The sequence below is a fragment of the Equus asinus genome, chromosome 2 (genome assembly GCF_041296235.1).
Source record: "Equus asinus isolate D_3611 breed Donkey chromosome 2, EquAss-T2T_v2, whole genome shotgun sequence".
NCBI lineage: Eukaryota > Metazoa > Chordata > Mammalia > Perissodactyla > Equidae > Equus > Equus asinus.
Window position 1 is genome coordinate 36,071,333 of NC_091791.1, and position 50,588 is coordinate 36,121,920.

The 50,588-nt window shown below is 49.2% G+C and overlaps 2 protein-coding genes across 2 annotated transcripts; one reads left to right on the top strand and one right to left on the bottom strand.

The window, feature by feature from the left end:
• The first annotated feature begins 440 nt into the window (after positions 1-440).
• Positions 441-9,102, top strand: RBP4 (retinol binding protein 4). Its single transcript, XM_014862958.3, has 6 exons — positions 441-642; positions 729-856; positions 973-1,109; positions 1,257-1,363; positions 7,122-7,334; positions 8,808-9,102. Exons 2-6 carry the CDS (start codon positions 746-748, stop codon positions 8,843-8,845), a joined length of 606 nt encoding a protein of 201 aa, XP_014718444.3. The 5' UTR covers positions 441-642; positions 729-745; the 3' UTR covers positions 8,846-9,102.
• A 2,869-nt stretch (positions 9,103-11,971) lies between these two features.
• On the bottom strand, positions 11,972-34,811 carry FFAR4 (free fatty acid receptor 4). The gene is made up of 3 exons (XM_014862959.3): positions 32,802-34,811; positions 23,726-23,854; positions 11,972-12,649 (listed from the first exon to the last, which is right to left on the bottom strand). Exons 1-3 carry the CDS (start codon positions 33,366-33,368, stop codon positions 12,260-12,262), a joined length of 1,086 nt encoding a protein of 361 aa, XP_014718445.1. The 5' UTR covers positions 33,369-34,811; the 3' UTR covers positions 11,972-12,259.
• Between the last annotated feature and the right edge of the window lie 15,777 nt (positions 34,812-50,588).

The window sequence follows — 50,588 nt, forward strand, 5'->3', positions numbered from 1 at the left end:
CTAAAGATGTTGAAACTAAAGAACAAATATTGACCCAGAAGGCACCACAACTCTCCTGAAAGAGAGTAAAATACATCCTTTATAAAATGAAAAACTACTTGGCCGAAATATTCCCAAACCCCTGCACAATTGGCCCTCAGAGGGCGAAGGGTCCAATCTGGCACGGCCGGGGCGCGGGCACTAGCGCACAAGGCAGCATCGGAGGTCTTCCCGCCAGGCCGACTGGAGCCTCCAGCCAGAGCAACTGGGCCCCGTGGCCACCCCAGGCCGCAGCTGGCGGCCGCTGGCACAGCGGCTGGCTGACTAGGCCAGGACTTGTTCCCGCGGTTCGTCGCCGCTGGAGAGTTTGGGCTCCGCCGAGGCCACCCCGCGCGGCAGCTCCACCAGCCCCAGACGGCACTGGAGGTGAGGCTGTCGCCCAAAGGGACCCTCCCTGCGCCCGGGCGGCGGTGAGTCAGGGCGCGTTATGCAAGGGCTGGCCCGCCGGCCCCCGGCGCCTCCCCCTCGGTCCTTCACCCCGCGTGGTTGCGAAAGGGCGACCCCCTCCCGCCGGAGCTATAAAGCGCCCGGCGGCCCCGCGGCGCGCTAGCCTCTCTCCACGCGCGCCCGGACGCCGCGGCCAGGCTGCGCGAGCTCCCGACGGTGAGCGGCGGCGCTGGGGGGCGCGCGGGCGGGCACTGGGGGCCGGGGGGTCCCGCTGCCGGCGCTCATCGCTGCGTCTCCCGCAGGGCGAATCCTGGGCAAGATGGAGTGGGTGTGGGCGCTCGTGGTGCTGGCGGCGCTGGGTAGCTCCCGCGCAGAGCGCGACTGCCGGGTGAGCAGCTTCCGAGTCAAGGAGAACTTCGACAAGGCTCGCGTAGGTATCGGCCCAGGTGGCCCCCGTGGCCCGGATCCCCGGTCCCCCGCGTCCCCCCTTCCCGGCGGCGGCCGTGCGCTTCCAGACACCAAGCCCCGTTCTCATCTTTTTCGCAGTTCTCCGGGACCTGGTACGCCATGGCCAAGAAGGACCCCGAGGGCCTCTTCCTGCAGGACAACATCGTCGCTGAGTTCTCCGTGGACGAGTATGGCCAGATGAGCGCCACGGCCAAGGGCCGAGTTCGTCTTTTGAAGTCAGTGGCCTCTGGGTGGCTTTGTGCTGCGGTGTCCCCTGGGCTAGGTGCCAAATCCTGACTGGGGAGGGAACGGAGCACCTGGGTTGGGATGGAGGGAGGAAACCCTTTGTCCGGCCTGGCTCAGGATCCCGTTGGCTTTTGCAGTAACTGGGACGTGTGCGCAGACATGGTGGGCACCTTCACAGACACGGAGGACCCTGCCAAGTTCAAGATGAAGTACTGGGGCGTAGCGTCCTTTCTCCAGAAAGGAAGTGAGTAGTCAGCTCAGTAGGACTGTCTTGGGGACGGGGGGGGGCATACCTGGCCAAATCGCTGTGTTTCTTCTCCAACGGCACCCTCGGGAAGAATGGTCTGTAAATGGCAGGAAACCTCAGCAGGGCCTGAGATTAGGGGGATGAGATTGGGAGTAGCTGTGCCCCTCCCCGCCACGCCCCAACCCCCCACACCCCCCGCAGCTCAATAAACCTGGCCCAAGCTCAAAAGGACCTTTGGGCTTGTCAGGTGACCTCCTTCTGCCATTTTCCCGTCAGCCACTCCATGCTTAGACCTCCCATCTCCCCAAGACCGCCCACATGACCACTCAACCTGGTTTGCATTTCTTCCGTATCTTCAATCCGTGCAACAGCGTCACTACTTGGGGCCCCAGCAGAGGCTGGGAGACCCTCATCCGAGGATGTAGCGGGTATTGTGCATAGAGCTGGCTCCCTCTCGGGTGCCCTGCCTGCCAAGGCTGAGATTCTGAGCCAGGCACAGTGTTCTGGGTGGCAGTGACCTCTTCCCCTTCTCCCAAGCACTGAAGCTCGGATGGGGGACAGGGTGTTGAGGACTCTCGGAAGAGTATCCTAAAAATTGGCTTGATGATGAGAACACATATCTACATGCTCTTTCTGCTTTTTTTCCCATTTCTCCTAAGTTTCAAATCTGGAGTCTACTTGGTACCTACAGAATAATGCAGGCCAGGGGGTAAATATCATGGGATCTTAGAGATGGCGAGCTAGCCTTACAAAGGGGGTTCAAAATACAGACGAATAAACTGAGGCCAAGAGAAGTGCTTTGCCCAAGGTCATGCGATGAGTCTGTGAGAGCCAGTGTTAGAAGCCAGGGGTTCCAACTCCCAGGCCAGGATTCAGTGGCCCTGAACAGCAGGGACTCCTAATACAGGGCAACTTTTACAAAGCATTGTTTGAGCTCTCCTGGGAGAGAGACCCCAGGGAGCTCTTCAGGGGACTCTCTTAGCTCAGTGATCCAGGGCGGAAGTGTCCTTTATGCAGCCCGTCGACACTTGGCACATACTCCTGGACTTCTCTAAAGTTGTGTGTTAGATGAAATTGGATTTTTTATCAAATTGCGTCTTCAGTATTGATTTACACTGTACAGATGGACTCGCTGTTCAACAAGGGGCAAAAACTTTTCTCCTTAGAAGTAATAAAAATTATTTCAAATAATGTAGCAAATCTTCCTAACGTGGATCATTTAGCATAAAAGATATGCTTTTCTGATAATGGATTACAAAAATCAATACCAGGAGGTACAAAATTACTAATTTTTAGAAAATGTAAACACGCAGTACTCCATAGCATTTTGAGACGCACTCCTTTAGGGCTAGGATTCTGTCGGTACTGCATTGGGGAGGGTGGGAGAGGACCCAGTGAGGAAGCAGGCTTTGCCTCTTGCCTCTGCCTGCCCCTGCCAAACTAGCTTAGTTCTGCTTTTACTGCTTGTACGTTGAGATTCTATCTAGGATTTCATTTGGAAAAAAAACCCTATTGAAATCTTGAAAGTGATTGCTATCGATACTAAAAGAGATAACTACTCTATGGAAGGCCTAGGATAAATTCTTTCTTAGATGCCTTTCAGAAAAGAAGCAGTGCTGTGTAGTGGTTAAGCGTGCAGGGTTAAAGTTAGACTGCCTGAGTTCAAATCCTAACTCAACCCACTACCTGTGGGACCTTGGGTGTGTTCCTTAGCCTCTCTGTGCCTCAGTTTCCTCATCTGCAAAAGAAGGTGATTATAGCACCTACCTCACGGAGTTGTGTGATGAGGATGCAATGAGTTAATAGGCCGAAAGCACTTAGAACAGTTTCTGAGACCGGAGTTCTCTGTAAGTGTGTGATATTATTGCTGCTTATTATCTCCTCTATCATGAAATAATACCTTTATATTCTGGGTCCGGGATGGGAGGACCCACAAAGACCATTAGCTTCAAGTCTCTCATTTTACAAGTGAAGAAACTGAGGCCCACATTAGACAAGTGACTAGCCTAGGGGCATGCAGCTAATTAGTGGCACTTAGTGACACCTCTTTCCCAGGGGATGTCAAAGGGCAGGAACGGTCTCTCTGTTTTCCAGGTACCCCACAAACTGTATGATTTAATGCTTCTACCTTCCTGTCTTTTACCTGATTTTGAGGGGTTTTTACAAAGCCTCTTTCATTCCTCTGTGCCGATTTCTTCCTTCCTTGATGTTGGTCTAGCATTATACACTGGCTTGGTCAGGAGGATGCGAAGGCCTCCAAGAGTAGCCTGCGTTCTTGATCTCTCCCCTTCATCATATACTGCATTTCACCACACAGATATGTTTAAAACGAGGCACACTTGTGCGGAGAAAACAGCTCAGGAACAAATGCTCGTTAAATTTGTTGTCAAATTATTTTAAAATTAAAGGAATAATTTTCTACAGTTGAATATCAAATTTCAGTGTTAGACTCTGACATGGCCCCAGCTTTGGGCATGCTCTGTCCCAGCCTCCTTCTGCCCTAGTCCCACCAGCAGCAAGCAGGATGTCTCAGGGGTGAAGGACGCCGCCATCAGCAGATCTTGGTTGCTTACAGGCTCCACCATTGATTAGTCTCTCTGAACTTCTGTTTTCCTAGCTGTGAAATGGGGATAAAGAATAGTCCCTATTTCATAAGATTGTTGGGAGGACTAATTAAAGTAATGCATGAAGAAAGCTTGATGCATAGTAAGCGCTCAACCAAGACTAGCTATGAGCATCGTTGCTTTGGGCTCTTCCAGAAAGACCTGGACAAAGAATCTCCTTTGTCCACCTTCCAGATAGAGTCTCTCACTCTACTGTTAAAGGAGCCCTTTCAAAAACGATGCAGGCCTGATTGTCCACGTGAGTTCCTCTAAGTCAAGGTCCTTGGACCACCTACGTCTAGATCATCCGGGGCGCTTGTTAAAAATGCAGATTTGTGGGCCCAAACCCAGACTTATTGAATCAGAGTCTCTTGAGGTGGGGCCCCAGAGTCTGCATTTTTAGTATGCTCCTTGGGTATGCTCCTTCTGCACAATGAAGCTTGAGAACACCTCTCTAGATAATTCAGTCCAAAGAGTTCTTTCAGCTTGCTTGGGTTTCAAGGCTCGGACTCCACTCACTTTGCCGGGGCCTGTTGGATTTTGGGGGGCAATTAGCCAGGAATAGCATCACACGCACCATCCAGATCAGCTGGACAGTTAGACCTGAGAACTGCAGGGTGCTTCTCACCTGGTTCTGTCGCTTTAGATGATTGGAGGACACAGGTGTAGGCAGCTGAAGTGACACCTTCCAGGCCCACTGCAGTGGATGACAGATCTTCAAGGGAACCAAGTCACCAGAGACAGCTCCCTCTACCAGGCGTTTTATTTGGCTTTTGGACTGGCAATCAAAACCTCTGAACCCTTCTGTGTGGGTACAGTGTAGACACAGCTGCAGTGTAACCCCACTTCCTGGGATGGTAGTGGGGGGTCAGGGCTCCTGGCCATATGCCCGCTGCCTTGATCGCTCTCTCTCCATAGCTGTACTATGTGCAGATAGCTGCTGTCCAGAAATGTCTGGGGGTGTCTGGCTCTCCAGAGGCCCCCCCTACTCAGCTGCTGGGAGTGAGGAGGTTGGAGGGCCGAGCTCGTTCTTTCGAGCAGCCCTCGGGCAGTTCCTCTCTTGTCTTAGGAGGGAGAGTCTGGTAAAGATTGTTATGATTTAAATTCTTTGTCTGAATCTTTGGCCAAAAAAAGCCTGGAGATAAACCAAACCAACTTAGGCCTTCTTTTAAAATCAAGAACGGTAGTCAATTTTCCTAAAACCAAGCATTGAAAGTTACTTAGTTCCTATGTTAGAATTCACATTCTGGCGACAATTCTGGAAAAAAAAAAAAATAATAAGCTGCAGATTTGCTGAGCTAATAGCTACCTCAATCATGAATCTGGGTAACGTTTTAAAGGAGACCGCTTTTGTGCCTGACAAGCAGGCTGCTGGGGGGGGCCTGTGACCGACACAGCAAGCCCCACAACTAGGGAAGAAAGACTTCATTTGGAGAGGAGGAAGACTGCCCCGATGCCCAGAGGCCTGTGAGGGAAGTGCGTGGTTCGAGTGAAGCCCAGCAGGTGGCCCCACGGCTTCTGTTCCTGGTCCATCTGCTGACTAACTGCATGGCCCCTTCTGAGCTGTCACGTGTCTGGGTACCCTACCCCTGGCGTCTGACATTCTCACTGTGGGAAAGCCTAGGAGGTGCAGGGACGGCTCATTCTTCCCCCTGGTGGGCCTGGAGCGAGCCGAAGAGGGGGCACCAGCACCCACTCCTCTGCAGCTCTCCTGCAGGCCTTGAGTGTGGGCTGAACCCCTCCTAGGCCAGCGCCCCGGGGGTTCTCAGAGCCAAGAGGTGTACCCAGAGGTGACTTAGGGCAAGCGTTAGAGATCTCCCTTCACCCTCTCCTGCTGGGGGAGCTAGGTTCCTCCGCATTCATCCAGCATGGAGCACGGCTTAGAGCAGAGCGCAATACTTGCCCATGCCCTGGGTGTGAGATGGAGACACAAAGGCTTTTTGTTTCTTGTTTCTTGTCCCCTGTCCCATCCGTTTACTGATTGCCTGCAGACGATGTGGTGTAGAGGTGAGGCATCTGGGCTCCGGACTCAGGTAGAATCCCACTTCGGTCCTGCTCTTTGCGATCCTGGGTGAATTAGTTTCTCTGTGCCTCAGTTTCCTCATCTATAAAATAGGGATGATAGTGTGCACTTTTGGGTTGACCTGAGGAATAATTGAGAAAACCTAGAAAGTGCCCACACAGTAACTGACACATAATTAAGTGCTCAGAAAGGCCTAGTCATGGTTATATGTGGTGGAGAATGTTAAATCAAGTAGAGATGTAGCACTTTTTACCAAATATAAGGCATTTGGATAAACTCGAGCATTGTTTGTCCATAGCAAATCTCTCACCTACGTTCTCATTAATGTTATTTCCCGTTAATCCTGCCTTTGTTGACATTTTTATCACCTTTGTTTACACTTATTCTTCATGGCTTACATCCCAGCCTCAGGAATAATGTAAATTCTTCAAGGGCTCAGCTCTACCTCCCTCAGGGGCAAGAATACAAGCTCTGAGAAAGAATGTCTGATGTTGGAGGGTGGGCATCTTGTGCCCCCAAGGCAAAAACTACTGTCTTTTGCCAGCATGGAGAAGTGAGTCAGGTTACTAGGCCAGAATTAGGATGGAGCCAGAAAAACCGTGAACCAGATCATCAGAGTGTTGTCCTCCAGTGGCTGGAGAGGCAGGAGGGCCACGTGGTTAGGGAGATGACCACGAACTAGCTAATACAGATCCGTGCAAAAGATACATTCTGATGTTGGGAATAACATAAGTTGGTGGCCGTCAGACAACAGCCACAAAAGCAGAGATATTGTTGGAGGGTGAATGGAGAAGACAACAGTAGAAAGCTCCATCTTGTGGTTTTGATGGGCCCGCATTCTGCATTGTTCTTTGGAAAAATACTATCACATTTATTGTCAGGGTGAGAGAGACTCATTGAAGTGAATGAGGTCCCCCCCTCCCCAGGACTTTTCTCTGTAAAGGAGAAAAAGGTCCTTTTTCATTTTCCCAATTTTGTAAAAGCTCTCAGAATTCCCCGTCATCTCCTGCTTCCTAGTGAAATGAAACCAGTTTCAGGAAGTGGCTGGTGTCTCGGGCTTCATGGTGAGTTTCCCTGACATCCGAGCCCGCGGCGGGAGCGGCATTGGCTCTTGGCTTTCTGCTTGCAGACGATGACCACTGGATCATCGACACAGACTATGACACCTATGCCGTGCAGTACTCCTGCCGCCTCCTAAACCTCGATGGCACCTGTGCTGACAGCTACTCCTTCGTGTTTGCCCGCGACCCGAACGGCTTTCCCCCAGAAGTGCAGAGAATCGTGAGGCGGAGGCAGGAGGAGCTGTGCCTGGCTAGGCAGTACAGGCTGATCTCTCACAACGGTAAGTGGAGGCCGGGGCAGGGCACCCCTGGCTCTCTCTGAGGGGTCAGTGGCTAGAGAGTTTGGGCCCACATGCCAGTGAGACACATTTCGTCTGCATGTAGGAGAAAATAGGGAGTCTTAGGAGTCCCCTTGGAGCCCAAGTCTTGGTGGTCCTTCTTGACCACATCTTCCACTGGCCTTACCACGACACTGATGCAGATGGAGCGGGCAGAGGCCTTTTTCCAAAACCCTGGCTCTTTTAATTAAATAAAACTGCAGGGGACACTCTTCTCCTTTTTTTATACTCCCTTAGGCCCAGTCTGCGTTCACATGATTTTGCCCCTGGCTACACTGCCCAAAAAACCATTTTAACTGAATTAATATTGTTTGGGGATTGAGTGGTCCCAGTGAAGAGCTGGGCAGCAAACATGGCCACTGGTGTAAAACTTAAAGAGCGACATCACTGTAGCAAATTCAAGAGAGAATGATTTCAATAAATGCTCTTTTTCTAATAGGGAACCAAATAACCATTAAATTGACTAGCTGGTTTTCCTCACTTACGCTTTTTGAGATCCCTTGGAACAACTATTGGATCTTTTTATAGGTATTACCCTTGTCTGATCTTGATTTAAAAACCAAGAACAGTCTGAAAGAAAGTAGGCAGTCTATTTTGAATTGATACTCACTCACTCATGGGAAACTGGGTTTCAGAATCCAAATAGGGTAATGCTAAAATGTAGGAAAAAAGGGACAAAACTGAACTTGTCTATCGGTCATCTAACTGGCTGACCTGCACTACACCAAATGGATATGAACCCCGACCAAAAACATAAATCAGAAAGGTTTTGCTGTTTTACCCTGGGGCAGCCTACATGAAGGGCTGGTAAAGGATTTCACCTTGGCCAGACTCCAGGCCAAGCCCTTTTCCCACTTCATCTCACTTAATCCTCAGAGACACCTTATGAAGTAAATACTCTGATTATCCACTTTCTACAGATGAGGAAATGGAGGCTAAGAAAGATTACAAAAATTGCCCAAGATCTTCAATAGGTAGCTGAATTGGACACAAGCCAAGGTTTTTTTGTGACTCTGAAACCTCTTGTGGCACCACCTGGTGATATATGATACAGGACCTGGTGACCACTCTGTAAGACCAGTAACAGAGTGGCTGAGATCAGGATGACTTGGCCTCCACTTCCTGAAATAGGAGGTTGTGCCCCCAACCCTTTGAAATGCAGTGGGGCAAATTTAAGACAAATAAAAAGAACACTATTTCATACAGCAGATCCTATTCACTCAGCCCCCATTTTCCCCAGAGAAATTCAAAGAGTTTTAAAAACAGCCGTGGGGATGTTTATGAATTACAGCCACATCCAGATATAACCTTACAAAAAGTATTTGAATAAAGCCAAGCGTATCCTGATATTCATTATCTACATCAAACACTGGGTCCATCATTCTGTCATTAATGGCTTCATTTTCTATCTTTCAGGTTATTGTGATGGTAAATCAGACAGAAACCTTTTGTAGCAACATCGAGGATGTCAAGTTTCATTTGAAAACTTCCCACTAACTCTTACTCAGCCTTCAACTCTATTTATCTTAGTTTAGTTTGGCCCTCTCTTCTCCCCTTCCCTAGGTAAACATAAAACCTTCAGTCACATAAAAATGTATGTGGGAATAAGTGAATCTATTTGCCCTCGGATGTATGTCTTTACTGGAGTTTTCTAAGGGACCTTTTGAGGCTTAGGGTTCCAGACTTTGATTTATTAAAATATAGTCACCCATTTCCTATGGTTTGGGTTCTTAGTTGTGTTCCCATGTGTGTCAAAGTGAGAAGTCCCGAAGGTGGTTGGGTAGGGTGTATGTTCATATGCCAGGAGGCGTTCTTCCCTCCCTCCTGGCTCTTTATGATCTTTGGCCTATTCTGGTGCCTAATCTCCATTATTAATGACTGTGGCTTCTCCCAACTTCCTGAAAAAGGGGTTTCCTCATTAACCCAGGAAGACCTTAACTACCAGCCTGGCGAAAGCACCAAGGCCAAAAGAGGAGGTGAGTGTAGGCTAGGCCAGGCCAGCAAGCCCAAGGCCTCGGTCAGCCCTGGGCCCATGAGGTGGGCAGGATGGCGGGCTCACCTACCGCTGGGTTCAAGGGGCTGAGAGGTATGGGTCTGGATGAGCTCTAGGAAACACCCCCCAGGCCTACATGGTTGCTACCACTTATTCACTACTTGTTTCAGATGTGCCAAACTGTTGAGGGAGAGGAGGCCCTTTCCCTTGAGAGGAAGCCAGGTCTGGAGGAAGGTCAGGGTGCCCCCTACCTGGAGTGTGCAGGAACGGGGGTAGGTGGAGGTGGAAGTAGCTGGGACTGGGGCAGATCAGTGTCCCACACCATTAGCAGCACTTGTGAGCATTAGTATATAACCACAAGCAAAGCTGTTTGCCTCAGTTTCCCAGGGGTTCCCAGGAACCTCAGTTTCTCTTCTTGAAAAAGAATCTGTCTTTGGTACCACAAAGTCTTAGTTTTAAGTCAAAATCCAGCTCAGATATATATTAGCTGTGTGATGTGGGGCTGGTTACATGGCTTCTCTGAGCCTCACTCTTCTCTGGTGGAATATGGGGAGACGGCACTTGCCTGATGGGCTGCAGTGGGGATTCGATTAGAGCACTAGGAGCTGTGCAGACACCGGGATGCCAGGCTCATGGCTGTGAAGTGTGTTGGGAGGTGGGGAAGGGCACTGCTCTCCCATGTGTGAGGAGATCTCTGTCTGGATGCTGGCATATCAAGGGCCCATGGGAGGCTCCTGGGTCCCCACCCCGTGTGCTTTCTTCTTCCACCAAGGAGGGAGGAGACGGGTGACCGTGCATGGGAAAGCTCTGCCTGTCATCACATGGAACAGCAGGCTGTCAGGGCCCGGCTCTTCAGCTTCATATGACAACCTCAGAGACCCATGAGATAGCCACGCGTCACTTCACAAAACAGCTTTAATTTACTGAATCGATTAACTAAAGATGGACAAAAGATCTCTGTCCTCTTGCTCGAGCTTGTGATCACCATAAATATTACTTCAGAAGCTACTCAAGAAAATCCGTGAGTGATGGCAACTACTGGTGTTTATTTACTTGGCAACAGAGATTTGTTGAGTACCTACAACGTGCCAGGCCCTGAGCTCCTGCATGTTCCTGTCATTGGACCAACCTCCAAGTGATGGCATGTCCCTGAGTTCTCTGGCTCTGGCTTCTCCCCGACTCTTCTCTCCCAGGGATTCTTCACAAAGCCATAGGTCTATAAACACTATCTGATGACTCCCAAGCTGTATCTTCAGGCCCAAGCTCCTCAGCCCTGCATCCAGCTGCCTGTTCTCTATTTGGTTCCCACCGGGATTTCAAACTTACATGCCCAACATGAAACTCTTGGCTCTTCCACTCCTATTCTTCTCCCAGTCTTCCCCGTTTTTGTTGCCTGCCCCACCATCCAACCAGCGTCAGGCTAAAAATCTAGGAGTCATCCTTGAATCCTCTCTTTCCCACACATTCTACATCCTGTCCATCAATAAATCATATTGGCTACACCTTCCCAAAGTATGTCCCAAGATATTTCTCACAAACGCCATTGGTGCCACCCACCTCCAAGTTCCCCAACTTCTTTTTCTACTTCAGCAGCTGCCTAACTGGTCTCCATTTTAGTTCTTGCTCCTCAAAGTCCATTGCCTGCCCAGCAGCCAGAGTAATATTTAAAACATCTATCAGGTCAGATCAGTCCCCAATTGCAAACCTCCGGTGGCTGCCCATTGAACACAGAATAAATTCTCTATGGGGGCCTCCCAGGCTCTACAGAATCCAGCCCTGTAACTTCTCTGGTTTCAATAGATGGGCTCCAGCAGGGCAGCCTCTGTCCCAGCATCAAGGTCAGTGCCTAATGCAAAGGATGCTCACCAATAGTTTGCTTTGCTTTGGTTACACTAGTCTTTCCGTCCCACAAGCACAATAACTCTTTGCCCCAGTGTCTGCTCTCTTGCAAAGCCCTGTTCCCCTGGATTCACATGACTGGCTCTTACTTGTGGTTAACCTTTTGGCCCACGTTTCACCCCTCAGAAAGGTCTTCCTAGGCTTTTCCCCACCCCAGCTAAATTGCTGTCATGTCCTATTTTCTTCATGACGTTAACTCACTCCATAATGCTATATTATTTATTGACTTCTGTTTAGTTTCTCCCCCTAACTGGAAGGTAAGTAAGCTTCAGGAGGGCAGGGGCGATGGTTGTTCGGGTCACCACTGTATTCCCGACACCAAGAACACTTGGTGGCCACGTCACGTGCTTAAGAGTCATCCAACGGGTGGATCAATGAAGTGAATCACACATGCTCACTCTCAAACGTTTTTGGAGTCATCCTATATTCTCCATGAAGAGAGAAGATGACACTGCTTCTCCTAAAGGGGTTCATGGCACTTCCTATCAGTGAAAAAACATCTCACCTTTAAGTGTTCCTTGGAAATTCCTCTAGCGTTCTTGACATTAATGAATGATCTGAGGACTTGCAAGTCCAAGGCCGGACATAGAGTGGCCACGACCCTTCGAAGGAAAAATTTGAGTCCTAGATCCGTTCCAGGACTCACTGCAGAAACCAGCAAGTGTGGCTTTATATGTAGGAGATGTGATTGCTGAGCAGTCATAAATAAAAATTTATTGAATTCAATCACATTATAATAAACACGTTGAAAAAGTTCATCTTTAAAGGAACCCATAGCAGATTCTTTTATAAGGATAAAAGTGTTTTACTGAATGATCACCCCTTAATTTACTGGTGCTGTCAATGTGCATTTGCATAGGTTACATTTTCTCAAAGCAAAGGTGCACTGGCATGATGGTCCTGGAAATTAACTCCCTTTGAAAACATACCGTGGCTTGCCGGAGAGTGACATACTCTGCCTATAGAGAAAAATTTATTAGCTGGAAATAATCGACAAATCATTTTTTCTGCCTGACGAGTCTGTAAACATGGCTCCTTTGTCCAGGAACAAGAAGCAGCAAAAAATTTTCCTCCATTCGTTCCTAAATAGTGACATGTTGTAGAGAATGGGGTTTACGGCCGAGTTGGCAAACGTGAAGGCTACCACCCAGAAGAAGAGGGTCGGCCAGATGACCAGGTCTTGCTTGAAGCTCTGGATCAAGATGAGGAGGATGGTGACGATGATGGGGCTCCACATGATGAAGAAGGAGACCATGAGCAGGAAGAGGGTGCGGAAGAGCCGGAAGTCCTGCCGGGACACGCGGATCTGGTGGCTCTCGGAGTAAGCCTGGCTCACCGTGAGCCTTTTCCTGGATGCCTTTGTGATCTGCAGGAACACAAAACAGAGCTGGTGGCACATTTTACTGCAGGCTGTCAGGGGCGTTTGGTTTCGGAAGAGCAGAGGGCCCAGGAATTGGGATCTGCCATTCCCGCTGCCTGGGGCTATTTGGCTTTGGAACTTTGTATGGAGAGAGCTGCCTTCTCAGAGGCCTGGCACTCTGCCTGTGATTAGGATGCACTGGAGAAATGGGGCAGCTGGCTGGCCTCCTGAGAAATGAGGCAGGAAATCATCCATGTTGTAAATAGAGTTGAAGAAGGGAAGTGAAGAGCCTTGCATGGATGGTGTAGAAGAGAGATATGTGAACAGAAGCACGTTGCTATGGTCCGAATGTCCCCCCAAATTCCTATGGTGAAAGCTAACCCCCAAGGTGATGGTATTGGGACGTGGGCCCTTGGGAGGTGATTAGGTCATGGGGACAAAGCCCTCATGAATGGGATTAGTGACTTTATGAAACAGACCCAAGAGAGAGCTCCCTTGGCCTTCCACCATATGGAGACACAGGGAGAAGCCAGCAGTCTCCAACCGGAAGAGAGCTCACCAGACCCCAACCATGCTGGTGCCTGATCTTGGACTTCCAGCCTCCAGAATTGTCAGAAGCAAATTTCTATTGCTTGAAAGTCACCTAGTCTGTGGTGTTTTGTTATGGCAGTCTGAACAGACTAAGACACACATTTTCCCTGTTATTTCTTTTTTTAAAAGAGGTAAGTAATTATTTGTATAAAAGCAATATGTGCTCAAGGTACAAACTCAAACAATGTGATACTGAAGGAGATCAAAAATATATATATAAGGGGGCTGGCCTGGTGGCGCAGCGGTTAAGCACGCACGTTCACCGGTTCCCCGGTACGGACATGGCACTGCTCAAAAAGCCATGCTGTGGTAGGCTTCCCACATATAAAGTAGAGGAAGGTGGGCACGGATATGAGCTCAGGGCCAGTCTTCCTCAGCAAAAAGAGGAGGATAGGCAGCAGATGTTTGCTCAGGGCCGATCTTCCTCAAAAAAATAAATAAGGCCTCTAGCCTCTGTGCCCTCCATTTCCACTCCCTAGAAGTGACCAAAATGAACCGTTTCCTATATGTCCTTCTGGAATGCTCTTCCTCCACACACGTGCCTGGCTATGGGATCGTAGGTGCCTGCACTTCTGCTTTGTACATGAATGGGACCACGCCACACCCCGCTCTGAACCTCGCTTCTTTTTCACGTAGCAGTATACTTTGGTGCTCATTCCATATCAGCTCCTCATTCTTCTTATCTTGTCAGTGATTCCATAGTGTGGCTGTACCACAATTTATCCAGGCCCCTATTGATAGGTATTTTATTTATTTAGCCTTTTGCCGGGGGGGGGGGGGGGGGGGGGTGGGGCATGTAGGTACTGGCTGAAGTGGCAGAACACATGCTTCTCCCTCTCTGCTCCCCTTCAGGGTGTCGGGTGGGGAAGAGGGCAGTGGGACCTGGCATAAGGGTGTGGCCAGGCCAGGCAGAAAGGGAGCACTGAACCCCCACGTAGGTTCCTTTCGTTTCTTAGGGACAGTTGAAAATGGATCCTAATCTTGCCATGGGCCCGAATGGGGGGCTATGGAAGGTGGATGAGATCGGAGGCTGCTCATTTGCTAGGACAGCTGCTGCCCAGTGTCAGTCCAAAAGTGAGGCTGGGTCTGAGAAGGGCCCACCAGCACCTGGGGTGGGGGGATGGGTGCTGTTTGGGAATGATCCCCCAATCAGCAGGGTCTGTTGGCACCACCACCAGCTACGTGGAGATCAGAGGCGACAGCCAGCTGATGGGGACAGCCACCTCACCAGGGCATCCGTGTCGTTCCTTGTCCACGAGGGAGACCAGGGCACAGACGGAACAGTCGACCCTGCTCCCCCACCCACCCCATGCCCATCCTGCACTGTCGGGAGGGGGAAGCTCTAAACTGACTGTGAGATTGATGGGTTAAAATGAGCAGGCATACCCCAAAAATGACCAGAAAGTTCTGGAATCAGACTTTGGTGTCATTAAAGGTTGCCCTTCCCAGGAAGAAAGAGGAGCCGATCAGGGCACTGCTGGTGACATTTGTTGAAAAATCAAAACCATTTCCTATTTATGCCCCTAGTTGAGAGGTGACGATTGGTGGGATAAACATCCTTGGGCATATCTTTGCACGCCTAGGTGAGCGTATCAGTAAAGTAAATTCCTAACAGTGGAACTGCTAGAACTTCTAATATTTTGTACTAATGAGCAGGGCCAGCATTATAGCAGAGGGATTGTGGGCAAGGAAGGCAGCCTCGGCTACATGGGTTGAGAAGGAAGTTCTGGACTCTTCTTTCAGGAGACCTTGCAGGCATTTCTCCCTGGGTCTCCGGTCCAGTCTGTTCCATTAGAGGGTCTTGCTTCAGCGTCAATCAGAGAGGCTGGTTGTTAGTTGGCAGCAGGCAGCTTTGGACGTGGAAATGGCCCATCACCTGAGGCGGCCTGACCAGATTAAAATAAAGCCCTGCGGCTCCTCTCATCCCACTGTCCCTCATAATCACAGTATGTTTGGAACACTCCAACGCTTCATAACATCTCAAAACCTCAGTGTTGGAGCGGGATGGGGCCCAAGCGTCAGGTGAGCAGCGCTTCTCAGACTCCTGTGCCTGCGAGACACACTGCGTGACGCTGTCTCAATGTCGATTCCGGCTCGGCAGGTCTGGAGTGGAGCTGGCATCCAGCATTTCCAACAAGCTCCTGTGTGCCGCCACTGCTGCCGCTGGTCTGAGGACCAAACCTTGAGTAACCAGGGCCTACTCCCCTCCTTCATTCTACAGGTGAGGAAATCTGCCTCCTGGGAGAGGGTTTAGTCAAACTACTTCGAAAACAGGAGTCTTGGAAGTGCTCACTGCAGAGAGCAAAAACCTCGTGGAAGCTGAGTCTGTGAAAGAGAAGGTGCAGCTGCCATTTAAGTGTGTCTCCATGGTGCAAGGTGGTAGACACGCTGTGGGAGTCTGACCTCCCTGGTGGCTGGAAAGAGTCCAGTGCGCAGGTTCAGGCTGCCCTGGGGATGCAACCAGTGTCCTGTCCTTCTGCCTAATTCGAATTGTCCTCTAGACATAGTCAGAGGGCAGAAGGCCTACTGTCCTCTATCCCTTGATCAGCTTCAAGGATGCTCCGAGGTAGGGGGCAGGGGCTGGTGGTGGCAGGAGGGTGGGGGACAAACCGACGCACAGCTAGTCCAGGATGTGATGGGGCACTGTGCCTGTTAGCCTGACATGCTTTGTTCCAGCCTGTGACCCCCGCCCCTAGGGAAGAGATCCAATTCAGAATGTCTTGGCCACGCTTGTGGTCGCTGCTAACTCCCATGTGCTGAGTCTGGTCCCATGTCCTCCTGCTTTTCCTGCAGGAGCAGGCCACTGGCCACACAGTGGGTGCTTAAATGGCCTGGAGACTTGAATGGCCACAAATCTCACTGTTAGCTCTGTGCTGGCTTTCCTAGGCCCATTCCCCTAAGATTCTTGAATCTCAAGAGGGGAAGCAATTTGAAGGTAATTAGCATCATTCACAATTCGGGCAAGTTCAACTCCAAGATGAGAATGCTTAAAATATTCTCCTTAGAACACTTCTAACCAGCTAATTAAAGGATAGCTGTTTCCTTGCTTTATGATTAAGGTAATTGCTTGCTTGCTTCTGGGTAGCAGTTCAGGTCTACCACTTGGTGATGGGGACCAGGGCAACAGACGCTGAGTGAACAGGCCCTTTTCACCTCCCACCTGCTCCCCAATAGGAACAAGAACAATAGGAATCTGGATCCCTGAGCTTTATGGAGGCTCCCTGTGCGCCAGGCACCTCGCTACACATTTGTTTTATAAATTGTCACATTTAATCTTTACAACTACTCTTCGGATTTATACTATTATTATTCCCACTTCAGAGACAAGGAAATTGAACCTCAGGAATTTAAATAACCTGGTAAAGTTCACTCCTTTATGATGATCAATGTCAAAGCCCCCATCTGCGGAAATCCAGCTCCGTTGCGCTAAAGATGATCCAGTGTGCAAGGCTCCAATGGGGCGCCATCGTCCTCAGCCCTCCCCTCCACCGCCTGCTCTGCAGGGTGGGCTTTCTCAGGACACAGCCCACCATCAGAGACCCACATGCTGGAGGTCACATTGGCACATCCAGGTCTGGAGGTGTAGAATCAACGTTAGGGGAAAGCTGTTATCCTAAGACTCCTTTGGCCAATAGACGGGAGAGAGTCACAGCTGGGCAGGGGCGGGTAGGTAGGAAATCGGGAAATGGCACCACCTCTAAGGACGGTGTCACTCTAGGTCTAAGTGCAGCCTGCAGGGGCACACACGGGGTGATTCCAACAGCAGCCTCATCGCTTGTGCTGTCCACAATGCCCTGCCATAAGGATGGAGTCCTTGGTACAATATCTTATGAATATTTTTTGAATGAATGATATTGGTGGAAGTTCACATTTGTCGAACATTTTCCGTGTACCTGGCCCTGTACCTATCACTTGGTTTCTCTCTTTACATTCTCCCAGTCATTCTGTGGCATGTGTACTTGAGGATCCCCATTTTACAGATGAGGAAACTGAGGCTCAAATAGTTAAGGAAAGTGTCCAATAGAACCCAGCCAAGAAGTTGCAGAGCTGGGTTCCCGACCTTGGCAGCGTGACTCCAGCCCGTGCTCTTAATCTTAAACCAGCTCCTTCCCGCCCTCTGCAATCTCCGTCAATGGCAATTCTTCCGCTTAGCCTTTAACTCCAAGCTCTAACGTCAGGAGCTCTGAGAAGGCCTTCTGGTTCCTCTCCGTCTTGGCATCCGGCAGCTCTTTGTTTCAGAGACACACGTGGCACTTGACATATATACTATGTGGTAGATGTTGACGGGTCATTCTCACCTCTGACCCCCTCGCCAGATGGCAGGCTCCTGGGGGGCTGGGCAGCGCCGTGGCGTCTGTGGCCCAGGGCTCTAGAAAACGCCTGCCAATGACTGTGACTGATTCATGGGCCAAGTGAATACTGGTTGGGTTTTTATTAACACTGACTGATGCTACCATTTCCTTCTGTCCACAGTTCCCACAGCTTTCTGGGAGTGAGCAGGAAAAAGCTCCCATTATAATTAAATGAGGCTCCTCCCCTGCTCCCCTCCCCACATTAGATGACAAGACTAGTCAACTTTTACCCAGGGTTTAAAATGTCCCTGGCATTGCACAGAATTCTTCACCTGCTTTTACATTACATTAAATGCTCAACTCACTTTTCAGGATTAACTTGAATCCTTAAAACAAGCCTATAGGGTAGGTTCTGTCATTGCTCCATTTTGGGGACTGGAGATGGAGGCCCTGAGAGGCAAAGCGACTTACTCAAGGCCTCAGGGTCAAGTAGGGGACGCATCCCTCAGGGGGAGGCGCCCAAACTCTTCATGGCAGGGGCTGGCCACTGCCAGGAGAGGCGACAGAGTTCCCAGGAATGTCCTCCACGCCCCCCGCATCAGAGCCACCTGGCACTCGATACAATGCAAATGCTTGGGCCCACCTTCAGATGCCCCCATTCTGTGGGTCTGACTGGGGCCCAGAAATCTGCCCTTATCCACTCCCCTGGCAATTCTCGCTCACTCAGGTGTGAAGACTACTAATCTAAGACAGCAGTCTCAGAGGTTTTCCCCCAGTCCTTTGAAGAGAGTCACTTTGTAAAGTCACCGTCTTTTTTTTTTTCTAAGAGTTTTTTAAAAAAATTATTTTATTGAGGTCATTTTGGCTCATAACATTGTATAAATTTCAGGTGTACATTATTATATTTCCGTTTCTGTATAGACTGCATCGTGTTCACCATGACCAGTCTAGCTTTTTGTAAAGTCACTGTCTTTTTGAGACTCATTGCCTTCAGGCCCACATAGTGTCTGAAGGCCATGAGGGGACACTCTCCACACCTCACACCTCTTTGCCACACCAAGCCAGCAGGCCACGGTGCTGACAGGTGCTGGGAGAAGTCGCTCCCCACTGACACAGCTCCGCCCCTGGTGGTGGGATCTCCTTCGGGGGCTGCTTGGTCAGTCAACAACCTCCTCGTTAGAATTATCAGACAACAGACTCTGTCTTTGCAGAGGGCCCACTCCCTTCCCCCCACCGGCAGGCAGGCACCAGAGCTGGGGAATGAGGGCCCAGCATGGAGAAAGGGTTGTGTATTCGCTTCCTGACACCTTCACGTGAGCTGAAACAGGTTTCACTTCTCAGGAGAGGGTTTTCTAGCTTCAAGCCAGATGCTCACTCTCTTATTCAACAAATATTTCTTGAGCCCCTACTGTGTGCCAAGCACTCTAATAGGTGCTGGATATACAGCGAGAAACACAGGAGCCCCGCCCACCTCACCCTTCCATTCTAGCGTGTGTGTGGTGAGTGGGGAGGGGGAACAAGAAACACACAAACTGTCACCAAGGGTAGAAGCATCTCGCTGGCCATGGCCATGGTTGCTGGGTGACAATGTAAACTGAGCCCCAGCAGCCAGCATCAACAGCCTGATCCACAGCCTGATCAGAGGCGCTCGGGAGTGGCTGGGACACTGTGACCCCGGGGAACTGTTGACTGGAAAAAGCCCCTGAAGGTGGACAGCATGGCTGAGTCATGAGGAAAGACAAGCAGGGAAGGCAGAAGAGTGGATAAGGCCACGGCCCCGACCACATGAAGCACCTGGGAAGGGAAGAGCCCAGGTGAAGCCTGCTCTCAATCCTCGCCCAGGCGGAACCAGCAGCCAGGGTGGGGACTTCAGAGCAGGGTTTCCCAAAGGAGATTCCGTGGGGCACCCGTCCAGAGAGACGCTCTGTGGGGCAAAGGGGGTCTGCAGACAGATTTAGTGATGCCACCTGCGCTATTCCTGTGTGGGAGAGTCTCGAAGCACATTAGCATAATAAAAGCTCTGAGAAGTCCTGCGGGAAAGAAATCCATTTAACTTTGAGTAACTAGCATTTCCTAAACTCATTTGATCCTGCCCCCTTCTAACGTCTAACATCCCATGGAGAGCTCTTCAGGGGACACTGCTCTAGGGGAGTAAGAGATCAGGGTGACCTGAAAGAGGCACTGCTCGGGCCTACACGTGGCACCCGAGGTAGAGGCAGCAGTGACAGGTGAGAGGCGGAGCTGGTGGGAAAGAGGTGGGGGGTGTATTTACACGTCCCGTGGCTTCAGGTGACTTGCGAATTGTGTCTCCATGAATATAGCTAATTAACATTGATGTTGGCTTGATCTTACAGTTACGCTCTTGACAGACAAAGCTTGGTAGATAAGCCGGTTCCGTGTCTCCAAGGAACGAATATCTTCAGAGGGAGAGAGACGCAAGCTAGGGGGGGCTGCCCAGACCCTCCATCCACCTTGCGCCCTGCCTGCTGCCAAGTTACCAGCCTGGCAAACCCACAGATGCAAAGTGAGGACAAACGTCACCGTCCTCCTGGGAAACGGGCAACAGTCCGTTTTGTTAATGGTGTGGAAAGGAATTTTTTTTAAGTCTTGAATTTGTATTAACATCGTGATTTTCAAAATCACAAGTTAGATCTCTTTTGTATTAGAGTCTGGCAGTCTGTTCAAAGCATTAACACATCCGCACTCTCCTTTTCTTGGGTTAAACAATCCACTGAGGCCCATCTGGCTCCAGAGGAAACTGAGGCGCACAGTAGGTGAGTGACTTGCCTGAGGGCACACGGGAACATGCTTGGACTAGCATCCGGGTCTCGTGACTCCTGGCCGGTGATTCTCCCACTGCCCCAAAGGAGAAGGTGCTGTTGCCCTTTCGATGTGATCTCAGGTTTGTGCCTCACTCACCCAGCGAGTGTTTACTGAGCACCCACAGGCTCTGTTCCAGGCACGGGGGCAGAACAGTAAACAAAACGAAGTCCCTGCCCTCATGGAGCTTGCATTCTAGTGGGCAAGACAGATGATACACAACTAAATACACATAAATGGACTATGACAGGGGTCGTATATTCTTTGAAGAGAAATAAATTAGGGTAAAGAACTAGAGAATGATGGGGAGTCTCTCTCGGGGAGAGCCCTTTAAGCAGAGACCTAAATTTCCCCACCTAAATGATCTGGGGAAGAGAAATCCAGGAGAGGAGATGGCAGGTGCAAAGGTCCTGAGGCAGCATTGTGTTGACGTGTGTGAGGAACAGCCCCAAGGCCAACGTGGACACAAGAGAAGGAGAAGATGAGGTGAGAGGGGCAGGCAGGGGCCGGATCACACAGGGCCTTCAGATGGGGGCCTTGGATTCTGCTCCATGTGTGAGGGAAGTGACGGGATCTAGATTGTGTCTTTGACGCATCACTCAGAGCACCATTTCATAACTGTGAGTCATGATACATATTCCATTTCACCCGGGAGCTGTTCTGGGTGAACTGGGAGAACTGAAGGCCGGCCATGGGTTATATGCAAAGCGTCTGGCAAGTGATGCACTGTGGTTTAGAGGCAGATGGATAAGGGGACACCTCCCCCATCATCAGGGCACCTGGGGTCTCCTGAATGTTTCCAGGTGGGCCCCGGCCTGAGAGAAAGGTGGAGGGCTGGGAAGGCTCTCCACAGAATAAGTCAATCCTCCCTCGGCAGGCAGCTGAGAAGTATGAGGCGGGAGTGAAAGGGGCCGCCCAGAACCCTCTGGCCTCTGAGGGACTCAGGAGTGGGACCGCCCTAGAAGGGGTTCAAAGACGGCGCCTGCATTTGACCACCCCTGCTCTTGTGTCAGTTCCCTGTTCTCGCCATGCTCCAAATCTGGGCCCTGCTGTTTATTCTCTCAAAAACCTCAGCGGTACCTTTTCCCAGCATGCTCTGAGAGAAAGATTAGAGGAACAGCCTTGCCTAACAAGTAACAACAGACGGAATTTATTCATCCCCTGCTACAGGCAGGTGTGACGCCATAGTTCCACCAGCAGCAACTCTTCCCTGTCTCCCAACAGTCTTACAAGGTTGGAATTATGATCGCCATTTTGCAGATGAGGGAACTGAGGTTCAGAGAAGGTAAGCAACTTGCCAAAGACCACACAGCACGTAAGTGGCAGATTCAGGACTCAGAGCCATGTTATTAAAATAACCCTTTCCACATCTCTGTGTGTGTCTTTCATGGCCCTTGGCTCTTCTCTCTTTTACCCCTTATTCATCTCTCACATTTGTGTAGCACTGACAGTCCACAAAGCGTTTCCACACTAAGTCTCAGCATCGCTCCACCTTGTGTTTCAGGCTTTCACTGTGTTGAATAGCAGTGCTGCTGTCTCGCTCTTCCCTTTCTTGTTTTAAGTTAAAGCTCCTTCCAGATAGAGAATGTGACTTGCTCACTCTTGACCAATCTCCACTCCCCACCAACACTTTGCACAGAGCAGATCTTTAACAAACGTCTGAGGAATGAAAGTGTTGGGACGCTGGGGCCAGACTGCCTGGGTTTAAATCCTGACACTGCTGCTTATGAGCTGTGTGACCTTGGGCAAGTCACTTAACCTCTCTGTGCCTTGGTTTTCAGGTCTGTAATTCTTACCAGGATTAAATGATTTAATCCTGACATATTGTAAACACTACATAAATAATGGTTAAGTAATTTTTTAAAAATTCATTCTATATTTCTCCTTTTTCCCTCACTTCTTTTAGTATAAAGATAATAGCTAACACTTACATAACATTTACACCTGCCAGGCCCCTGCTGCAAGCACTTCATAGACCTTAATGGTCTATAAATATTCAGGCCTGAATCTGCCTTTTACTCTTGAACAAGCCCCAAGTGGGGCATCGCTTAAGGGGGTCACAAAACAACCGGTGGGGAACAGTCTAGGCAATAACATGGGGGGCCATCTCCACAGGGCCCAGGGATTAGCAGACCTGGATGGAGGTTGGCCTGGCTTTGCGTTCTGAGCATCTAAGAAGGTGACAGATCCTCAGCTACAGAGAAAGGACCATTAAAGTGGCCAGACGGCGAGCGGGGACCTACAGGGCCCCACTTCAATATGCTAATTTGCCAGATGACTCACATCAGATGAAACCAAGATTCAATAACTGTAAAACCTTCTAAAATGAGCTTGGGAAACGTCCCTGCTGTCTGCCTGGGCCCACCCTGTCCACACAACTGGGCTGCCTCGAGTGACAGGAAACAGGGTCGAGGGTCTTCTTTGCGTCCCTGCACACACTCCCTCGGAAGGCAGAGCGCATTTCCTGTCGCAGCGCGCTTTGGAAAGGTGCATTCCCTGGGAGTGGGAGGTAGCAACTGCCAGGTAGCAGGAGGAGCTTCTAGAATGTCCTGTTCCTCCTTCTGTTTCTGGGAGCTGCTTTGGGGAGTGTGGTCAGTTTGTCAGATGTGTGTTTATGCTGGGTGTGTTTTCCTGTATGGATATTATACTTCAATAAAAAGTTTTTAAAAGTGTACTTCTCTTTCACTACCTTGCTGTTCGTGATGGGGAAACACTGGACACAACCCAAAGGCCCATAAAAGAAATTATGTCACATCTGTGTGACGGAAGACAATGAAACCATTAAAAATAATAAGGCAGAGATGTAGGAACTTGTCATGATATAATGTTAGGTGAAAAAAGGAAGTTACAGAGCAGAGAGTATTATCTCAAACTTGAAAAAAAAAAAACAACATTGGGTTGACCCATGGTGAACAGTCGATAGTTGACCATTTTCTATGGCTCCTCACATATATATCACGCATATCAATGTATACACACACATACACACAGCATAAAGTGTGTGTGTGCATATAAATTTATAAGAAAAATAACCTAAAAAATGTACTTTGAACTGTTAACAAAGGGAGTAAAGTAGATTTGTAGTTTCTGTTACACATTTCTATATGTCTTTCTTAAGTTTTTTATAATGAGCTTTTATTACTTTAGTGATCAGCAAAAAAATAATAAGAAAAATGACAAAAATAGAACTTTTTTTTAAAACACCAAACTCTCGTTCCTCAGGGTTGCAGAGGGGGTGGATCTGGGCTGTGAACTAGGATGGACCGGCACGAACCTGAGGTAACTTCCGACTGGAAATGCTCAGATTCCACCTGCAGCCCTCCCCGCCCCCGCCCCGAGCCTGAGTGACATTCAGCCGCGACGCTCGAAGCAAAGGTACCTGTAAGATTTTGGAGTAACTGATCACGATGAGCAGTCCTGGCACCAGGAAGTTCAAAGTAACAAATAACACATCCCAGGAGATTTCTCCGGCAAGGCTGGGCCACACCAGTGTGCAAATCGAAATTTCCTAGTTATGAAAGGAAGAGAACATCATTTGAATGCTGGCTTCTTATCTGGCCTTTAGATCGGTCCCAGCTGGGGGCTGCCTGGCTCTCTTACACAACTGGTATGACAAGAAATCCCAAAATCCCTTCCACTGTCCACACTACCCCACTTACAAATCATTTGCCTCTGACCCTCAGAATAACCATCACTATCATTCCCATTCTCCAGAGGAGGCGACTGGGCCTCAGGTCACCGGCTGGAAAGAGCTAGAGTCGTTTCCCAGGTATGACTCCAGGTCCAGCGGTCTTGCCACTTCCTGGGACTGAGCTGCAAAGAGCATTTGAGCCTTTTCTTTCAAGCCCTTCATTTTACAGGCAAAAAAATCTGACCCCTCCAAGGTTACATAGATTAGGTGACATAGATTGGAAGTGATGAGCTTCACACGAGCATAGAAAAACAGGAACGAGGTTTCAGTGCAGTCCACTATGTATGCTGAAGGCCGCCCGGCCTATGTGAGGGCATTAAGTGTTCATTGCGGGGACGTTCAAATGTCTAAAATCTGTCATGCTGCATCATAGAAGGCCATGGCTTCCCGCCCAGTGGTGTAGTGGTTAAGTTCACACGCTCCACTTCTGTGGCCTGGGGTTGGCGGGTTCAGATCCCAGGTGCAGACCCACACACCACTCATCAAGCCATGCTGCGGCAGCGTCCCACATACAAAATAGAGGAAGATTGGCACAGATGTTAGCTCAGGGACAATCTTCCTCAAGCAAAAGAGGAAGATTGGCAACAGATGTTAGCTCAGGGCCAATCTTCCTCACCAAAAAAAAATATGGAAAACCACTGGAATATGGCAGAAGAGCATGAAGGTTTGTGACTCTTCTGTTATCACTATGTTGAGCTGAATTCAGATGTTTGTCACTAACTACAAACCCCGAAACATGTGGGAAACTTATTGGATAGTTACTAAGAGCTACTGTAGCAACTTCCTTCCAATGAATAAATAGATCAATGAAAAGAGACATATCTACCTATTTATCCATCTATCTACCCACCTATCTATGTGTCCCCCCAAACACAAATTTCCCCTGCCTGCTTGACTACAGGAGCAAAACTATTTAGAAAACAAGTTGTCCTAAACACTTCCAGCATGTAGAACATATTTTTACAAGCATGTTCTGTGTAAAACGACCATATTATTGATTTTTGGTAGACAAGGCTTCTTAACCAACGTCCAGAAGTAGCACCATACATTCATTCAACCAATATTTGTTGAATGCTATACTAGGCAAAGAATTTTTATCATTTCCCAATATCTATCATAATTGGGTGGTTAAACTCAAAATAGAGTCAAATAGTCACTTCTTTTTCTATTCAGTTTCAATAGAAAATAGCAACCTCTACTAGTCTCTGAGCATTTATTCTGGGCTGGGAAGCACTTCACATCCATTATCTCACTAAATGCTCACCACGACCTTTTTGAAAGGCATGTTATTATTTTTCCCATTACACAGAAGAGGAAACTAAGGCTTAGAAACATCCTCGTAAACAATAGTCTAAAACACTAAAGGTGTAATCCTTTTTTTAAAAAAAAGATTTTATTTTTTTCCTTTTTCTCCCCAAAGCCCCCCAGTACACAGCTGTACATTTTTCGCTGTGGGTCCCTCCAGTTGTGGCATGTGGGATGCTGCCTCAGCATGGTTTGATGAGCAGCGCCATGTCCGCGTCCAGGACTCGAACCAATGAAACACTGGGCTGCCGGCAGCGGAATACGCGAACTTAACCACTCGGCCACGGGGCCAGCCCCAGGTGTAATCTTTTTTAATCATACAATATTTCCCTCCAAGAGCTAAGTCGTCATGAAGGTTATCCAGGGGCCTGCCAAGAAAACTCTAAGGCTAGTCAAGCAGCGGAGATTGAAAAGACGAGTGAGGATGTTCCTGCCTTTTCCCATTTGGTGGGGATGACTCACGAAGGTATGCGACTTTCCAAGCCCTTGTTCCTCCATCCCCACCTGCACTGTGCACATCTGATGGGAGATCTTTCTACATTTTGGTGATTGGAAAGAAACTCGTGTCTCTCAAAGAGCTTCTGAATGTCGGCAGAGTGGTGACATGGCTCTTTCGATAATCCATGCAGCCTTCACTTGCACTCAGACCTCTGCCCACTGCGGACCCCTCACTCCAGGACACTGGTGGGCGGCAGACGTGCTGAAGGAGCAACCAGAAGAAACAGCCTCCAGCCCTGAACACAACTTGGTCTCTAATGCCTATACTTGTGGTGGGAAAATGTATAGGGAGGGGAGAAAAACAGACGACCCCAGAACCATTTCTTAAAACTCCCGAGAGGCCCCAACACTTTCCGAAATTCTTCTCCAGAATGTCTGCCAAAATCGCTCCAGGATTGACAAGATTTGGTAGGAGAATGTCTAATGATAAAACAAGGTGTTCTCCCTACATTAGGGACAAAAATGTAGATCCCTAAATATGCATGAACTAGCCCAGGGCTGTTGAAGAAAATGTGTAGGCCTGAATGAACAGCTGCACCCCTATGCACACACCCACACACATACGTAGAAAAAAGACTGGAAGGATACGCTCCAGAAAAGGAAGAGAGACTGCTTCTAGAGAGGATTCTTAAGTTATTTTTATTCTTTGGCTTATCTGAATTTTCTAAATTTTCCATAATGTACCTATATTACTTTTATAAGACTGAAAAAATGGAAGTCAGTTTTTAAGAGAAGTTAATTTTTAAGAGAAGTGATGATCCAACATGAAACATAGATTATCATGATAGTTTAGCAAATCTAACCAGCTATTTTTTCAACAAAGGCAATAAACTCATATCAAGGAGCCTCTCAAATTCCATGACTCTGCTGAAGATGCTTTTTCACCTTTTGACTTGTGGCAATCACTCCAGGCACAGAATGTGGTGAGGAAGGAAGATAAGAACTCTGCACAGCAGCCCCATACACCAACTAAGAGACAGTGTGGCTAGCCTGTGTGGACTAAATGACCGATTTTTATGCTCTTTAAAAAGCTTTATATGGTATCGTTGGTTATGCAATGTTTATTTTCATGAAAAAATAAAAAAGCAGGGGCTGGCCTGGTGGCACAGTGGTTAAGCTCATGTCCTCTGCTTCGGCAGCCTGGGATTCACAGGTGTGGCTCCTGGGTGCGGACCTATGCGTGGCTCATCAAGCTATGCTGCGGAGGCATCCCACATACAAAACAGAGGAAGATTGGCACAGATGTTAGCTCACGGACAATCTTCTTCACAAAAAAACAAAACAAAACAAAAACAAACATTAAAAACTAAAAATAAAAAAGCAGGCCCACAGTCAGAAGTCTAATGTGATGTTAGGATTCTGTTTCTGTGGGAAAATCCATTTGACTTAAGTCATTTTATTCCAGGTTTTCTCTTCCAGGCTGTGACTTGCAGAGGAGTTTGGCCATAAGTCAAATCTGGAAGGTGGGGGCATGAGTGTTATAATATTCTCTGTACTTTTTCTGCACCTTTGGACTGTTCCCTGATTTTAAGAAGGAAATTTGAAAACCAGAACTGCCATGCCTACTTTGTTACTGAGCTACAGAGGTAGAGTCGGCCGAGTCAACGACAGTGACCTTTAAGTCATTCGTTCAACCACTCAGGACCATGGCGGATGAGCCACTGTGAGGATGGGCAAGGCTGGTCCCCGCCCTCAAGGAGGCTACGGTGCGCTCAGAGGGAGGAGAGCACTGGGGAACTTCAATACAGGGCAGCCAGCTGGAAGTGCCCAGAGAGCTACAGGTGACAGGACCACCTGGAAAAGCTGCATCCAGGAGGGGTTGTGTCAGCTGGAAGGATGGGGCTTCACCCAGGGGAACAGGGAGGCTGGAGCTCAGATCAGGACCAGAAGGGCTGAAGGTGGGAGGCCACGAACAGTGGTGTTAAGCGTGGTTAAGAGTGACATGTATCCCCATCCCAACCCCCACCTCTCCCTGGCAATCTCATCCTTTCCATGGCTGCTTCTTGCAGATGATGCTGCAATCTACTCTGTCCAGCCCAGTCTTCTCCTGAAACCCAGACTCGCCCCACTGCTCTGGGGACATCTCTGCAGGATGCCTCACAGGCACAGCAAGCCTCCAATGTCCCATGCCCAGAAGGTTCCATCTCCTGTGGTCACCGACTCAGGGCATGGAGGTGCCATTCCCCAAACTGCCAGAAACCTGAGCACTGGCCTTCGGCCTTCTTCCTCCTCCCTGTCCACTCAGGGGGAACCTCTAAGATCTGCCTTAGTGGTTATCCAACCCACACACATATCTCATTCTCGCTGGCCCACCTCCTCCCAGACCAGGCCATCTCTCATCTCGTACATCTAGGCTCTCTAAAGGGGTGTACCTGGCCCTTCTCCAGTTGGCCCCTGCCAGCACCATCTCTTGCCAACACGTAGGCTATTCCTCTGCGTGTGACGCCCCTCCAGTCCCCCACGTCCTTGCCTGCCTAAACTGCCTCTCACCTTCACACTCAGCTGAGGTATCACTCCTTTTCTAAGAAGACTCCTGTGGCTGGGGACATCTGTCTACAGGCACTGCTCAAATGCTGACCCCTCTCCACACAGGCTGACTTATTCGGAAGTGCCAGCCGATTCCAGCTGTTTCCTGTCAGCCTCTCTAATGATTCTTCCCAGAGTACCCCTGGGAACCCCTTCGTAAACTCTTCTCCCTGCCCCACCTCTTCAAACAAAATGGAAGACTTCAAGGTCACTCTAAGGAACTAGGAACCCTAGCTGGATATCTCTTCTCCCATCAGCTTCCCAACAGAAAAGAAAGAAAATATCAGTGCAAGAGATGGACTGACTTTCTTACAAGTATCCTCTAATATTTACAAAGGCAAGCAAACCATGTTTGTCTCCTCAGCCAATCCACACTCAGTAGAGACACGATGGCGTTATTGGCCTGGTATTAAATCAGGGCAGGGTGGAGCTGTGGGACCAGGCACTCCTAAGGAAGTGTGAACTCATGAGAGAGAGCACCAGAGGCAACGGACAGGCCCGAACTAAATCTGGTTCCATCCTCGGCCTCCTCTGTGACTTCAGGCATTTCCTCTTTCAGAAAATAAACAGAAGAATGCCTACTGTGGGGTTACTGTGAGGACAGAATTGTGCCAGGGTCTGGGACCGTCTGCTCAATAAATGGACCTCCTTGAAAAGGAGGACAGTGTCTTAGTCATGTGACTCCTGCTGGGGGATGGGGAGAGGGGTGCTAGGTACATGTCTGTAGAATAAATGGGCAGCACATTCTGGCCAGGGTGGATGGTCCATTCCACCTGCCAATGAAGGAAACCACCCTGCCTGGGCCACCGCACACACGGCCAGGAATTCCATTGGAACAGGCTGAGCTGAGCCGGCTAAGATGTCTAAGTTGTCAGGCTGTGTCCACCCTTTACAATGGCAGTCTATTATTTTACAGCAATCAGAAGAATTACACTGTTTAAAGAATGTTTACAATGTTTATAATCAAAGATAAGGAAACTAATAAAAGCTGGCAATCCTTGAGTGCTTAACTGTGTATGTGCCAGGTGTTGGCCCATTTACTGAACATTAGTCCCCATGACAATCCTATAAGGTTAATGCTGTTATCTTGCCCATTCCGCAAATAAGGAAAGGGAGGTATAGAGAGGTGGAACCACTCGCCTCTGTCACGCAGCTTTTAAGTGGGAGAGACGGGATTTAGACTCAGAACGTTTGGCTCCAAAGCCTCACACTCCTAATAACAAATTATCTAGCACTTTCTAGATTATCTTTCATGTCATCCTCCCTTCACGGAAGTCTTAGAGAGTTTGTTCACTCTGGCCTGCTGGGCACACACTGCCCCCATGGACAAAGGTAATCAGGGTCCCATCTGGAGGAGGGGGCGCTCAGATAAGCAGAAAGCTCTGACAGCCACTGCTTCCCTGGCCAGCTCTCCTCAAGGGGAGGGAGCCGGTGTCTGCTTGGGCTTAGTTCGTTCTCCAAGCTGGTGGTTTGGGTAGGAAAATGTCCCCCATCCAAAACCGCCATATTTAGTGTCCCAGTGGGAGGGGGCAGGCAGAATCTACAGCCAGGAAGCTGGGAGCAGAAGATTGAGAAAACAAGCCTCTGCTAATTTTAAATGTGAAACTCAGTTCAGTCTAGACCAGATCCTTCTCCGTCTCTTTTTTTAAATGGCTGCACTCTTCACTTTTTTTTTCCGCTGTTTGTCGTTCTTTTCAACATACTTCTCCAACCACAGAGCCTCAGTTTGCTCACCTGTAAAATAAGATGTTTCCTATATGCTCAGGTTACAGCTCTTGACGAAGCAGGGACATTTTCTGTTTGCTGGTTTACTGGCAGGAGGGGGCAGGGCAGGTAGGGGAAAAGACAAAGAGGATGACGGAGAGCTGGAAAGGACTGGCTCAGTTTTTCATTACAAGTGCCCTGGCCCCCATCTTCTGAGGTGTTGTGCGGGCCCATTCTCTCCCAGCGGCTTTGTCCAGATTCCTCTCCAAAGGCTCTTAAGACCAAGGAAGCGTTTCTGCACTAAAACTTGAGACGTGTGTGTGCCCAGCCCCAAGGGGGCCTGAGGGAAGGGCACTGCGACCCAGATCTCCACAGAGGCACCTTGCAGTACAACTGTGGTCATTCCAGAAGTGCTATAGAGGGCACCAACCACACACACAGGCCCTCCCAGGGGTAAAATACACAGGGGCAAGACGTGGAAGGTCCCCCACCTGTGGGAAGGCACTGTCGTTCAAACAACCCCCTGTGTCCATGTCAGCCAGCAGTTTTAGTTTGAGCTTTTGGCAGGGAGATGACAAGAGCCTCATTTTTCAGAATAATTTGCCTGTTAAGTAGGAGTGTACCTAAAACAATCGTAAAAGGGAGAGGCACAAGATACACGTCTGGAAACACAAGACCCCTTTAAGATATATGCCATTTGAGCTTTAATTCTTTGAGTTTTTCTCAAGGGATTTTTTTCTTACAGAAAAAAATGAGGAGAAATCCCTCAAATTCTGTGAAAAATACAGAAACACTGTAACTCAGTGAAAGAATAACTTAAAAAATCAAAAAGCTGATGGCAGAACCCCAGCCGCCAGCTGATCCCATTGGTCTGGAGTGGGGCCTGGTCTCCCACTTATTTAGAAGCGTGTATGTGACCCACCTGGATTTTCAGGTGTATCTTAGCTGAGAAGGAAAGGCTTGCCCAGAAAGCTTGGGCTGCCCATGCCAGTGGCGCTCCACCAGCTCCGCTCAGCTGATCGCTGCTTTCCTGGCCCCACTTGAGCTGACGTGGCCACAGGCTTACATCTTCTTTGATTAAGTGCCACAGGCCTGACACAGTTCCTGCCTGTTAGTCATTCGAGGCCTTAAAACAAAACAAAACAAAACAAACAAACCAAAACCCCACACTGTATTTCACACAAGCAATAAAGTATTAAGAAAGAGACCTTCAGGTTTGATTTGTGTTAAAAAGAAGAAAGATACTGCTTACACGAATGCAGACTTCTCCTCACTCCACAGTATAAGGCCTGTGGGAGAGGCTGATCTGAGGAAACCCCCAGAGAAGCCCACCTCTGTGTCCAGGCTCTGGAGGACACACCCAAGGGGGCAGCCCCTCCCCAGACTGTGTTCACCAGCACAACTAGAAGCCTTCCCCCGGGTGACATCTCATTTCCCCTGCCTCCATACCCTCCTACCCGCTCCAGTCAATGCACAGGCCTCGCTTTGGGACTGTGGTTTGTGCCGGGCTTGCTCAGGTCGCCCGGCGCTCCCTGCTCAGGCCCAGGTTGACTTTCCAGTCCCCGGCCAGAAAACCAGCGACTTCTGTAGGGAAAGGGAGCGCGTGGAGAAGCGCGCCTCGGGAGGACCCTCGGGGAGGCTAAGGAACCAGGACTGCAGGGCGCACAGACCTAAGCCTTTTCCCTCTCCCTGCCCGCGAGGCGCCGGGAACCCAACACACCAGGATGACGGAACCGCCCGCCCCTGTTCTCCACCATGGCCTGCGCTCAGGCCAGGCGTCGGGGGTGAATCTCGGCGCGCAAACCCTGCAGTCGCGCAGTAGGACAGCAGGGCGCGCCGCACCCGGGATTCTGGACCGCGGGACTCGAGGACACCAGAGCCAGGGTCGGAAACTGTCCGCAGAACCTTGTTTAGACGGTAGCCCCCCCTCACCCGCCATGATCCTAAAGACATCTGTGAGCGTGCTGCCCAGAATAAAGCTCATCGGCCCAGCCTCTGGGATTTGCCGAACATTTCGGGCGCTCAGGATACTCTGAAGCCACCCATCATCTAAGGCTCCCAGAGCAAGATCCCGTTACCTAGTCTAATCCTTCCGTCTCACAATTGGAAAAACTGAGGCTCCGGGAGGGGAAGTCACAGTCTCCCTAGAGGCAGCATTGGGTCTGGCGTCTCTGGGTCTGCAAAGCCCTTTCTCCCCAGCCCGTTCACTCGCACCTGCCTGAGGGTTCTCAAAGCAGGACCCTTTCCCCAGCCCGAACTGAGTCTGCTGAGCACGATCTCAGCTCCTCCTCGGACTGAGGGTGAGATACCCTGAGGTTATTCCTCCTTGCACCTCGGCTTCCTCTTTTGCAAAGGAGGGGCTGTAGCACCCGAGGCGAGAAAGCAGAATTCAATAAAATGCGAGTAGCCATTCCGGATCCCCGAAGTTCCGTCTGGCTGGCTGCTAAGCCCTCCGTTATTCCATTAACCTCGCAACAAAGAGTCAGTGTATTTACAGGCATTTTGGGGACTCCACTGACAACGTTTTGGAGGGTGTTTACAGCACCTACATCGCAGGTTTACAGTGAAATTTAAGAGAGAAAACTTTACGGTACCGAGCACAGTGACACAACGATTAAGTGCAACAAATGGCCTATTATTGTTTTGCTGATTTTGTTAATCATCATCCCAGGTCACCGTTTCCGTCGGATCCCCGCCTGCCAGCCCGGCGCGCGCACCGCCCGGCCCTCACCTGCTCGGCGCCGGGGAGCTGCTGCGGGATGACGTGGAAGAAGATGCAGAGGGGCAGCGCTGCGAGCGCCGAGTAGCCCCAGATGAACGCGAGCAGCACCGCCCGCACCCGCCGCCCCGGGCCCCGCAAGCCGCGCTGCACGCGCACGATGCACACCACGCGCTCCAGGCTGACGGCCGCCAGCGTGAGCATGGTGACGCTGCCACTCAGGCACATCATGTAGAAGAGCAGGTGGCAGACGACCGGGCCCAGCAGCCAGGCCTCGGTCCAGCGCACGGCCAGCACCGGCGGGATGGCGCTAGTAAAGAGCAAGTCCGCACAGAAGAGATTGAGCACCAGGCAGACCGTGGTGCCGCGGCGCCGTCGGCGCACCACCAGCACCAGAGCGCACACATTTCCCAGCAGCGACACAGCAAAGATGAGAACCAGTACGACGGTCTCCACGGCGCTCAGCACCAGCCGGTCGTCGCCCTTGACGTCGGAGAAGAAAGGGAAGCGGGTGCGGTTGGTGCGCTCCAGGCTGCGCGGGGACTCGGTGCCCACCGCCTCCGTGAACTCAAGGGACATGCCCGGCGCCCGGCGGCCCGCAGCCGTCTGCGAGCGCGCTCATCTGGGAGGTGACTGTGCGCCTAGGCGGGGAAAGAGAGGGAGAGAGGCGGTTGCGACATCTCTCCTCTGACCCCCTCCCGCCTGAGGAGCGCTGGCGCTGGGCGTTGCGAGCTGAGCCTGGGGCGCACGGGAACGAGGAAGTGCCGGGCGACGCCGGCTGGAAACACCCCGGCTGGGTGGGAGGCGGCAGCCAAGTCAAAGGCCTCCTGCCCTTGGCCAGCTTCGGAGCGCCCTAGGGGCCGGGAAACCCACCTAGTGAACCCCTACCCGCACCCCCGAAACCTCCGCTAGGCCTCTCCGGCCTCCACCCTCCAGGGCGACCCGGTGTGCGAAGCCCTAAATCCACCGATTTAGCTGAAACGGATTGAGAAGTGTCAGAGCGGACTTTTGGAGATGACGCGGGCCTGTGCTGGTTCCAAGGCACCTCCCAGGGGGCCCAGGTCTTTTATCTTTTGAGGGAAGGGGAATCCTTTGTTTTATCATTGCTTAGTCACATGTGACTTTGGGTGGATTATTTCATCTCCCTGTTCTTTCATATATAGTTTCTTTCATATGTAAAACGGGAATAATAGTATCTCATTGGGTAATTGTGAAGATCATATAAAGAGATTAACACTTGGCACACTAATTGCTTGTGAAATGTCATCAACTATTACTTACTATAATTGAAACGTGCCAATTTTGCATTCTGAGCAATGATATAAAACACTTTCATGTAAAAAGAGTGGGGACCCCCAAAATCTTGAATAAACTTGACACCCCAGCAATACAGACACTCCGGGGCTCTCAAGTACACACACGGGCTGTGAATGTGCTAAGGCACCCCCGTGTGAGAAGCACTGGGCGCTCCAGTTCCCTTACAGATGAGGAAACTGAGTTATAGCAACAAGTAACTTGTCCAAGGAGGCCCCTGGTAGGTAATAAAAACCAAGTCCCCTGTCCTTGCCCCACACATTTCCGCCACATCCCTGCTGTCTAGTCTTCTGCCACAGTAAATTAGGCAGAGAGTGAAAAGGGTGCTGTGACCCTAGACCTGGTGATCACTCCCCTGGCCAGCCACCCTCCCACCACCTACGCCCTCACCCCCTCTCCCCTTTGCCATAGTACCAGGCCCCTCCCAGTGGCCCCTTCTGTCTTGTAATCATCTCTGTGTATTTATTAAGGATTTGGTGCACCAGCCCGAGGCGCTGTCTGGGGAGGCGGTGCATTTCTGTGTCTTCTTATCACTGGATCATGTGCAGCTGAGTTGCCAATGTGATCTCTGCCTGAGGGACAGATGGCAGAGATGTCAATGGGAGATGTCCAGCTTGAATCTTGACTCCATTCAAGTTGTAGAACGGAACCAGTTTGCTTCCTGACGCAGTTGAAAAAGGGCAAGAGATTGAAATAAAAGGAACTCAGATGGGGTTTGGCAACTGTCTGATTGGGGTCAGGGCATATTCGTTTCTGTGTGAGGGAAAGGAGAGCTGCGCATATGTGTGAGAGAGAGAGAGGCAGAGAGAAGGGGAGGGAGAGAGGATTCCATGTGCCATGGGGACGGGAGAGCTTTCCCCAAAGCGGACGACCAGGGTGCGGTCTGTGGGCTGGAAGGTCCTCTTCGTCATTGCCCTCCAGAGTTCTCCCAATGGCAAAATGGTGAGTACAGAAGCTCCTCAACCTTCTCCTTTCACATCACCTTCGTGGCACTCCTAGGCCAAGAACAATATCTAACCGTTCGATTTATTAAGCAGCTGGGTCCAAATCACTTAATAAGACTTTATCTTCTAACAACTTAGTAGCCATCTGGGAGAACAATAGACATGAATTGAAAAATAAAATTTTTGTCTCCTTCTCAAATAACCGTAATGACTTCATAACGGGGTGGGTGCACCTTCTGAGCCCTGCAAAACTGGGAATCAGGCTGGACCTGCCACTCTCATTTCCTGCTCCACGTGGATTTTCATGTGTCTGCTTCTTACCACAGCAACCCCTGAAAACTCAGCTTTGTCAATGGGTTGAATGTTGAGACTGTGAAGGACCTAGAGCTACCGGTTCGTGTGGAGTCCGATGGCTGTCCAGTAGCGCTGCATTCCCCTGGGCACCCAAGCACCCGCGGGCACAGTGGTCAAGCAGATGGGCTTGGAAACTCGCCTACCAGGCCAGAATCCTGACTGTACAACTCACAGTGTAACCCGGGACAAGTTACTTTAGCGTCTATTGTTTCCCATATATAAAAAGGGCACAGTGATAGTACCTATCTCGTACGGTTTGGGGGGGATTCGATGAAGCTCCTCCACGGAAAGCACTTATCACGAGAGTCATCCCGTGGCCACTGGGTTGGGCCCTGTGCTCAGCACTGTGTCTGACCTGGAAGACTGACCACACATCCCTGTTTGCGGAGACAGTCTCAGGTGGTGAACTTATTATTAGAACCCTCTTTCACTCAGAAATTGCCCTGGTTTGTGGTCAGCCTATGTCTATGTTGATTAACTCATTCAGTCTCCAACAAGTCAAGTCGCAGGCACTGGGTAGGAGAGAGGGCAGGGAGATTAGGCTGCTGCTGAGCATCCTACAATGCACCGGACCGCCCCACAGCAAAGAATTGTCCAGCCCAAAACGCCGATAGAGCTGAGGTTGAGGAACTCTGTACCAGAGGCTGTGCCCTCTTGGGGCCTCACCAGACTTTACCTCTGACTGTTGATTTCTGTGGTGAAGTCTCATTCAGTGGCGAAAGCCAGAAATGTTATTATTTTCCTGGTAGGGTTTTCACCACAGACTCCGCAACCCCTTTAACCAACCCCTTTAACCAACCCCCGGCGAGGCTCAGCTTCGTTCCACGGCTGCGGAATCCCCTTGGTCCACGGGGCCCGGTGTGGAGTCGTCAGGGTGGACAGACCTCACATGTTCCTTGGAGACAAGATGGCAGGAAACCACCGGCTGAGCCCTTGTTGTGAGAGTTGTATTTATTGCTCATGGTCATTAATTACTATTATTATCATGTTCCTTGGCCTCTTAGATAAAATGGTAGAAATGGAGACACGGATCCACCAAATATAAATAGGGACAGTCTAGTTTCTGAGCTAAAGGGAAGGCCACCTTGAGGGACGACTTCTGTGCCTGTTTATTTTACATTTTTAACCAAACAGGAGGAGGGAACTTTTTCTGTGTGTGGTTTTCTGAATTTTCCTCTGGAAAAGTTTTATAAAGTTCATATGAAAATGCTTACTGGCCCATTGCTTCCTCTCCAAACCTCTCCGTGAGCAGCTATTGATCATCTATCTATTTACCTATCTATCTATGTCTACTGGGTTTGAGACATAAGTCCTTACGGAGATCAGAGTATCTCCTTGCAAAATTCAGATCTCCTCTAGAGCAGAATGCAAAGGGTGCTTGTCCCTGTGGAATGATTTTGGGTCTCCCTCCTGCCTCTGTACCTCCATCCCTCCCATCTTGTCAAGGCGGGTCCCACCAGATCTCAGGCCCAATTGCCCAGAGCGTTCACAGCTGAGGAACCGCCTCAGCCAGGCCCCTGGGGTGAAGGAAGGGCCACTTCGCACTCTGAGAAAGGCTCCTCATGCTCCCTTTTCAAGGAGACCCAAGAGTTCCCAAGTAGACAAGGATTGAGTGGTGTTCCAGCACATACAAAGTGGGAAGGCGTGAGAGAACGTGCCATTCCTGGGAAAGGGGAAGGGCTCTGTGTGCTCGGGCCTGTAATCATCCTACTGTCCATATCAAGCCATCAGCCAAAAGAAAAGAATCCAAGTAGAAACTGGAAAATGAAAAAGCTAAACTCAAGGGGAACGAGCGATCACTTGCCACCCGGTTGTAAAGTACTTGCATACTAGTGGCCCCGGGCAGGTATCTTACAATGAGATCTGGTGGCCTGGCCACAGCTAGCACCTGCAATGCTTTGTGTAAATTAGAAAAAAGTGCCCCACTCTGAGCAGACAGTTGGGAAAAGGCAGCCCTTCCTCAGTATGGATGCGGCCAAGGTCCGAGTTTGGCAGGCAGGGCCTGGCTGGACTTCAGCCCCCGTGTGCACCCCTTGGGTGGGTGTCTTTTGCAAGGAGCGCCCTCATGCTGATTTGCTGTGGCTCTGCCTTGTGGTTTGTGGGCTTGTGGCAGCAAGGGCCTTTCTCACCCGCTCTCCCTGCCCACTTGGTGGTGGTTTCCGCTCAAGCCCTCAAAGCCCACCCCCAGACCCAGTCCAATAGGGGCGCCAGCTGGGCAGAAGCATGTCCCACCAAGCCGATCATTTGCCTGGGAGATTTCCTCAAGCTCACTGTTGCGAGTGTGTCACCTGAGGAGATGAAGAGAGGAGAGCAAGGGTCAGCCTCGTAGCACCTGCAAGGACTGAGACATAGAAAAAGGGGCTGGTGCCTCGTGCTGGAGTCCCAGTGTGACTAAACTTTGTTTCCTGAGGCAGATAAAGAGGGTGGGACCTAGTCCTAAAGAGCCTCTGCTTCCCTGAGGGGCTGTTAGGAGCCAACAAGTCAAGAAGGGGTCAGCCCTCGCCTCGGAGGTAACTGGGATGGAAGAGTGAGGAGCAGGTGGACTCGCAGTGTGGGTAGGGGAGAATAACAGCAATAATAGTAGTAATAATAATATTGCAATCAAACACTTATGTGGTAATTACCATATTCCAGGCACTGTTTTATGCCCTTACTTGTATTAACTCATTTAATCTTCATGACAATCCTATAAGGTAACTTGGTGATTGTAAAATACGGCTGCAAATTTTTTGACACCCCTCCCTTCAAAAGGTGGAGCCTAATTCTCCTCCCCTTGCATGTGGGCTGGACTTATTTTCATCTAATGAATGGATGGAGCAGAAGTGATGTTATGTAACTTCACCAGCTAGGTCACAGAAAGCATATAACCCGTGCCTGGCTCGCTCTCTCTGGTATCACTTGCTGTTGGTGGGGAGGCAACCACCACGTTGTGAGGACACCGAAGCGGCCCACTTAGGGAGAAACTGAGGCCTCCTGTGAACAGCTAGAGCCAGCTTGCCAGCCATGTGAGTAAGCCACCTTGGAAACAAATCTTCCAGCCCCAGCTGAGCCTTCAGATGACTGCAGCCCTAGCCCACATCAGACTGAACCTCATGGGAACCTCATGACAGTATTGCCCAGCTCAGCCACTCCCCAATACCTGCCCCACAGAAACTGAGAGAGAAGAAATGTTTACTGTTGTCTTAAGCCACTAAGTTTTGCGGTAATTTGTTTCACAGCAAAAGGTAATGGATGCAAGTTGATACTTTCATTATCCCCATTTTACAGATGTGGAAACAGAAGACAGAAGTCATGGAATTTGCCTAAGGTCCTAGTAAGTGTGATCTGAAATCAGGCCATCTGGCTCCAGGGTCCATGCTCTTAACCCCCACACTGAACCTGTCAAGACTCAGAATCATGAGAAAACAGAGGCCTGTACAGGAGGCAGGACTCAGGAACATCAGCAGTGGGCCCCACAGCTCGACTGATCTTGGCTCCAGCCCATTTTACAGTCTTCCTGTCTAAACTGGGAGTTACCAGGAGCCTTTCCAATGCATTCTTTCCTGCTTAAATTGGCCAGAATTAACTCCTGCTGCTTGTCACCAAGAAGCCTAATCAATGGAGGACCTGACACCCACCCTCCGCAAGCCCTGTTGTCTTAAAGACGGTCTTCATTTAATAGCAGCCAGATGGCCTCTAAGACAGGAGCTTAAACTCATACAAGGAACCTTGGGGATCACTTTGTTCCATTCTTCTGAGGAGAGACGCAATCAAACTCTTCAGATACAAATTTTTGGACTCAGAAAGGAAAGCGGTTTAGGGATGGTCCCCTTCTACTTAAGTGGCAGCTTTTCTCTGTGACCCCCTCTTGGCCAGTGTGACTGGCCTTGTAAGGACAGCAGTCCTCTCAATACACACCGATGGAACATATACCACGGGTCAGGTACCAGGACCAGCCCTAGATGTGTGAAGACAGGAGGTGAGTGACACCAGCACAAGGCCAAAGGAGTCTTCTGCAGTCCAAGATGGAGCTTCGCGGAAATTCCACATGTCCCAAGGAGACCACTGGCCAAGGTCTCATACAGTGTGTTGCATGATTCCTCTTGCATCACTTTTTTTTTTTTTGGCTCCTTTATTTGTTCTGTTTCTGATTACAAAACAGGAAGATGTGGAAAATGCAAGAAATAACTCAGAGAAAATAAACGTAGCCCTCATTCTTCCATGCAGAGATAACCCTGTGGGATTTTGCTGTATAGCCTTCTGGGGTATTTCTGAGCATCTGGGGCTGTCTGTAAGCATACGGGTATTTTACAAACTGGGAGTCATGGTGTGCAAGCTATTTTGTAATATGCATTAAGAAAATTTCCTGGAAGATTATTTTTCTATTCTGTCCTTTAGCTCCTGCAGTGCACATGACTGCCCCATGACCGGGTAGGCGCATCTCTCACAGCCCAGGGCTTGGCTGCAAGGTGGAAGGACACACCTATAAATCACACAGACTCTCCAGCAAGGGCCCCCTGAGGCCATCCTTGCTTCAGTTTCCACTGGTCTAAAGTGAAATGAGAAACACACAGATCGTGTAATATTCCACGAGGCTGAACACAGCCACTTCTAATTGCAAGATTACGTCCTGCCTGCTTTTTTGTTAAACTTCTTTTTCTTTTAGGACAGAGGGTTTGTGGCAGTCATTTAAAAAAAGAAATAACTCTACATAAAAAAGTTGACAACTCTATGTGACTTACTGAGATTTATAACAGAAAAATTATCCTGACCTGTGCGGCTGTGCGGTCCCAAAGGCCAGGAGCTTCTGTGCTGGACCCCCAGGAGAACCCAGTCAAGGCACACCAGCTCGGCTTGTGGTGATAATACAACCCTCTTGCGTTCATGCTCTTGCCTCACCTGGGGGAAAGCTCTCCAGGGCAGGTAACATAGTCCCCCATTTTACAGATGAAGCAGCAGAAGGGCTCAGCATGCAAGGGAGAGGGTCTACCTCACGCGGCTTGTTAGGGTCCAGTTGAGCAGACCCTTGTTCCTGACTCCCATCCCGGTGACCTTGGAAGGGGTCGTCTCTGAGCCACAGCTTTGAGGTGATGCTGGGCCCCAAAACAAAGTATAGATGTGCAGTTGCAGAATCAAACTTGATGGAACATTCTGGAATTCTGCTCTAGGAGCTACAAAGTTACAATACACTTAAGGCTTACCAGGCCTGGGGGTTTCTGCTGCTCCTGCTCATCCCTTCACCCGAGGGGCTGTGTGCTTAACCACTGCGGCTGCCTGCGGAGGTGCAGACTCAGGGGAGAGCCCGGGGCACGAGCAGACATAGCCCAACAACGAACATTCGAAGGAAATCCCTGATCATTGGGGTGGCAGCCTTGAAGGTGTGACTTCTGGTTCTGTAGCTCACCAGCTTGTGCTCCCTTGGGCGAGTGACGTTGTTTCTATGGACCTCTGTTTCCTCATCTGCAAGATGGGACTAATAACACCTCCCTCACAGGTGTGTGTAAAGATAATGAATGTCAGGCCCTTAGCATGGTTCCTAGTGCATAGCAAGGGCTTAATAAATGTAAGATTGTGTTATTTTTTTCGGTACCTGACACATATTGAATGCTTAAAAATATTTTTAATAATTGAGTAAATAAATAAATGAGTGAATGCATGAATGAAAAGGAAATTTTGAGGTTTCATGTGCCCTCCAGATAGCTCCCTCTGCTATCTAAGGCATGGTGCTCTGGAGCCTCCTGTGAAAATGTGTGCAGCCACGGGGGAGGGAGAGAGCCGTCACCATCCTAGCATTCTCCCCAGTACCCCTCCCACCCACCAAAAAAGAGATGGAGGAAATTAAAAAGCAAGGCTAGAGGAAATGGCAGAGAGAAGTAGGATTTAAGGAGAAAAGGATAATTTGGTGTAGGATATGTGCTGAGAATGGGTCCTTCCTTTCCAGGGAAATAGGAGTTCAGGTGACTTGGGTCCCAAAAGGAAAGAAGAGGCCTGTCTGTTAGGAAAAGAGAGAGTCCAGTGAGAGCCCGGGTCACCAAAGCAGGGACCCCGCTGAGGGGCTGGGGAGACCAGCAGGCCCTGGTGCACTCAGAGGTGCGTTTCCTCCGTGCTGCACGTGTTCACCAGCCAGCGGCCGTTGGCAGCTCCAGGGAGGACTCCAGGGGTACCGACAGCTGCCAGGGGCTGGGCGGCATCAGGGCCAGAGGCTCCTAGGGAGCTGGGTTTCTGGGCGTGCTGTAATGGAGAGTGCCGGGCCCACTCAAGAGCCCAGCTCGGGAGCGATGGGCCCCTGGGCACAGCCATTGCCCTCTCAAGCTTCGACTCCTCCTGTCACAGATGAAAATAAATGTTCACCAAAACAACCTGTAGCAAGCTTGCCGGACCCGGTCTGGAGGAAGAGTCTGGGGAGACCTTGCAGAGCTGCTCCACACCGCCCCCTCGTGGTGTCTGGCTGCAGTGACCACTGTTCCTTACAGCTCCGGAGTCCACTCATCCATCCATGCATCCATCCTCCTTTCCATTCAAAAACACTGGTAGGCAGTCTGTCAGTTGTTGAGGACCTCAGAGCAAATGATATGTTCTCCCTGTCTTAAAGGTAAATTCACAAAACATAGATAAATATGGAACAACCGACTAAATATTCCAAAGGGGCCTTGGACAGGATGTTGTTGGGGACAGGTGCGGATAGTAGCTGGCTCTCCTGGGGGACTCAAGCAGAATGCATAGAGGAGCTGGTGGGTCATTCAACAGACAAGCACTGAGTGACATACAGAGTGAGTTGGGGTGGGGGTGGGGCACGAGCAAACACAGGCAGTGCATGAACGTCACTCGAAGGGGAAGGGTAGACCCGGGAAAGCAGAGGAAGGAGAATCATTCTCCACCCATAGTTTCTCCTCCCCTTGTCCAGGCCTGTGGGGCTCCTGACAGGCACAGTCACCCTGGTGTGTGGGACAGGGACTGCTCTGGGGCATTGCCCTTAATCTTCTTTCTGGGCTTTTCTAAAGGAGAAACCCATTAGAGAGGTTTCTCAACTCTCTCTCCTAAAATGGAGTTTCACCTGGGACAAGACCAAAACCAAGAGCTTAAAAAACATTCCTTCTGTCCTTGCATCCTAGGTTTGGTGGCTGAACTCATCTTTAAGGCCACTTTAATAGGTCTTTGCTTCTGCAGAGGGAAAACCAGAACTGAGTGCTAAGGGGAGAGGATGTGACAAATCAGAGCCCACTGCTCTGCTGCATTGGAGGCAAGTGTCTTCCCCATTGGCGGGATACATCTCTGAGGACTGTGTCAGCTCTTCATGTCAGAGGGAGGCAGAGAAGGAGACCTGGGTCCATGTCAGGGGGGCGATAACGACTGGAAGGAGCAGAGCTGCAAGGAGCAGGGGTCACCAGACGGAACTTGGAGCTGCGGTCTGAACTCGGAGGTGCTGACACCCAAATGAGGAGACTGGGCTCCTGCTGCTGGTGGGGGCTTGAGTGATGGTTCTTTGGATTTTTAAGGATGATAGCAGCCTGGAAAGGGTAACTTGAGACACGGATCATATGCCTATTTCATATGTGTACACACACACTGTAGAAATTCTGCTGAGGATGTACGCATACTTGACTGCCCTTTTGAACCCTATCCTGTGACTGGGAAATTTCCCACATTATGAGTCCTGCCTCCCCAAGGTCAAAGGCTGACACTACATCAAGGCATGTACGCTAGGCTTAGCCAATCAGATGTCCATGACAGACTTAGCCTCCAGGAGAGGACGTGAGGGAGCTGGGGCTGCACAGAATCCATCTTGGTGTAAGGGTTTAGGGCACAGTTGTGGGGTTTCTGGCACCCAGTGGCCAGCACCAGTGGTGTGAACCATGCGAGGGGTCTAGGCCCTGGGGTAGTGACAGTGGGCACCCCACCGGAGCAGCCCCCACTGTGAGGACACTGTTCTAGACCGAGGAGTCTCCAAGAGCAGTTCCCTGGCTCTCCCCTCTGAGATCCTGTGAGCTCCATAATGCCCTTTTCTGTTTAGTCCTGCAGAGTGGGTTTGGGGGTGAATGCTGCTCCTCCTGTGCTGATGTCTTGCTCAGCCTCAGAGCCCTCTGGTCCAGCTTCATCAGAGTCCCAGCTACCTGAAAAGACAAGTGGCCTTAACTGAGCATTTGCAGAGTGTGGGCACCATGCCCTTTCTTTCTGTAACCAATGCAGGAACAAGGCTATAAGGCCTGGCTAACTTTCTCCTAGTTTACTTTCTCTCTCTCCAAACTGCATTGCAAAATCAGCCATTCCTGTCTTGCCAACCACTTCACCTCCCTCTTCTCCTCCTTTCTTGCAATTCCTGCTGCTTGGACAATTGCCAACACAACATTTTTCCCAGGCCCAGCATCACCTGGCATTGAAAAGGGGCCCTGAGCCAGTGAGTGAGTGTGTGGGAGTGTGTGAGAAGGTGGGGTCGGTGGCTCCCACGCAGGAGAGATGGGAGGGCGGGGCCTGATGCTAGCTAAGCCTCTACCTGACTATAAATTAAGAAATAGCAACTCCTGGGGCTGGCCCCATGGCCGAGTGGTTAAGTTCGCGCGCTCCACTGCAGGCGACCCAGTGTTTCGTCAGTTCGAATCCTGGGCGCGGACATGGCACTGCTCATCAAACCACGTTGAGGCAGCGTCCCACATGCCACAACTAGAAGGACCCACAACTAAGAATATACAACTATGTACCAGGGGGATTTGGGGAGAAAACGGAAAAAAATAAAATCTTCAATAACTTTAAAAAAATAAAAAAAGAAATAGCAACTCCCTTGGGGCCAGCTGGTGTGGTAGTGGTTAAGTTCACTCACTCTGCTTTGGCGGCATGGGGCTCATGGTTCAGATTCTGGGCTCAGACCTACACACCACTCATCAAGCCATGCTGTGGCAGCATCCCACATACAAAACAGAGGAAGACTGGCACAGATGTTAGCTCAGTGACAATATTCCTCAAGCAAAAAGAGGAAGATTGGCAACAGATGTTACCTCAGAGCCAATCTTCTTCACCAAAAAAAAAAGATGACTCCCAGTGGAAGTTGGTGACACAGCTCTTTCTCTTTTCTCACAACTTGCATTATATTCTCTATATTTTTCTGCATGAAGCAGTCTTTTTCTTTTTGGGGTGATGATGAGATTTTCTGAATTCGATTTTTCCTAACTCCTTAAAAATAATAGGTAGCATCTACTGACCCTTACTATGTGACAAACGCTTTATGTGCATTGACTCATGTAAATCTCCCAGCACTCCTACATCGGAGGTGAACAGTATCCCCATTTTACACATAAGAAAACTGAGACGGAAGAGTATCATTGTCAGGAGTCTTTCAATTACAACTAACAGGAATTCAACTCAAACTTGAATGAAAAAAGAGGAAGAGGAAGGAAGAAAAAAAGAAATGTACTGGCTCAGGTGAGCAAAAAGTCCAGTAGGTGGATTTATCTTTGGGTACCCCAGGATTCCAGGTACCCAAACAATGCGTCCGGGCATGTGTCTTTGCCTCCTGACTCTTTTTTCTGATTGGTTTGTTTCAGGCAGCCCATCAATCCCCTAGTGGGAGCAAAGAGGCCATAGCAGTTCTTGCTTACTTCCTACCAACTCAGCAAACTCTTTTCTGACACTTTGGCAGTTTCCAAGGATGGCTCTCATGGGCGGGATTGAGTTACATGCCCATTGCTGGAATCTACACTGAGACAGAGGGAGTGCAGCTTCCACAGAAAAAAGTGGGACCACTGAGACCAAAGACAGGGAAGGGATTCTGGGTAGGCTAAAGCAGGGGAGCAGGTAACACAGAAAGTGGACGTGCCAGTTCAAAGCCAGGTGTAACTCTGGCGTCGGCTACGACTTCCCGTGAAGTCCATGAACAGCGCACGAGATCTGGGCTCTCGTTCTGGTTTTGACACTAACTAGCCAGGTTGACCTTGCAGATTTAACCACCACGAGCCTCACTTTTCCCATTTGCAAAACAGAAATAACAACACCTGTGCAATATCCCTCATTGAGTAGTTGTAGACACCAAATTAGACCTTGAATTAAAAAGCACTTTGAAGGGTTAAATATAAGGTATTAGATTATTCCCGTGCACACCTTCCATTTGGTTAGTTGGAATTAGCTTAGAACCCTCTGTATTTTCCTAATTCCCTTTCTTATTTTCCATTTTAAAAACTCATTATAGAAGTAACACATGCTATAAGCAATTTTAAAACATAGAGAAGAAAAAATTAAATTAAATTAAAAAATGACATAATCCTACCATCCTTGAATAACTACTATTAACATTTTGGTATCATTTCTTCCTCGTGTCTTTTTCTGTGAGCATGGACATACTTACGGTTTTTAAAATAAAAATGGGATACGACAATACTCTTTAAAGCCTGCTTTTCCCCCATAAGTGACGTTGCAAACCGTTTATGTGGTATTAAGTATTTTTCTACAATATCAGTGTAAAGGCAAAATGGTCTTCCACTGTTTAACAAAACCTCTTGTTACACATTTGCATTGTTTCCAATTTTTCCCTGTTAGCAAAAATACTCCAGAACACACCCTAATAACTAAATATTTGTTCATATTCCTGGCTATTTCTTCAGAAAATCTTCTAGATATGGAATTTCTGGGTCAAAGATTTTACAAAACTCTAAGGCTGTGTCTATTTTACATCCAAAAGTTGCACCAAATTATACTCCCATGAGCAGTAGATACGCGTCCATTCCTGCATCAGCTATTATAGTAGGGGTTCTCATATTTTAATACTCTTGCAACTCCGATATCCTTTTTCTTTTTAAATTTAGATCCATGATTGCTTCCCTTTGATTAATTTGTGCTGGTGGAGACTCTGTCTCCTCTTCCTGCTTCGAAGTGCCAAAGAGCTCTGCGCCTTGGCAGCTTAAGAAAACCCATAAAGTGTGCAGGGCTAGGAGTCAGAAGACCAAAGTTCACACCCCACACCCACATTTAGGAGCGCTGTGACTTTAGGTAAGTCACTTTGTTCACTGAGCAACAGTGTCCATTTCTGTGAAATAGAGCTCTAGGCCTGCCCCTGGCCTGCCTGCTACAAAGGATGGCATGGGAAGTGGATGTGAAAGTCTTTTCTAAGAGGTACGCCCTTGCACACACCCCGGGGTGCTTCCCATTTGCTCATTCAGCTCTGTCTACTGTGGTAACCAGTCCCCCGGATGGCCCCAAAGCAGGATGCTTCCTGCTACTCGTTCCCTTGTGTGTGGTCCTCTCCCCTTGGATCTAGGCTGGTCCTGTGTCCCATTTTTAAGTAGTGGAATGCAGTAGAAGTGACACTGTGTGGCTTCTGAAGTGAGGCCACAAGACTCTCTGACTAAGACAGTATGGGAGACTCCAAGAAAGAACCGCCCAACTGACCCCGTCGATCCACACAACCACGAGAGGTAGTAATACATTTTTGTTTTAAGCCACTGGGTTTTGGGCTGTATAGTTACATAGTAATGGATGAGCAAAACACCTGCCAAATTTTTTTCCGGTACCCTGAATCTGGGGGCAAGTCTAAAGCTTGATAGTTAAGAGTCGTTGTCTTTGGAAGCAAACAGCCTGGTTCTCAATTTTTGCCACCATCCTCTTAGCAGCTATATGATCTTAGGTAAATTAGTAAACTCTCTGAGCCTTACTAACCCAATCAGTAAAATGAGCATGATCATGGCACCTGCCTCCTGGCACTGCTGAGAGGACCGAATTGGATATGCACATAAAGTCTTTAGCACAATATCTGGCACATAGTCCTCAATACATTTCAACTATAATGGTGGTGATAGTCCCTGCTGATAAAGTGCCTCACTTATTTGGCTCCCTTAAATTTCTTAAAGAGTATATATCCAACCACCCTATATGTTTACCCCTGCCTCACCTGCCATCACTGTGATGGCTTCTCTGGGCATGCAACAGATTCTCAGCACTTTCAGCCTTGGACATGTAGTTTTGGTTAAAGTCCCAAAGCTATATTGAAGGTATCCTAAGTGAGTTTCCAAACGTCAGCTTCCTTAAAGAACTGTTTTCCATATGTTGATGTCATTGATCAAATATTTACTTGATTTTATGGTCACATTCTTGAAGTCAGCTGCGCAGTCTCTTTTGCACCCATGTTTGTTCAAAGGTTGAATCATACCTCTTGTTCCTCAATGAGTCTACCGGAAATTCTAAAGATAAGAGTCAGATATTTCTTAAAGACAGTCAAATGGTTGAATCACTGTTTCTAAAAGACTCTCATTCACTTGCTCTAGAAACATCTGTTGAGCACTTACTACCGCCAGACTCTAGTCTAGGCGTGAGAGATGGGAAGGGAAGACCACTCAACCTCTCACTCAAGCTCACAGTCTGTTGGGGGCAGAGTGGATGGGGGGAGTGAGTGACAGGCAAGTGAAAGATGATGATACTGAGAGAAAAGGGCTGTGAATAGGAAGGCATGAGAATCAGGGAAGCCCAGAGAACATCCCCTGCCTATCTTTAACCAGGCATTGTGGCCTGGTGAGGGAGCAAGCATGCAAGAAATGGGGTGGCAGACCCACCCCGCAGCTATTTCTTCTCTGACATCTAGGGGTGGCCATGAGCGGCACACAACGCTGTGCTCCTCACGTTGTTTTCTTTGCTGGGCCAGTTGTCCTACCAGCCACGTTGTAGGAGATGGGGCCGCCAGACCACATTCTGACCAACAGGAATGTGAGTGGAGTGCGTCACTTCCGGTCTGGCGCAGTTAATAGCTGGTGCGGCCGCCTTCAGACCTCTGTTTCTCAGCTCCCATGACTTTTGGGGTTTCTCGTTCCAGGTGACGTAGCTACAAGATAAAGGAGGGCCTCCAGCCCACAAAAATTGTGAGGCGAGCAAGAAATAAACTACATCGTGTTAAGCCACTGAGGTTTCAGGGCTTGTTGCCAGAGCCTGGCCTAGCCCATCGCAACACTCTGTGTCATCCAGTCCCAGTCAAGGAGATGGAAGGGAGGTGTCCTGTGGAATTTGTGAATGGGTATTTCCATTTCCAATAAATATCCTTTTGTTGACTAAAATGAGAGACATATAAGGAACACTTACTCTGGCTAGCTGTCATTACCCTGGCTAGCTGTCTGCTTTTGGATTTTAAAAAAAGTCTCATTAGATTATAATGTTTGGAACTGCAGCAGCCATTATGTGCACAAAAGTAGGGACCAAGCAAATTCTAGAAATGACAATCCAGAACCTTAACATTGTGAAACTGCTGACCTAAACCGGGATTGTCTGATTACAGAATTCTTTTTTAACAAACAGTAAATGTGCCAATGGTGTCCGCCTTTTCTGTTACTTGCATCTGAATGCTTCTGCACGGATGCTAGTTGCAGCTGAGGATGAGGAGTGTGGTTAAAATGGATGCCTAAAATGATTGGAGGTTCTTGGGGGTAGGTAATGTCACTGTCATCTCTTGTCTTCTCTTCATCCCCATCCACACTATAATCATTGCTAAAAAATAAAAATAATCCTGGACGGTATTTCCTCATCTGCAATGTGCATTCACGTGCATTTTCTGGCTTTACGGTGAGAGGAGAATGGCCTCATAATGTAGGAGCTCACAGCTCAGTCTCTAGAGGCGGGCATACTTGGGATCAAATACTGGCTCTGCCACTTTCTTTGCTGTGTGACCTTGGACAAGTGACATGAGCTCTCTAAACCAAAGCTTTCTCATCTGTATAATGGAACAATTATAGAAAGTCCCATATAGTGTTCCTGTGAGGATAAAATGACATGACACAAATGAAGGTTTTAGCATATTGTGTGGGACACTAAAAACACTTATTGCACAGGATTCCCTCAAATAAATTAGATTTTGACTTTCTGGACATCCTAGGAAGATAGCTGGGGCAGGCGTTAACATCCTTATGGTATAGGAAATTGAGGCTCAGAAGGGTTGACTTGCTCCAAGTCAGAACCAGATTTTCATCTCAGGTCTGGTGGTTTCCATTTCAGGACTCTTTCCACAGTAACATGCTTGCCTGAAATTGCCAAAGAAGTAAAACAAAATAAAATTTAAATTTTGAGATGCTTCCTTTTTGATCTCCAATAAACAGAATCATTTTCACAAAGTTCACTCCTTTAGGAATTATTACTGTAGCATATGTGTGAATGTGAGAGATTGTTAAATTTATACTGAAAATAATATACTCTCAAAGTTTTTTCTTAATCTTCTAGTATCAGCTTTTCTCCTCCACCTACCTTCACCTCATAAAAATCAAGTGAAAATGCACACCTTCATAATCTATACAAGGGGCATAGGTGCCGTTCTGCATTATCTGTAAAAATAGCAAAGCTTTTTTCTGTTTTTTTCTTCTTCATCAAAACTTTTAGTTTATGCATTATCTCCTCTGATATTTTAGCATTCAAAAAAGTCTGCTTTCTGTTCCTTTGTGGTTACGTGACTTTCAGCATCAAGTCAACGGGATACGAAGGGATGCATTTCGCTGTCCCGGAAGCTGGATGCACGCTGCAGCTTTCCTCTACACCCTCACCCTCTGGCGTCAGAAAGTGAGCAATATACCACTGGCCCTGTTTTTCTTTAAGCTCTGCTTAATGATTCCTTCCAACATAAGTTCAGGAACAAACACTGTTAAAACTTGAATATTATTTGTTTCATTAAACCTCGTTCAGTCACTGCGTGCTTTGGAAAGCCTCTCCTCTCTCAGTGGTGGCGCGACTTCTAATGGGGTACTTACGTCACTGTGCTGTCATTGATCTGCGTTGATGTCCACCTTGCCTTGCCTCTGCTATTACTCTTCTCTCCAACTCTAGTGCCTTGCATGGCACCTTGCCTGGTGCAGATAGACTCAATGTTTGTCAGTCAAGTAATGAGATCAGTGCCTGGTACATCCCCTCAAATGGGCCAGATTTCTTCAGGAGACTTAAAACCTTGTAGTGGAAGATATGCTGGTCGTGGGGTTAAATCAATATAGGGAGTCTGGCAGGCAAGAAGGGAAGGTTATTATTAGACGCTAGCTTGTTCTCTCGGGTGCGTGCCATTCCTTCTTTCTTTGGTTGCTTGGTTTGGGAGACACACATTGATTTGATTCTGAGCTCTCCTATTGACTTCTGGGCCACAGGATACTCCCGTCTTCATTATCTCTCCAGATTCTATGCAAATCCCTAGCTGGGTCCCGACCTTTCACCCTTGTTTGAATGCCACCACTAGATTGGCCACTTGGATGTCTTGCTAGTATTTCCCACT

Bases quoted from the DNA above. Each gene is read 5' to 3' on its own strand.
- RBP4 (XM_014862958.3), top strand. From the start codon at position 746: ATGGAGTGGGTGTGGGCGCTCGTGGTGCTGGCGGCGCTGGGTAGCTCC. The intron at 1,364-7,121 runs GTGAGTAGTCAG...TTCTGCTTGCAG, and splicing joins GTCCTTTCTCCAGAAAGGAA to ACGATGACCACTGGATCATC. The intron at 7,335-8,807 runs GTAAGTGGAGGC...TCTATCTTTCAG, and splicing joins CAGGCTGATCTCTCACAACG to GTTATTGTGATGGTAAATCA.
- FFAR4 (XM_014862959.3), bottom strand. From the start codon at position 33,368: ATGTCCCTTGAGTTCACGGAGGCGGTGGGCACCGAGTCCCCGCGCAGC. The intron at 23,855-32,801 runs GTGAGGGCCGGG...TTTCATAACTAG, and splicing joins AGCTCCCCGGCGCCGAGCAG to GAAATTTCGATTTGCACACT. The intron at 12,650-23,725 runs GTACCTTTGCTT...GTGTTCCTGCAG, and splicing joins GTTACTCCAAAATCTTACAG to ATCACAAAGGCATCCAGGAA.